Source organism: Papilio machaon, chromosome 29 (assembly GCF_912999745.1).
Source record: "Papilio machaon chromosome 29, ilPapMach1.1, whole genome shotgun sequence".
Lineage (NCBI taxonomy): Eukaryota > Metazoa > Arthropoda > Insecta > Lepidoptera > Papilionidae > Papilio > Papilio machaon.
In genome coordinates, this window is record NC_060014.1 from 1,824,538 (window position 1) to 1,895,540 (window position 71,003).

Consider the following 71,003-nt stretch of genomic DNA (forward strand, 5'->3'; position numbering starts at 1 on the left):
TTTTGTTTGGAACCTAAATTTTCAAAAGGTTTCCTTGGAGTAAAAGTTGATGTTGAACCTTCTGATATAGACTGTAGATTTTCGATTTTCTCTGAATCACAAATTTGTGGCTCTTCACATTCCTTGTTTATAACTATAGGAATGATTCCTTCTGGCCAGTTTATCGAAGTTTCTAATCAAACCCCATTTCTTCTTAAAAATTGTGGGAATGCGCGGCTACATTTTTGCCATCTACTCACGTTAGTAGGGGAGCAGGGGGCACGTTGTTACAATTTTTAGATAGTTGTTAATATGACAAAAGCTATCAAATAAATTATACATTTGATAACTTGTAATGTTAGTATGTCTATTTAGCTATGAAAATATAACTGAAAAATTATTGAAATTAATGTAATTTTTTCACAATGGAGAATTTAACTAAACAAGTAGATTGTAACATCTTACCCCGGAATTGGGGCTAGTTGTTACATCATCGGGGCACGATGTTACGGTAGATAAATGAACAAAATCATCAGTGATATATATTTTTTTATTAGTATTTCAAAACGATATAAACAATAGAGATCACTTTATACAGTCTTCTAACATTTATGAGTAATTATAATATCTATTATGGTAATTTTTTAAGTTTTTTTTGGTAGAAAATCACTTTGGCAGGAACATTTTCAAATCTTATATAAAAACACAGACTTAGTCTGCAAATAACAACTTGTAGTAATTAAATTATTCACTTCCACTTCTTAATAAGTTATTTTAATAAACTTTTGGCAAACTAAAATACTTTGGATTCTAACATTTTTAAGGCACTTATATTATAGAAAGATATATAGTAATTTTTATAGAAGTAGGTAACAATATCACACACAAATATTAAATCAGTCTTCATCAGAATACATTCTACCCAATCTTCTTTTATCGAGGTGCTATAACTTTCGCTACACACTAAACAAAACCATTCATCAGTATCAGAATCTGAATCGGAAACCAAAATTTTTTTCTTCACCTTTTCTTTTCCTTCTTCGCTCATTTTCGAGGACTTTCCTTTACCTTTGCCTTTTCCTTTAGTTTTGTCACACGTTTTTTTGGTCTTTGCCAGTTTTTCTTCATACTCTCTTTTTAATGTGTCTTTTTCAGGTGTGTCGGTTAGCACAGCGGATTTGCGTTTACGACGACTGTTGATAGATTGTTTTCGAGCTACTGCTTTAGGAAAGGGTCTTATTTTTGAAGGTGAAAAATTTTCAAATTTACTTTGTATACCAGATGGACATCCTAATCTAGGGCTGAGGGGTGAGCGTCCAACATAACTACGTTCAAAAACATTTAGTAAATAAAAGGACACAAAGTTTAAGAGCTATTTTGTTTACAAATATAGATAGTCAAATAAAATACTGATTAAATACAAAGATCTAACCTATCCTTATAATCAAACCGGCCGGGAGTAGTTCCAATAAAAGTCAATCCTTCTCTGTTTATAACATGTAATTATAATACTTAAACTATTTTAACAACAACTTTACAAATTAACCGCTTTCACTTCTGTCTAATCTAACACCGCGCATATCAACATGGCGGCCATCCAGTCGTGTTAATACACTGTTTAATTTTCCGATATCTAAGTACTGTCCGATTAAATAAATTAACAATACGAATTCGTATATTTTAAAATTACGAAAACAATATTTAAATACCGGTTGGATTGTAATTACAATATTTTACCTTCCCATTTCAAAATAATCATCAGTGTTATTGATTTATACCACAGATTAAGTAATAATTCAATAATATAGTATATCAATATATTTCAATGGCTTACAAAGTGTTATGGGGCTGTTTATGAAATCTTTTTGGATACATTGCTCAAATTTCTTAATGTATAGCCAAGATTCCGCATCAATTCTGGTTTTGATAGTTGTAATTGCATGCCGCCATCGATGGACGGGCTGTATTTTTTTTATTTCGTCTGCTTCATAGGTCTTCATCTCGACGAAATATTTCCCATCTTTACTCTCACTAATTTGTCGCGAATATCCTTTTTTCGCCCTTTTAGCGTGATAGCTAAATAATGGTGGTATATTTTAGCCGTCTTTTTGGAGCTGGATGCTTCATTGCAGTTATCTTCCGCAGAGCTGTCATCCCCGAAAAACCTTTGCACCGTAACTCGTGGTGGTGATAAGACAGGACTATTTTGAAGGCTGTTCCAAATGCTAGTGAGTTGGGCATAACATTACTGCAACCATGAGATCTAATAGCTCCAAAAAAGTTTTCAAGTGGATCTTGGTTAATATTTCTCAATAATAAAGATTTTATACTTTGTAACCTTAAATTACTTATAATTAGTTTAAATCCTTCAATTGTTTTAACCCAGCTAGTGAGAGATGGCACAATTATTTCTTTTCCATCTTTATTTAAAAATCTCATTGATTTAAGAATAGGCAGTACATATTTCCACAACTTCAGATGTGGGGAGTTTTGTGTCACTGCAGATCTATAAATATTCCCTTCTTCTTTGTGGAAGTTCGCATTTACTGAGTCAAATAATTGGTCAAACAGCATTAATAGACGTGCAATGTCTGCGCTCTCCTTTGGCAAGGTCCAAGATTCTGTAAAAAATATTGTTTATTTGTAAAAATGTGTGAAAAATTTATAGATAAACATTAATTATGTTTGCCACAGCCGAAGGTTCCAAAAAAAACCGAGATTGATTCTTATAATTTAATTTAATGAATAAAAATTACAAATTAAACTTATAACTAACTATGCTATGTTCCCTCCGAAGTCAGGATAGGAATTGCTTTATCTATTACAATTAATAATTATGAAATATCGGTGCCAATGCTGCCTCAGCGCCTCGTGTCCACTTAAGTGGGTCGCGGCGAAGTCAACGCACTGCTGCGTCGGCGATCTTCCTTATAGGCATATATGTAACACATTTATATGAAACTATAACCCATAATAGAACCATTATTGTGTTGATTTTATCTAACATTATTGTAGTATTAACTAACGTGGTGGACTATGCCCTGGTACCCTCTGTAAAGAGGAGGCCTATGTCCAGCAGTGGGACATGTATAGGCAGGAAAGATCCACGTAAAGTAGAAGTGTTAGAACACTTCAGCGTCTCGTCTGGTGAGTGAGGTAGCCAGGGCCCACTTTATTAAATGCATGATTTTATTTTTAGACCGAGAAAAAATATATTTTGGAGCCATGAATATGCTGATTTAGGGAAAAATAATAAAAAAAATATTTTTTTTTTATTTTCATAGCTATTTTTATTAAAAACCATTTGTTGCAGAACTACAACACTATGCACTCACTAGACAATAACTACATATGAAAAATTTTAAAACAATTTTTGGTTGTGGTAAGACAAAGAGCTACTCCACACTTCTCACACCTGTTTTGCGTGTATCCCTTGCATCCAGGCATTTTGCATTCTTACTCTTTAAAAATTCATCGAAATGCAATATTTGTAAGCCTAATGCCATTAACGGGTGTAGACGTTTGCAACGGTTAAAATGTTTACCCTCAAGTATTCCATTTACAGACCCCGAAGCAATAATTTTACTCTCAATCATCATGTGAGATAATCCGCATTCATTGATGAAAGTACCAACAGCTTTAAAAAAAGCCATCATCAAATGAAACGAGCCAAGATGAATGAAAAGATTACTAAACTTTAAACCTTCTGTTGCTTGAATTTTATAAGCTATTTTAGCAATAGCTAAGTCATAGGTAACTTGTACATAAGTTTGACCACATTCTTTACCAACATTTTGTGCTTGTTCCAATGTGTAGGCTACTACTGATACATTTGTAGGTGATAAATTAATAGGAGTGAGATAAGATACTTTCTGTGTTGGACTATTGTCTTCTATAATTCTGCTATTGAATCCTGTCCACGATGGTGTGTTCGGCACGTGAAAAACATATGAAAGCAAATGCAACAGATCAATTGTTTGTATAGAGGAGAAATTTTCGGGTAAAGGTGATGTTTGATCGATTTGAACTGGCGTTAAGCGACCCAACATCTTTAATCGCTTGCTATAAGGAATAATATCCGGAGTAATTTCTGTCAAAGTTCTTCTTCTTTTTTGAGGCGGTCTTGTTGGTGAAACATTTTCGGAGTTTGCATTACCATCATCTTGGTTCAATCCACTGCAGGAATTACTATCAATGTTTTGGTAAATAATCCCCACAGTGTCATGTAATGTTTCTTTTCCATTCAACGTGTCAACGTATCTATCGAAATTATCGAACGCTACACCGGTGCATAGCGAAGGATTTAAAATAATATCTGGAGGACAAACTTGGGATTGACGTACCGATGAGATAGTTGCTTCTGTTTCTAATTCTTCTAGAGTGGTATAGTTACAGCAATGTCCAAATCTATTTAAAATATTTATTATTTTTTTGCTGCTTGTTAGACTTTTCATAGTCATACCAAGAGTGATATGTTTAGATGGTTTAACAGTACCATTACTTACACAAAAATGGCATCAGCAGCCAGAGAGGAACTCAATCTACTACAATTTATACTATCTCTGCGTCTTATATCTTTACTCCCCATCAATACTTTGAAGAATCGGTTTAATTTATCAGGAATGACACATTCACCAGTAATTAAGTCGTTTGTTTTAATTTTCGATGGTAATTTTGATTTTTCAATTTTTAAAATAGCATTTCGCAAGTTAATGCAACTTTATCAATTAAGTTGTCTTCTTCAAGTTTTGTAAAATCATTTTCTAGTAAGCTGCAATCTTTATGAATGATAATTTTTTTCTTTTGCTTCGATATAAATTTAATACTTTTCTTAAAATGTTTTTGTATTTTTTCTTCTAGATAATGATTAGTTATTAAACTAATATCTGACTGAGGCTCTAGTTTCTGCTCATATTCCAAATAATGATTGTACGTATCGCAGAGAGATGATAACAATACACAATTTTTTTTTTTTGCAAAACTTCTTCTATTGTTAATACAATATGATTAAAAATATATTTATGAATATTACGATTTTTATGCCAAGAAGTATGTGGAATGTCTGAAATTATTTTATTATAATCATTTAAATAATTTAATTCACATAAATGATGATAAAAAATTGTTTCATTTTCAGATTTAAGACGATGAATTTTCTGTAATAATTCTTCATTATTAAGTTTTTCCATCCACTCAATGATTTTATCATAAAGCTTTGCATCGTTTGAGGAATAAAGATTTTGTTGTTTACCCTTATTCTGTTTACGATCTTTATCACAAAAAAAGCAAACATTTTTGAGTTGTCGTTCTTTTCCAATATCTTCAATATTAGTGTCAGGAATTTCATTAAAAACGTGAGTTTCATTGATACTTAAATCACAAGTCGAGCTGGAAGCAACATCTTCTAATGTTGTCTGACTATCTAAATTTGAAGCAGCATTTTCTGATATCTCACAGTTAAAATCTAAATCAGGATGTCTTGATATGCTCTGGTTATTTGAACTAGGAGCAACATCTTCTGGTGTTATTTTACTGTTCAAATTCAGTTCAAAATCTCCTGATTTTGTCTGAATATTTAAACTTGAAGAAGCAACCTCACTGCAGGAGCTTTGAGTTACGTTTCTTGGAACAGTTTCACTAATATCTATCTACTGGAGTACTCGGTGACAAAGTGAGTGAAGTGGAGTTACTGGCATAATCTGTTTCTGATGATGAATCACGGTATTTTGCCATTAAAGCAGTAAAACTACTATAACATTGTCTATGATATCCATCTGTCTTATTTATTTGCGTCGGCAGCTCAATGTCACTGTACTTTAATTTATATTTCACACGTACACTTAAAACTTGCTGACATTTTTTTAGTTTACCACCCACGAAAAGTATTATTTTATCGTTATGTCCTTTACAGAAAACACATTTTATTTTATCACTGGCCATTGTAACCAAATTAAAAAATAAACATTAAAATCAAAACAAAAACAACAAACATGTGACATTAGACTGACGCCATCTTGAAAACTTGCCTGTCGCGCCACTGTCGTTGTCTATCTCTCTCGCACCTTCAGCTGTCTCTCTCGGACTAGCATTATACTGCAATACTTTTCATGACTTTTTCATTTTAATTCAAGACTTGACAATCGAATTAATGTCTGGCAAATTTATTTTAAGTTTTTCTTATCATTAAATAACATAATATTAAAATTACAGACATTATAAAATACTTTGAAATTTTTATAAAAAAAAAAAAATCGCGTATGGCACATCGTTAGCATTGTCAAAAATGTCTGGCAATAAAAAAAGTATGTCAGGTAGACTTATTTAAAAACAAAAAATTAAAAATTACGCCTTCTAAAATGTTTTTAAAATCCAGGATTATTATCTGGACAGGTAGGATGCGCAGTAATGAACGCAACCGCTACCGCCAGCCAGATAGCCCAGACTTTAACCGAAAGTGCAAGAAGGACAACATGTCACAAAATCAGCTGACCTAAAATTCTTTCTCGAAAACGTTGCTAGCTCCTATACTATTAGTAGCATATAAACCATCAACAAAATGATGACTGGTTGAATTTTATCATTCAGTAAGCTTAAAATAAGTTAAACTGGATAATAGTAGTTTGGTTTCATGTCATTAGACCTTACTGCTACCACGATAAGAACAATTAAATGATAAGTCTAGTCAGATATAAGGAATTTACTAACTTAATAACATATTACAGAATAAGGGTACTTACATTGTTTGAAGTGAGGTGTTCCTTTCCAAGTTGTTTATGAAAATGTTCCATCCCTATCTGCTATTCCTTCATTGCCTGCAACTATTGATGGGCAGATGATAAAAACTCAAAAGATATTAATTCAAGTTTTTATTCGAAACGGATAAAAACCCGTTTTTACCCATTTTTATCGGATATTTATCCAAAGAAGTGGATATTTATGTTTTTGCGAATCTAATAATTATTTTATTGTCATAATTTTATTGTCATGTCATAACAGCTCATATAAAGATAGTATAGTATATATGTTGGCGACGTAGTTACCAACGCGTGTTACAGTACGTTCACACGGAGACACGATTTGCCGAATCTTATTTTCATCGGATCTGGAAAAACCGAATGTTGTATTCACACAGCACATCTTGCTTGGCCGTATCCGACGGCCTCGTATCGGGATCTCGTGTGAACTCACCATCCGGCTTTTATTAGCAAGAGCGCGCACAGTTCCTCACGTTGATTTGGAAGCGATGGACGTGAACAGTCTTGCTATACTATACTGGTATTATCGCCGTCAGCGTCGTAGAAAAAGATTGTGGTTAAACCCAATAGTACAAAGAAGATCAACAGTTGGTGCCTTTACAACTCTAATGCAGCAGTTAAGAAATGATCCACAAATTTTTTTTAACTACTTTAGAATGACTATACCTACATTTGATAATCTTTTGAAAAAAGTGGAAAAAGATTTGAAAAAGCGTGATACAAATATGAGGAAAAGCATTAGACCAGAAGAAAAATTAGCGATATGTATAAGGTAAGATTGAAATACTGTATTTTATTATAATTAAATTATTTATTAAAAATATGATTAAGATATTATAGACAATCGCTTGGTAGGTACACAGTTTGAAGTTTCCCAACTACATATTATGAAAGTCTGGTAAATCAGAAGCATTCGATTGAATACTTTGAGACTCTGGTGATGCTTGGTACTGCGATGTAAAATAGCCTTGTGATTGTGCCACATTTGGTTGATAGTTGTATGTTGATGAGTGTGCAGGAGACCATTCATTTCGGTTCTTTATATTTTGCAATAAATTTAAGACGCCTGATTGAAATTCTAATGTTTGATTATCGTTTAGCGTTGCCAATGATGGAAGTAGACTTTTAAAGAAAAACAAATTACGGTCTTCTTTCATTTCTTCTTTCTTCTTGCATTCCATTTGATAATCTATAAACTCACTCATTTTCTTATCAAACACGTTTAAATTCTGCCTCGATGGTCTGCTTTTTTTTCTTTTCGAACCACCTACTAAATTTTCATTATTACTTTCTTGTTGACTTTCATCTGTAGCATCTTGATTATTTGCGACATCTTCACCGAATAAATTGTCCAGAGCCATCGCACTGTCATGGGTAACATCTGATGTAACTGTAGCGGCTGTACTATCGTCTGCTGGGTTTGGTGTAACAATAGTTGCACTATCATGTGTGTCAGCTGGCGACACAATTTTTTTTAAGAACAACATTTGACGATGATAAACGTAGGCTCTCGGACATGTCGCAGACATCATCATCATCATCATCAGCTCACTATACGTCCCCACTGAGGGGCTCGGAGCCTACCCCAAGTTAGGGGTGACTAGGCCATAGTCAACCACGCTGGCCAAGTGCGGGTTGGTTGACTTCACACATATCATTGAATTTCTTCTCAGATATGTGCAGGTTGCATCACGATGTTTTCCTTCACCGTAAGAACGTCGGATAAATGTACATATGTAAATCGAAAATCGAAAAACACATTGGTACATGGCGGGATTCGAACCCAAGACCTGCAGATTGCAAGTCAAGGTGCTTAACCCCTGAGCCACCGACGCTCTACGCATGTCGCAGACGATCCTGATTTTTTTGATTTCTTTTTCTCATTAATACTCCTCATCCAGCTGTCTCTAATATTAGTCCACTTCTTTACGATCGATTTAGCTGAAAAATATAATTAAATTTACTTGCAGATATATGGCTTCTGGGTGTTCATACAAGGATTTACATTACGCCTACCGAGTCGGAGTGTCTACGATCAGTAACATTATTAAGGAAGTAACGAATGCTATTTGGAACAATTTGCATGGGGAGTTTATGACATTACCCAACACAATATCTGACTGGGAATATATCGCCAATGGATTTAATACTAGAGCAAACTTTCCCCATTGCATTGGTGCAGTGGACGGTAAACATATTAGGATAAAAAAGCCAAACAACAGTGGTTCCATGTTTATGAATTACAAAGATTTCTTTTCCATCGTATTATTAGCAGTGGTTGATTCATATTATAAATTTACATACATCTGTGTGGGCTCGTATGGAAAAGAATGCGATTCGACAATATTCAAGGAGTGTACTTTTTGGAAAAAACTAATAGATGGTGATTTGCAATTACCGGCAGCATGTCCACTGACAAACGATTCCGATTTATCGATTCCGTTTGTAGTAATAGGCGATGAAGGTTTTGGCTTGCATCAACATTTGATGAGACCTTATACGGCGGAAACCATTTGGATAGAAACAAAAGAATATATAACTACAGATTAACCAGAGCTCGACGCTATGTTGAGTGCGCCTTTGGGATATTAGCTAACAAGTGGCAAATATTTCATCGTCCACTGGATGTTGATACCAGCACAGCAATATCGATTGTAAAGGCTTGCACTGTACTTCATAATTTTATAATAGATATGGAAGGTGTACAGTCGAACATAGAAACAACAAGCAATGTATCATCAGTGGTTAACGTGTTCACAGATGCAGCCAATGAACAAAATAGTACACGAGGTGGACGATGTGCTAATGTTATACGATCTGAATTCACAAATTATTTTATTTCTACAGCAGGAGCTGTGCCTTGGCAAGACGAATCAATCTAACGTTAATTTTGTAACACACTGCTAATGTACAAATACTTAACCTGTTTACTTTAAAAAATTACAAACTTACCATAATCCTGCCTGTTTTTCTCCTCCATTTCTTCAAAATCTTCATTCAAATTTATACATATTTCTCGCCAGCCAGCAGTTCTCAAGTTTTTATCCTTGTATATTTCGAGAGTTTTGTCCCATAAAACTGGCCGATTTTGGACAAGAGAAATTAAATTTTCAACGTTTATATTTTTCGTCGTCATAGCGAGCGGTCAGTCAAAGCGGGCGAAAAGAACAGGCGACTGGCAAGCGCACGTGCAGTGTGTCCCTCCCGCCCACCCCTCCTTCCCAGCTTGTGCGACGCATTCGGTTTCAAGATCCGACAAAAAACCGAATCTACCCCTGCGTGTATCGTATGAACGCATGTATTGAATGCCCTATACCACTGTATCGGATCTGCATTTTGCAGTATCGCCGGATCGGTTTGTAGTCGCAAAATCGGATGTCAACTTCAGCAAGATTCGGCTTTTTTGTCGTGTCTTGAAACCGAATGCATGTGTGAACTCCTTCATTGAAATACTTATGCCACTAAACCGAATCCTGCAAAAAACCGATTCGGTAGAGAAACACTCGACGCCGTGTGAACGATGCTTTACACGTGCCGTCCTTGAAATCACGTCGCAACACGTTTAACCCTTTTTAAGGCAGAGGTGATATATTTACCACCAACGCTATTTGAATGAAAATGATATTGAGCAGATATTGGACATACCCGATGATGGCTCAGAAGACGGATTTGAGTCTGATGAGGCAGAAGAGTTCAACGTGAAAACAATACAACGGTTACTTGAACCACCTGATGATTTAAGTGACCTTTTACAAAATTCTCCCACTCATTTGAATACTACCCCTAACAGTTGTTCCGAGTCAGGTACATCTACAATAGCACTATGTTCACAATTAAATAACTAGAAGCCAGAAGAGCCTTTGATGGTACAGTCGTCATCACCCTTAGAACAAGAATTGACTGATGAATCTGAATGTGAAGATGAGTCATGGGGGAAGGTTTTTTGGACATCCAGACCAGATCCCGATGAATTTGATAAGGTGACAATAAAACCTCGGTATTTATTGAATAGGACAGCACGTTCAGTAGCGCATTTCAAAAAGTTTTTTAGTGATTAAGTCTTCGATTTGATTGTTACTCAGACAAACTTGTATGCGGAGCAGCAAAATATAAAAATTGGCAGCCTGTTGACACACAGGAAATTAGTGCTTTTTTAGGCATTCTCATTATAATGGGTTATCATATTCTTCCAAACATCGATTTATATTGGTCATCGGATCCTGGATTTCGTGTGAATGAAATAGCTGAAGTTATGCCAGTAAAACGCTTCAAGAAAATTTTAGAGACTGCATTTGAACGATAATAATCAGCAACCAAGTAGAGAAGATGTAAGTTTTGATAAATTGTATAAAATTCGTCCTCTTATAGTCAGGGGAGTCATCGCGCGGTCGTTGCCGTGTGCGCACGTACAGGTGATCCGCGTGGTCAGTCCATCAATATGGATATCGTGAAGTGTAATAAATGTAACATAGTTATTTGTGAGCTATTGGCTTTTGTGCAAAATAAAGCTGATGTAATGGACGAAGACAGTATACTTCGTCTGTGTTCTACTGCGTTCACGACGGATGAAATCACACAGGCAAAAAAATTACTTTTCGAGTCTGTACAACTACTTCTCGAAAAGTAAATAGGAAAGGTGAAGGAAAAAATAAGCGAGACATGGAAGATATTCTATGTGTGATCAAAGAAACAGACCCTGACTTGGTACCTATTTTTGTGGCAAGGGACTTACAACGTCTTCCCCCGGTCTCATTTGATCATGTAGATGTCACGAGATTGTTAAGGGACATTATTAAACTGCAAGATAATGTGTTACTTATAAAAGGAAATTACGCTACGAAAGAAATGGTTTTTAATCAAATTGGTCGTCCGCATATTTCAACGGAAGAATTTCAAACCGAATCAACGGATATCATTAATACTTCTTGCATTGACAACTCAATAACTCAACGCCCGGGTGCTCATTCACTGTCATCTGATTCGCTCGCACGCAAGGGAGCATGTAATTGCGATCTCTCACTTTCGCGTCCAACTGAGCGGCTGACCGGAGAAACCGGCTCGGGAAATAAACGTTCTGCAGTGTCGCCTGCGCGTATAGCATCGCGCCTGGCGAGAATTGAGGTGAGTCAGCCTGGCAACAACTCATATGCCGATGCGGCTGCGCGCGCGCCTCTGGCTTCGGAGACAGCGGGTTCGAGTACGAGTGCAAGTAATGTGAAAATTTGCAAAAATGGTGATTGGGTCCTGGTGCAACGAAAGCGTAATAAGAACAGATTCACTGCGATGACGGGAAAAGCGGATAGTCATTACAATACATTTAAAGCGGCAAATACGAGAATACCATTTTATATATATAATGTTGATATGAAATGCCAGACGGAAGATATTTCTAATTATATTATGAGCAAGACCGGTGTTGATGTGCAATTGGAGAAAGTAAATATGAAATTTAAAAAAGATTACGGAGGCTACAAGTTTATGATCCCAAAAGATAAATTATCGATATTTATGGATGAATTGAATGAATTTATGGCTTTGTGGTGTATCTTACCGCAGGTATGTACAGTTTAATAACCATTGGAAAACTAGGGATGAACAGAAATTAATTACTCAAAATGGACAAAAATAACAATAAGACTCATAAAATTATGAGTTTCAACTGTAAGAGTCTAAAGAGATCTATGGATTGCATACGGATACTGAGTTAGCAGATGGATATAATAGCTCTCCAAGAAACCTGGCTGTTACCAACTGAAGTACATGAGTTGGGGTTGATAAACAAAGACTTTTCTTATTTTGGTAAATCGGCGATGGACATTAGCAGTGGGTTATTGCGCGGCCGTCCTTATGGTGGCGTAGGCCTTCTATGGAGAAATGATTCATTTCAATCGGTGTCTGTGATCCCCTGTGTTAGTGAGCGTATTGTCGCGATCAAAGTGTCTGTCGCGGACCAGTCTATGTTATTTTTTAATGTACCTATATATTGATAATTTATGTGAATTTGTTGAATGTCTAAGCGAAATATCTGCTATAGTTCAGAATGAAAATATTGAATCTATATATGTGTTAGGAGATTTTAATGCTCACCCTGGCAAATTATTTGGGAATGAGATGTTAAACTTTTGTGCGGAGCAGAATTGGCTATGTGCGGACATTGAGATACTAGGTATTGACTCTCAATCATATACTTATACTAGCGATGCGCATAGTACCTGTTCGTGGCTCGACCATTGTTTAACTACGATGGCCGCGTGGCGGACAGTAGTAAATGTAAAAATACATTACGATGTTTTCTGGTCAGATCATTTTCCATTGGAGGTCGAATGTAATCTTGAAAGGGTTAGACCCACAACTATTCCGCCTAATATTAGTAATGTAAATAAAATTATATGGGGTGAACGCACAGGAGATCTAATTGACATGTATTTTAAATATTGTAATGATAAGCATATATACAAGGAAGACCCACAAAAGGCATCGCCTATTCTAATTTACCACTCTATCGGCACCATTACTTTAATTTCTAATTATAACCTTCTTTACAATCATTTTACAATACTCTATAAAATCGTCTCTCATTAATTTATTTTCCAAAATTTTGCTTAAATTTTCAATTTTTATATTTTCGTTATATTTACTCTCAATTTCGTATCTTTCCCTTGTAAATATCGGACAGTCTGTTACCAAATGCAAGATCTCCTTGTTTGTCATATCATCACAGGCACACGACGGGTTCTCCTTGCACTTGAAGCGGTACAAGTATTCCGAGAACCCGCCATGCCCAGTCAACACCTGGACAGTCAGGTAATCCATTTGTATACTTTTAATTATACCATGAGCGCTGGACACGTTGGGAAATAAGACTTTAGTTACGCGAGCTGTTTCGCCTTCCTGATATCTCTGGTTCCATTCGTCAACCGGTTCCTGTCGGATCTGTCGTTTGACGAATGAAACCGGACATTTTGCATAATCGGGTCTACGTTTAACTTTTAACGCAGCCTTCTTTGCCAACGTGTCCGCCCTCTCGTTGCCGGTCGTCCCTATATGTGCACGTACCCAATAGAATTTTAAATCTCCACCTTCTTTTCTCATCTCTTTCAGATTCTCCCTTGTCTCTTCGGCGAGTGGGTGGCCTGAATTGGGGTTCGCAATGGTCTGAAGAGCCGATCGGGAATCAGAAAAGATTCCGTGGATTCGCGCAGGTGCTTTCCTCGCCCAATTACTCGCCTCTTTTATCGCCAGGAGCTCCGCCTGGAAGACGGTGCAGAAATTTTCTAACTTTAGTTTTTTGAACCCGGTTTCCACCGCACCGTTCCATATCGACAGTGCGGCTTCAACCTTCCCCCTATCTTGCTCCCATCCGTAAAAATTTTAATTTCTATTTCTGCTGGTATTTCTGCACCGTCTTCCAGACAGACGAAATCTAACTCCGGCCTGTCAGCTGGGTGCGCTAGGGATGTACAGGGCGATCTCCCCTCCACCTCCCTATCTCCTGCTACTTGTGTGGAATGACCTTTCTTATTTTCATATAAGGAGGCTGCTTCCTGGATCCTAAGGTCCAAGGGAAGCACCCCCGCAAGAAGCAGTGCTGAGTGAAGGGAGACAGTCCTGTACCCCTTGATAATTTTTTGCACGAATCCCCTCTGTACCGTGCTCAGCCTCTGCCGGACTGACTTCTTTCTTGCCGCCGGTGACCATGCACTAGCTGCGTACATGATCACCGGCTCCACGACCGCCGTATAGATCCTCCTCACCACCTCCGGGTTCAGCCCCCATTGGAGCTTCGCGGCACTCTGCAGCCGAACGTACAAACTTTGCGCCTTGCGGCACACATTGTCAACGTGCGCGCCAAACGTCAGCCTGTCGTCGACTGTGAGGCCGAGGATTTTAATTTCTCAAGAGAGACCGATGTCCACCCCGCCCATGCGCAGGCCTGGGGTGTCGTACTTAAGCTTCCTCGTTATAAGCATGGCCTGCGTTTTTTGCGGCGCGAAGTTTAGTTTATTTCCGACCCCCCACTCATGCACACGGGCGAGGGTAACCGCCGCTCTCTGTTCAACGTCGTAGGCGCTGTCCCCTGAGAAGATGAGGACGACGTCGTCGGCGAATGCATGACAATAATTTCCCTCTTTTTCCAGGTCTTTGAGGAGCGGGTTAAGGAGCACGTTCCAGAGGGTCGGACCCCTAATTGACCCCTGGACACAGCCTTTGTTCGTAGTTCTTGTGTACTCCGCTCCAGCGTACCTGACGCGAACCTTCCTGTCACTAAGGTAACTGTCTATGATTCGCCTCAGGTACACCGGGCACTTAGTTTCCACCAGACCACACTTTATGGCCGGCCACCACGCATTATTGAAGGCGCCCTCTATGTCAAGCGACACAAGCACCATGAGCTTCCTATTAGAAAGCCCATCGTGAATGTGTCGCATCATGTCATAGAGGGCGTCTTCGGTACTGCGCTGTGGCATGAACCCATATTGTCTGGGGCTTATCTGAGGCAGAATATGCCAATGAATTCTTGCGACTAACATTTTTTCTAATATTTTCCCCAGGATTGGCAACAACCCGATGGGCCGGAGAGACTTTGGGTGGGTATAATCTGCCTTCCCCGGCTTCCGCAGAATGACTACAACGGCTTCCTTCCATATCGCTGGAAAATGGGCGAGCTCAAGGCACTTGTTTGCTAGCGCCAGGTAAATTCCCGGGTTCAGTACTATCGCCGCTCGGCAAATATCGGCGTTGAGGCCGTCGATACCAGGGGCCTTCTTCGGATTTAAGGACGACGCGGACCACTTGAGTTCGCCTTCTGTAAACGCTCGATAGCATGGATCAGCATACGACCCAGTGTTCACTTGCTCTGCTTTTTTGCGTATATTCATGTATTCCGCGCCATCCTCAGCTACCAAATCCTCAAGCTAAAATTGCTCTGCAAGAACCCTGGCCGACTCCACACCATTCAAGGCCTGCCCATCTTTTACGATGGGCAGGTCCTCCTGCCTCCTTGCCGTGCGGTTCAAGACCCTATAAATGCAGTCCCAAATTGACTCTCCATCTTGGCGGTCACAGAAGGCTTTCCAGCTTGCTGTTTGGGCTGCTCTTACCTCTAGCTCATATTCTTTTTTCTTTTGCAGGTATTGTTCGACGACCCAACTTCTACGTATCGAGGCTGCGCAGGAGATCCTGCGCTTCATCGCCAACACCTCCTTCTTTTTCAAGTTCCTCTGTCCACCAAGGCAATATCATTTTCTTCCTCTTCGGTAATTTTTTAAAAGTATCCCCGCAAATTTCCTCTATACATTTTGTATAATTTTGTATTAATGCATCCAAATCATTTTTATTATCTATCTTACTAATTTCCCTTTCGTTTATATTTTCTCCCTCCCACTTTTCAATAAGCTTTTCCCTAAATTCAGTCCAATTTGCTTTTTTAGTTGTATAGATTCTAGTAGTTCGCTCTATATCAATTCCTTGAGATTTTTCTAAATTGAGTACAAACGATATTGCCTTGTGATCAGAGTTTATCGTATTACTCTCCACGCGCCACGATTCAACCCGTCCTAGAAGAGTCGTCGAGCAAGTTGTTACGTCAACGCAGCTAGTATACCTTCTGTTTCCGCGAAGAACGTCAAATGTGGGTTCGGATCCCCTGTTTAGTTGATGGAGCTCCAGCTGGTCAAACAATGCCGCCACCTCTTCACCCCTTTTGTTTGTCTCGCGACTCCCCCACCAGCTATTCCAAGCATTGACACCCCCCCCAATATCACGCTCTTCGTATCTAGTCCGCCACTATACTGTTTCACCTCCCCTATCCGGCCGGTGTATGGTTCCTGCACCATGGCGAAAGTTAGTTTCCTTGCAGCTGCCTCTGTTATTAGCTCTGCCATTGCAGTTTGGCTGCGTTGCAAGTTGATCTGAAGAGCGCGATATTGGTGGGCTCTGCCAGCCGTCCCACCCGGAGTGCCCGGTGCGCCTTTAGCAATACGATATTGAGGATCTCGCTATCGAGTCCCATCGCATGCGCACCGGGCACTCCTGGCTGAACGCATTATGGTCTACCTTATCCGATTTAGCCTGTTTGCAATTACAGCACGAGGGCATTGAACCAGCACGCCAATCCGCACACTCACTTTTCTGGTGTGGTCCCCCACAATGGGAGCATTTCTCAATCGTCTCCTTACACAATCGCTTCGGGTGTCCGTAAGCTAGGCAAAGTGAACATTGCGTAAGGGGGGACTGATCTTCTGCCCTTATCCTTTGCAAGTCTATTTGCACTTTGCCTTCTTCTGTTATCCTTTTCCAAATGCGGTTGGCGTGCGGGTTCCTTGCTCTCTTCTTATACAAAAATTCAACTCTGTCTATATCTTTTTCCTCTATGTCCTTGAATATATTTTTGTTTTGGTTTTTCAATGCCGTAATTACATCCTCGTCGCTGTTATATGTAAAGACATCCCGCAGAATGACCAAGGGGTCCTTGTTTTGTATATCTTGTACATTCAAGTGATTTTCCGCATTTTTCAACCTTTCCTTAAGTATATTTCTTTCTTTTTCCGTCCTACACCCCACAATCACCTTCCTGTCTTTAGCTTTTCTAATTCTTTCCACTGATTCCGGATTCTCCTTCCTTTGCCTTTACTACTGTCCTTATTCTGTTTAAAATTTCTTCCCCCGTTTCCGTTTCACTTTTCGCGGTTACCACTACCGAATGTAATGCGGTCTGTTCCGTCTGTCTTTTTCCCTGCTTCACAACGCTCGCATAGCTATATCGTTGTTGTTCATGGACTTCGTGATATTTCTCCAATGTTGAATTTAGTTCCTTTATCTGGGCGCTACTTTCCTTTAACAGAATTGCATGTTCTTCTATTTTACTAATCATATTTGTTTCATTACTCCGTCCTTCTCTGGTTCTTTCCTTTCTTTCTCCTTTTCCTTATCTTCCTCACTTTCTTATTCTTCTTACTGTCCAGTTCTCTAATTATAAAATAGCCTATCTATCGCGTTCATAACTTCCTGTTTAATCTCGTTTTTAATATTCCTTGACTGTCCTAAATTAATTTTAGCTTTAGTTACGCAAGCTCTTGCTTCCGTCAGCCTGTCCTTATATCTCGGTGGGCTTTGTTCTACATCTGCTAATACTTTCCGTACGACCTTTTGAAACTCTTTACTGGTAGTCGCTTTCCTATTTACTTCCTCTGCCTCCTGTGTCTTAACCGGAGAACAGGTTGGCTTTCCTGTTTGGTCGGCCTTCCCTGTCTCCCATTTTTTGGAGGTGACGGGTCCCTTTGGGATGTCACCGACTTCTCCCTGTCAGTAGCCGCCTGGTCTGTTTTCTTATCTGGCGTACGGAATCCGAACACTCTGATAATTTGTCAGGGGCTCGGGTCAATCTTATATTTAATAATAAACCCTGTCGTAATTAATTAATTAATTTACAGGTCTATTCGCCTACTCAATCTACTCCTGATTCACAATCTATATATAGTAAGTCAAAAACTTGTAACTGTCGGAGGAATACAGGTTGGAATGCGGGGTGAGGCAGGGGGATTTAACCTCACCGGCGCTTTTCAACCTGTATATTAATGAGCTGATCGAGGCACTCAGTAGCACACGTGTCGGCTGCTCGATTGATGGTCACTGTGTGAACAGCATCAGTTACGCTGACGACATGGTGCTATTGAGCCCATCGATCGCTGCTCTCCGGTGGTTGTTGTCCATCTGTGAGAGGTACGCTGAATCTCACGGGCTCCGATATAATGTTAAAAAAGTGAACAGCTCGTCTTTAAGGCAGCAAAGAAAAAACCTAATTATGTGCCACCTGTAACGCTCGGAGGTGTTCAATTGAAGAGGGTTACGGAGTTTAAATACCTTGGCCATATTGTAACTGAGCACCTTAAAGACGATGCAGATATTGAAAGGGAACGGAGAGCGTTGGCTGTCCGCTGCAATATGCTGGCCCGCAGGTTCTACCGTTGTACCGCACAGGTTAAGGTAACCTTGTTCAAGGCGTTTTGCCAGTCCTTATATACCTGTGCCCTGTGGGTTGGATATACGCGGCGGGCATACAATGCTCTCCGAGTGCAATATAATAATGCTTTCAGGATGTTGTTAGGGCTCCCGCGGTACTGTAGCGCATCAGGTATGTTTGCGGATGCACACGTGGATGACTACTACTTGTTACTTGCTTCTCCAGTTGGACGGATGGAGTAACATAAATAATGAAGGAGTAATTCATTTTATAATTTCAAAGCCAGAATCTTTCTTTATCGAGAGTTTAAATACTCAGCAGAATCGGCACACGAGTGATTACCTACGGTATGAAATACTAAAAGTTATAAGAGCATACGGCGAAGAAAAAATTGTTGTTATTATTGGTGACAATGCTAAAAATATTCAAAAGGCTTTGCAATTAGTCAAAGAAGTGATACCACACATCGTACTTTTAAACTGTGCAGCACACAGTATAAATTTATTGATTCACGACATTTTAAAATGTGAAGGATTTAATAGTTTTATCAAAATATGTATAGATGTAATCAAATGTATAAAAAGATCACAGGTGCTAGCATCAAGATTGCAGCAAATTATCAAAGAAAAGATATCGGGAGAAAAACTAAAGCTACCATGTTGAACAAGATGGGTAAGTTACTACATCTTTAAAAAGTCTCAAAACTTCAAAAGCGGCTCTCTTGGTGTTAGCCATAGAAGAGAATACGGTCATGTCAAAAGATATTAAAGCAGCTCTACTAAATGACAACTTTTGGAACTACGAAGACCAATGCATATCTGTTCTTGAATCTATAACAGAACCTATTTTTAAGCTAGAATCCAACAAATTAATGACATTCAAGGATATGAAATCTAAAATAAGTTACATATTACCTAATATAACTATTCTTGAAAATGAAGCCAAAAACCAAATTCTTTCAGTGGAGAAAAGAATAAAAGACTGCGTGAAGCCATTGCATTTAGCCGCCTATATGCTGGATACAAAGACTCAAGGAAATTAGTTAAATCAAGACGACGAACTAGAAGCAATGGATTTTATTAACGAAATAGCATGTTTTTTGAATCTAGAAGTAATGGCAGAGTTGGCTGCGTATAAGGCAAAGGAAGGATTTTGGCGAAAACCTTTTATCTGGAAGAGCGTCAACGAAGTAAGCCCCTTAACTTGGTGGAAAGGAATATGTTCTTCAACAAATTTAAGTAAAGTTGCAATACGCATACTTTCAGCACCATGTACTTCGGCCGCGACAGAACGATCTTTCAATACACAAGCACACATACAGAATAAAAAAAGAAATCGCTTGACTACAGAAAACGCTGCAAGTGCTGATAGCGACGACGAAGACGAAGACATTTATATATATTCCCCATGTCCAGTACACACTGATACCGATGAAGAATCGCTGGAATTTAGAGCACCAACAAATGATATCCAGTTTGTGAATTGCACTCCTGGTAATGATGAACAAACATCTGATAGTGACAGTAGCTAATTTAAGAATTAGCTACTGTAACTATTAGATGTTTGTTAACGTATGAAATTGCCGGTCTGCAGTAAAGTATCTATATTTATCTGGTATATTACGTTAATATAATGCTGTGAAGTAAAAGTACAGTTTTTTGTATGTCTTAGTGTTAGTGGCTTATTGTTCTTTTAATATTTTATCTAAGTAGGTAGTTATTATGTAAATTAAGTACTTTTATTTTAACTATTTATTTATATTTTTGAGGCCTATGTTTTGAACTTTTTCGATTACATTTTGGATTTGAAATTTTAGTTACTTTTTTTTTCTGCTGTATTGGTTGTACCTGAACAAAAACTATAGACTATTGGCTGTTTGGATTTTTTGACAATGCCTCTCACCATAAATACAAGTGTGGTGTGGGAGTCTTAGTAATAAAAAACGTAACTTCCACAGCACTTTTTAATCACACAATTTTAATAATAAAAGTTACAAAATATACAAAAATGATTAGTTCGTTTTGGGACAGTGTTTACGCGGCGCGGGCGCACGGTTGACAGGCGTGCGGTCAGCTTAGACATTAGATTGCGATTGCCGGCACGCCGCGGCGGCCGGTGAGCTGCGTCGATAGCAAACATGTAAAATTCAAATACAGCAAACCCAACAGGTTTAGGAATATAATCCATACCGCGGCTTTGCTTCCGTGATATTATTTTCGCTGGTATTCGGAGTGGTTCCCCACACAAGTACATGGTCTGCAAATATTAATTCTCGTTTACTACCATTGTCAACAAAGCCTGTAATACAGTCATGTGCCCTGTCATAATGCAAATTAGTTCCTATTGACATTTCATCAAACAATATGGAACAAAATTTTTGTTTGTTTGGCATTTTCGACACTTTGTTTTCTAGGTGTTTGAAAATATTTTCATTGATGCCAGGCAATAAATCAATTATTTGCAGCAAATTCTGCAATGTTCTTCGACTTGGCATTACACATATTTGACTAAGCAAGCGGTAGGCTTTAGGAGATGGCTTATTTAGAGATAATGGTAAAATTTTTTCATCAATGGTAAATTCTGAAATCCTCTGAACAGGTGTAATCCGACATGGAGGTGTCCTCCCCCATGTCGTAAGTCGCTTTGTTTTTGTCGCTCATAGCGTTTGTACTCTTCATGTGTAAAGTTCTACAACACTAAAAGACGCACTTAAACACTAAAAACTAAACTAATTTGGTCTCTGTCCACACTAAAAACTATACCGGTCGATTTGTCTCACTGAGACGCATCTCCCGGTATATTGCACAACGAAATCGAAGCACTTTTTGTACTTTGTTGAAAAAGTGCCACGCCCAAAACGACCGTTACAACACTAAACACTAAAAACGTAACTAATTTGGTCTATATCCACACTAAAAACTATACCGGTCGATTTGTCTCACTGAGACGCATCTCCCGGTATATTGCACGACGAAATCGAAGCACTTTTTGAACTTTGTCGAAAAAGTGCCACGCCCAAAACGACCGTTACAACACTAAACACTAAAAAACTTAACTAATTTGGTCTCTGCCCACTATGTATTATATACCACTAGCGGTCTCGCCGAAGCGCATCTCCCGATGTATAACACAAGTATATCACCTCACTTTTTACCACATTTAACGATTTTTAAACGCGGAGCGACACGGAAGCGATGCACACGGTACGGCAACCGGCGCGCGACTTGAAGACCAAACCTAACTACGACAAGTGTCCCGTTTCATACGTCAAGCGGCAACTCCGATTGGAATCGCTTGAGGTATGGAACGGGCGCTACATGGACGTGGAAACTGCCTTGACAACCAAGATCGTCTTCCCGGACGTCGTGCCCGCGTTCCCTGTGCTCAGAAAAATAGACCCGGATCACGTACTTACCCAAGTTTATAAGGAAATAACAAAAAAAGATGATTTTGTGGCCAGCAAAGGATGGCTAGAACGTTTTAAAAGTCGTCATGGCATACGTTTAATGACTATTACAGGAGATAAACTTTCTAACGATGCCACCTGCATAGAGCCCTTTAAATTAAGATTTTTGCAAAAGGTGAACGATTTAAATCTTGACCCGTCACAGGTGTACAATGCAGACGAATCAGGGCTTTTTTGGCGTGTGATGCCTAACAAAACTTTCGTTTCTTGTAACGAAAAAGACGTACCTGGACGAAAAGTGAGTAAAGAGCGTGTAACCATACTACCATGTGCTAATGCTGCAGGTACACACGCGCTTAAGATGGTGGTCATTGGGAAATCTAATAAACCAAGGGCATTCAAAAACATTGATTTACCTGTACACTATTACGGACAAAAAAGTGCATGGATGACAAAAGACCTTTTCAAAAAGTGGTTTGATGAATGCTTCGTACCTGAAGTTAGAAAATGGTTAAAAGATCATAATTTTCCTCAAAAAGCGTTGTTGCTTCTTGATAACGCTCCCGGTCATCCGTCTGAAGAAGAACTGACAACTGAGAATAAATGCATCACTGCGATGTTTCTTCCGCCAAATTGCACTGCACTGATTCAACCAATGGACATCATCATTCAGTTTGTTAAGCAAGACTATAAAAAGAACCTACTTTTGAGAGCCGTATCAAAAGACCAACCAATAGAAAAAACTTTAAAAGAATTTAATATGAAAGACTTGGTTTTTGCTCTTAGTCAGTCGTGAAGTGCGTTACCGTCATCAACTATTAAATCGTCTTGGAAAAAGTTCTGGTCAGATATAATCACCACTCCCAGCAACGATCCACAAATCAGTGTAACTTCGGAAATTATAGAACAAGTCGCTACTGAAACACAGATAAGTCCGGAAGATTTGGAAGTCTGGTGCCGTGGAATGGATAAAGAAGAAAATATTTGTCTTGAAATGTCTGACGAAGATATTACAAAAGAGGTTTCTAATAATACAACAAACGATCAGGAAGATAACGACGACGTGATTGCAACTGCTCCACAAGTCACAGATCAAGACGCAGTTAACGCTTTTGAGCTAGGTTTACAATGGGCTGAAGAGAATGGTACATCCTACAACGAGCTTTTACTTTTGAGAAGACTGAGGGACAAAGCTCTGATCACGCGTTATAACAACCTTAAACAAAAAAAAATTGATGAATATTTCAAAGCTTCATAATTTGATATAGTATTCACTACATGATTTTGATTAATAATTCTTGATTATTTTGGTAGATATGTACAGTAGCGCTCAAAAGTATTTTGACAACATAATTTTTTTTTATATTTTTTATAAAATAAAAGCCCATCGGAAAATGTCTTGAGTATAATGTAGAGTAGTGTAACTGCGACTATTTAAGCATATCAAATTACAACTTGTTTGTTTACACGCCGCGCCGCCGAACGTATTTGACTTACCGTGAGTTCAAAAGTATTTTGACATGCATTTGACTTGACAAACTCTCGCAGATTACTTGTTCCTTAGTTTTTATTTTTACGTAAATTTACTTTTTGTGGTTACTTCAATATGCCTAAGTGCAAGGAATATTCTAGTGATTTCAAAAAAGCCGTTATAAATGCATTAAAACAAGGATTGAAACAAACAGAAGTTGCTCGTTTGTTTAAAGTGTCTCGACAATTAGTTAGCTTATGGAATAAAGTTTATAACAAACGAAAAACCGTCGAAAGTAAGCCTCGAACAGGCCGTCCAAGAAAAACTTCTTTTTACATCGATCATATTATAAAAAAGTTATCAGCAAATGATATACGGATGTCCGCTGTAATGATAAAAAATGAATTAAAAGAAAAATATAACGTAGATATTCATGTTTCTACTGTCAAACGACGCTTAAAGGTCCTACGGTTACATGGCCGAAGACCGGCTAAAAAACCTTTAATATCGAAAAAAAATAGGAAGTCTCGTCTTGAGTTCGCGAAACGGCATATATCGTGGTCAAGTTTAGAGTGGTCTAAAGTTTTATGGAGTGACGAAAGTAAATTTAATTTAATGTCATCTGATGGTATCAAGTACATTCGGCGTCCAGTAAACAAAAAATATGATTATCGGTATCAAATACCCACAGTTAAACATGGAGGTGGTAGTGTGATGGTTTGGGGATGTTTTTCACGGTCTGGAGTTGGACCATTAGTTCGAATAGAAGGAAAAATGGATCGGTTCATGTATGCAAAAATATTAAAGTCTCAGATGTTACCATATGCTAAACATCACATGTCAGCTAAGTGGTATTTTCAACAAGACAATGATCCCAAACACAGATCAAAACATATTAGTGACTTATTAAATCGTGAAAAAGTTAAAGTTCTTAAATGGCCAAGTCAAAGTCCCGACTTGAATCCTCATCCGACATTGAAAATCTCTGAGAAGAATTAAAACGTAGAGTTAAAACCCAAAATTATTCGAATAAAAACGTTTTGTTTGAAACTCTAAAAAATGAGTGGGATAAAAATTCCAATAAGTCGATTACAAAAATTAATCGACTCAATGCCGGAGCGATGCAAGGCTGTCATAAAGGCCAAGGGATATGCTACTAAATACTAATATATTTTTTACTGTAAATTATAATTAGGCATTAAATTAATGTTTTTTCAAAAATGTCAAAATACTTTTGAGCCACCATTTTCCTAATATTTAAAAAATTAAACTTTTTTTTATTACGAATAAGGACCACTTTGACACCATTTTGTAGTTTATTCAAAAAGTGTTAAAAAAAATAAATAAATGATTATTGTGTTTCATATTTACTTTTAATTAAACTATTAAATGTATTTGTCAAAATACTTTTGAGCGCTACTGTATGTGCATTTATGCTTAATTTTATAATAAAACGTAAGCTCTCAATTGTTATTAAATTTACTAAATTCGACTTACATAAATTAAGTCTGATTTGTACTTCAAAGTACATACATATGTACGTATAATATATAGATTCTTGTCATTAGATATGTAATTTGTCGGATTACAAGGTACTCTTTCGTAAAAAAATCCGGACTATAGGGGTCTTTAACAAACAACAGGAAGAGATAAGGAAGTAATAGGAACGATAAGGTCACACGCATCATAAGAATTAGTATTCTGTTCGCGGGATAACATTGATAGTCCTTTGTCAATGGATCACCCACATCTTAAGTTAAGCTAGTATACGAGTGAGTCGCGAACGAACTGCCACAGCGAACGCATCGCGTTGCGCGGCTCCGTTGAATAAAAATTCAAAGTTGTAGAAAAAAGTGTTAAAATAGTGTATAATTATATATCACCGGATTCGTCTTGGTGCCACGGACAAGACAGTGCAAAATTTTGCAATCCAGCAACCCAGTGAGGAGTGACAGTGAAAAAACTAAAAACCGTTAAGGATAAAAATTTCGAAACTAATTATCTCAACAATAAGATCGACGACATATGTGTTTTAATACATCATTTTGTTCGGCGAGAGGAGCTCCTCCTTGTGGTGCATAAATTGGATTTTTCCCGGTTAAAAAGAAAATTTTATAAACAGTTTAAACTTCGATCACATATCATTCAAAAACTAGTGAGTGGAGAGTGCTGCGACATATACCCACGATTTCAACTCAGTCCAGGTAATCTAAAAACAATAGTAAAAGTGTAGTTTACAGCAAATAAATACAAATAAACAGCAAAAAACAAAAATTTCATCTCACGACACGACAGCGACATCTATCGACGGAGAGCTGAAACATACATACCAAGGACAAGACATAAGAACAGCAACACACGTGAGAAGAATGAATATAATTTTAACTTATACTTTTTATTACAATTATCTTTATTTTCTCTTATTCCAGTTGTAAATTAGTATAACAATAGAATCTAACTATTAGTGATCAACAAAACTGTAAAACATTAAAAATAGTTAAAAAAAAAATTAAAAGTCTGTTACATTGTTAAAGTATTAAAACTGTAAAATTAATAAGTACCAACGTCCAGATCTAAAGTTAGAAACATAACATTAACCACTTAATTAATTAGTCTAGAATAAAATAAGCAAAGAAATCTTAAAAATATTATATCAATTTTAGTACTGTTGTGTGTTGCTGGCATAATAAATTCTAAATTTAACGTCTATACGTTAAATTGTAAACTAAAAATAGCGACCTCTAGTGTCAAGAAGTCGAAACAGCGGACTCCGAGGTTGAAACATAAGGGTCGTCACCCACTACAGTGAATAGTAATAGATTAGCAATTATTTTAGAAATTATTTTACTTACCAAATAAGTCACAATAATATAATTTTAATCATATAAATAGATATAGAAACTGTATCATTATAATTAGTAAATTAATTTAGAAATTAGTTTAGAAAGTAACGTAATTAATAACAATTATCATTTAATTTAAATTTATATAATTAGTAGGTAACAATAACTTTAGAAACTAATATAAAATAAAACAAACAAAAACTATAAAATTAAAATTTCATAAACATTAAATGTAACACTGTAGTGTGTCACTCACCTAAGTGTTTCCAGAAATTTAACGAGATAAGATAACTGGAATTTTTAAATAAACTTCCACGGATATTAGGATACCACCCATTAGTGATAATTATATATAATCTTAATAAAATTAGAAAATAGCAACATTTACTTAGTTAAGATATTTCTCTTTTAAAAATTGCTACTTGTAAATTAAAAACTTGTGTAAACTTAGAATTAAATCTTGAAATAGTAGTAACTTAGAGTAACAGATAAGATAGACATTAAAATTTTCATCACCCTAGTGAATTACTCACCGAACTTATTTAAAGTTATCTTTGTATTTTCGTAAGCTGTGTTTCTATTTTTAGAATTTAAACATGTCTAATTCTGACAGTGAAGACGAATATTATAAATTGGAGTGCACAGTATCACCAAGTACACACAAACCGTCGGTAAAACCACTACCAATAGATGAAATACTCACAAGGAATAGTCAAAAATCAGGGGAGGCTAGGGACATACACCGCAAAGCTATGATATATCTAAGTAATGCTAAAAATATTAAAAAAGATATCAAAATGGGACTCCATATATGTTTACAAAACCTGTTCTTAATCATAAGGGAATCTGACAGGGAAATAGGATCAGTAGCCAACAAAATAAGAGAAATAGAAAAAGAAAAATCACTGATGGACACAAGTTTCAATAACACCATCCCCCCCTCCCCATCCTCCTCCGAAAAAACAATTGAAGAAAAACTCTTACAAAAAATGGAAGAAAATTCTCAGCTACTAAAAAACAATTATAGAAAAATGGAAATCTTAAGAAGAGAACTTACCAAAACAGATACAATCAGCAACAATTTAGAAAAACTAGAAAAATTGGAAAAATTAAATAAATTAGACGCCTTAGACAACCTAAACATATCAGATAATCTAAAAAATTTAAATAAATTAGACGAATTAAGTAACCTAAACAAATTAGACAAACTAGACGACTTACTTAACCTAATAAAAAACCACAACACCGAACACAACAACAACAGGACATACGCAGCCGTGGCAGCATCAAACACAGCGAGAAAAACAAGAGAGCCAGCACTGCACTCCATAAAGATTACATCCAAAGATACACAAGAAACAGGAGAGGAAATTCTAAATAAAATCAGAGAAACTGTCAAAGCCAAGGAAGGAGATATAAAAATAGAAAAAATAAGGAAAGCTAAAGACCGCAAAATTATAATAGGATGTAATACAATAGAAGAACGCAGAAAATTAAAAGAAAAACTTGAAAATGAAAAAGAACTGATAGTGGAAGAAATGAAAAACAAGGATCCATTGGTAATACTCAAAGGAGTATTAACAAAGAACACAGACGATGACACAATAGAGGGACTCAGAACACAAAACAAGAACATCTTTAAGGAATTAGAAAAGGAACAGGACAAGATTGAAATAGCCTTCAAAAAAAGAGCCAGGAATCCACTCACTAACCACATCATACTTAGAGTCTCACCCAAACTGTAGAACTTGATGATCGAAGCGGGTGCAGTACACATTGACCTGCAGAAGATAAAAGTAGCTGACCAATCACCATTGGTGCAGTGCTCCAAGTGCTTGGGGTACGGCCATGGTAAAAGGTTCTGTAAAGAGGAATCAGAGAAATGCAGCCATTGTGGCGGGCCGCACATGAGACAGCAATGCACAAGATGGAACGAAGAACTCCCGCCAACATGCTGCAATTGCCAGGATGCAAAACAAGATAATATAAACCACAATGCATTCAGTAGTGAATGTCCTATCAAACAAAAATGGGACAACATAGCCAGATCAAAAACGCAGTATCATTGCTAAAGGCGTCCCAAAGAAAATATACAAACCTGACTACGACCAATAAGAAAAATTTTAGAAAATAAATTAATGAGAGATGATTTCATAGAGTATTGTAAGAGAATTGCAAAGAGGATTATAAAAGAAATAAAAATGATGGTACCGATAATGTGGCAGATTAGAATATAAAATGCAATTTGTGGGTCTTCCTTGTAAATATGCCTACATATTTAGAGAGAACTACTCACCAGATATTATACACACTACTGACACCACAACATAGAAATAAATTAACAAATAAGAATGTAAATAGTTAGAAATTAGAAATAAGATAAGTAAATGTTAGAATAAGATAGATTAAGTTAGAAGTAAGATTTAATGTAAAATAAAAGCATCTGACTGTTTATTATACCCAAAACAAAAATAAAATAAAAATAGATAAAGTAGCATAGTTAGAATTCGGTAATCCCAACCGAAAAGAATGAAAGATGATGAAAGCAAGAAAGATAAAGTATGCGGAATGCAAGTGCGAGAGGTAAACAAGCGAGAACTGGAATGCAAGAGAACATAGATATAAAAAGTCTCTGACCATCATGTTAGAGGAATATAGCGACAAAAAAAAATAAAATTACGAGTATAAGATGTATTTCTGTTTAATAAAGTCAGTTCTCTCACAACACAGCTAAGGGACAGTAGTCCCTGAATTTGGTTTTTAAAAAACTCGTCCACCCGGTGTCTCAGCTTAATGGTGCTCCCACATTGCCGTTAGAAAATGTTTAATAACGTTAGTAAACATTTGTTAGCAAACATTTAATCACAAATAAATTTTCATGTTAGAAAATGTTTAGTAATGTTAGTAAACATTTTATAACAAAACAAATTATAACAAAATAAAACATGTGTTATCTTTTGTTTGTAAACATTTTATAAGGGTGATGGCGGGATAGGCGGTGCGGTGCGGTGGGGGTTAGAGTACGCAGGTCGCTGCGCGTGGTGTCTCGCTTGTCAGTTCCTTTGTGTCAGCGTGCATCGCTGTGCGTGTGTATTAGTGGTTGCGCGTGCGCCAAGCAATAAAATATGTCCGGTAATTGGAATAACGATGATGTTTACAAACTGATTGAAATGTTTCAAGCAAGAGAAGTACTATGGAACACGATGTCAGAGAGCTACAAAGACCGAAATAAAAAACACGATGCTTGGATGGAAATTGCCAGTGAATTTAATATGGATAAAAAAGTAATTGAAAAAAAGATTCGATCACTCGTAGGTCAATTTAACCGAGAATGTAAATCTAATAAATCTGGTGCAGGAGCTAATGAGTCAAGTAAATGGTTTGCATTTAAAAAACTCATGTTCCTTAAAGGCAAAAATATTCCAAGTTTAACTGTCGATGGAGGGTTGCAGGTGAGTTTTATTTTAACGTCTTTTAATAATATTTAGATGCCCAGTCCAAAAACCCTTCATTTGAAAAATATTCTGCGAATTCTTTTCTTATTTCTTTCCCATCATCTGTCAGGGATTCACATGCTTCAAGTGGTGTTAATTGCTGCTGTTCTAATCTCCATTGTCCATCGATACGTGTACCAGTTACTATGTCATCTCCATCATAGTATTGAGATGGAGCGTAAATCATGCTCGATTCAGTTTTTCTTATAAAATTATGCAGTAGCACGCATGTCATAATTAAAGTAGTAGTTTTTTCTGGATCTAATAATATTGTAGTTCGTAAAACTCTAAATCTGGCTGACAAAATCCCAAATGCGTTCTCTACTGTTCTCCTCGCACGACTCAGTCTATAACTGAAGATTTTTTCCTTAGAATTGCTATCCTGTGGTCCTGGAAAAGGTTTTAATAAGTGTTTTTGTAAAGGGAACGCATCATCTGTTACGAACACATAAGGAAGAGGTTTGTTTCTGCCTGGTAGTGAGCTGTCACTGGGTATTTTTAAACTATTGTCGTTAATTTTATTTCGAAATTTTGTGTTTGCGAAAACTCCGCCATCACTTATGCGTCCTTGGCAGCCAATATTCACGTACAGAAAGTTGTATTCTGCGTCCACTATCGCTAAAAGTACAACGCTGTAAAATCCTTTATAGTTGTAATATTCACTGCCGCTATCAATTGGCTTTTGTATGGCTACGTGCTTTCCATCGATACTTCCTAAGCAATTTGGGAAATTCCATTTTTCTTCAAATGAATTTGCCACGTGTAGCCACTCTTGAGGTGTTGTTGGTATCTGGAACAAAAATAGAAGATTAAGAAATAGGCGCGAAAAATAAATTTATAACTCGTTATTCTAACAAATTTTATTGGATATTTTTATTAAGTATGAAATATTAATAGAATACACTGTAAAAAAATATGATTTCAGTTAAGGGTTGTTAAGTAATAGAAAAAGAAAATCGCGGTTATAGATTTTTTTACAATTTTAGCTAATTTGACGCGCCTATAACTTGAAATTATCGTTTAGTTCTATTCTTTCAGGGTAACGAAGAAAACAGAATTGCTTCAGAAAACACTCTCAGTTTGAACGAAACAGGAAATACTGTCACTGATGAAACTACGGGCACGCCTTTCGCCACCCCAAAACCATTTCGGAAAAGAAGACGGCCTGAAGTAGAACAAGATCCAACACAACAAGAAGCTGTAAATATTTTACAAAGAATGTACGAATCTAGAAAAAGCAGGGATGAAAATGACGCATTTGGAGAGTATGTCTCGATGAAACTGAAACAAATAAAAAACAGTCATGCTAAGAATACTGCTCAACATCACATTAACAATATTTTGTACAATGCGACAATGGGACAATATGATTTTCCAACAACCTTTACAGACCCAACCGCTAGTAGTTCCTGGGGATACAACTCTGAACCAAATCTATCCACTTTTTCGGAAAATAATGCTGACTGTAGCTCGAGAGGATACTACACCGCACCGAGTCCCTCGGCTTCATTTGAAACCAGTTCTTCGGATAACTCCAGGACACATACTCGTACCAGCGCAAGAACACAGAGTCCGTCTAATTTATCGGAATCAAGCCAAGATTCGACCCAATCATTAAACGATTTGTTGGAATCAATCAAAAATTAAAAAATACATGTTTGGTTTGTTAAGTATTAAAAAAATTATTAGTAAGGTAAGATAGGTACCTACCTAAAGTATGATTAGATTAGATCATATTAAAAGTAAATAAAAAAATAATTAAAAATGTTGTTTGACTTACCTGTATGTATTCCTTTAAAACCTCATTGAGAGCCTCGCACACTTCTGGTACGATAATAGATATCACTTGGTCTGACAACTTGAACACATTTCCAAGACTTTTATAACTGCTACCAGTTGCCAAAAATCTTAACGTTACCGCAAGTCTTTCCGTCACACTTACAGATTTTCTAAATGTAGTGTCTCGTTTGCCTATTTTTGCCCCAATTAAATTTTGTAGATATTCAAATTCGGAACTGTTCATTCTTATAAAATCTTTTAAGCAACCATCAATACCTAAATCCTTGAGATAGTCTGTGGCACTATATTTTCCTCTAGCTTTTAGCGTTTGGCGCATCCAATAAGAGCGCTTTTTCTTCTTTTTTAAACAAAAAAATAAAAGCTATTCCAATGAGCAAATCTTCTTCCATTTTCGTGTAGACGTCCTCAGCCCTCAGAAGGCGAAACCAAACTGCGAGCCAATACTACACTCGCGAGCAACCAAATCGACTCACTCCTTGACGGCGCCCTTATGCATTGATTTTATTAAAACGACAAATGTCAATTGTAAATATGATATGTCATTCGAAAGCTAAAGATGTCAGCTTTAATTTGATGTCATTTTTATTGAAATACATTAATTATTTCTTAAGTTAATGACGTCTGAACGTAACAGTAGGAAAAATCGGAATTTATGAATTTATGAAAAGGTCTCGTATTTTGGAAATTACACAAAAATTGGTAGAAATTAAAAAAATATATATTAAATCAATATTTTGTATTGCCCCCTCTAGCCTTTATTACAGCCTGCAGTCTGTTTTTCATTGAAATGATCAATTTTTTTACAGTCTCTTGAGGAATGCCGTTCCACTCCTCTAACAATGCTGACTTTAGATCATCTACGCTCGAAGGGACTGGATTCCTGGCTCGAACCCTTCGTTTAAGCTCGTCCCATAAGTGCTCGATGGGATTCATATCCGGGCTGAGCGCAGGCCAGTCCATCGTGCGCAATTCGACCTCTTCAAGAAATTGCCGAGTGACTCGTGCCGTGTGACAGCGGGCATTGTCGTGCATTAACACGAAGTCTTCGCCGACAAACCCTGCGTAGGGCACAACATGACTCAGTAGGATGTCGGTGATGTACCGATCAGCTGTTAGCCCGCCTCCACGGCCGCCCCCAGGCACGAAAACAAGATCAGTTTTTCCTCTAAGGAAATACCAGCCCACATCATGCAGGAACCGCCGCCATACGCCACTGTTTCAGCAAAACAGCATTGGGAAAAACGTTCCCCCGGACGCCTGTAGACTCGGCTTCTCCTGTCACTGCCACGCAAACACATTCTGCACTCATCAGTAAACAGTACCGACCGCCAATGCGTAATGCTCCAGTTGAGATGTTCTCGAGCAAAATAAAGGCGCGCTTGACGGTGGCCTGCAGTGAATTTGGGGCCCGTCGCAGGCCTTTTTGGCCTCAAATTGGCTTCCTTCAAGCGTCTTCTCACCGTCCATTCGCTTACAGCCACCCCTCGTGTATGTCTCAATTCCTGTTGCACATCAACACCCGTGAGGTGTCGATTGCGCAGCGAGGTTGAGACAATGAAACGGTCGTCTCTCTCTGATGTGCACCGGTGGCGGCTCGTTCTTGGTCTCCAATTAAAGACACCAGTCTCTTGGAACCGTTTGTATACTCGGGACACTGCAGACTGGCTCAATTGGAGCTGGGCAGCGACTGCTCGCTGACTTAACCCTTGTTGCAACAAGGCAACAACTTGAGCTGCTTTTTCTGGCGTGGTATCCATGGTTTCACTAAAACTTTTAATGCAATTTACTGAGATGTGTACCGGCCAACTTGTGATAAGCGACTGATAGGGTAAACCGGATGTGGGCGGGTTTTATAGCGGGGAAAGGTAGCGCAACTCGTGGATACCTTATGGAGCAAATTTTCCCTGACGCCTAATTAAAATGCGTCATTAAATCAGCGCTTCAATTTTTTTTAGGGTATTGATGTTAAATGAGAGTATCAACCTTCAGCTTACGAATGACATATCATTTTTATAATTGACATTTGTCGTTTTAGCAAAATCAATGCATATGTGCGCCGTCAAGGGGTGAGTCGATTTGGTTGCTCGAGAGTGTAGATGTTATAAAATGTTTAAACATTTTCCATCAATGTAGGAGCACTTATAACATGTAACAGTTTCTAACAAAGTGCAACAATTGTTAACATTTGTTAGTAAATGTTTTGGTGTTATAAAATGTTTACAAACATTTTATAACGGCAATGTGGGAGCACCATAACTGGCGCAGTCGTAACGGATTTAGAATCAACCGGTATAATTGCACAGAGAAGATTAACGTCTGGAGTCAACGCTTCACATCGCAGAGCATCCGACGCTAAATCCGAAGAATCTACAAGAGCACCAGGGCTGGACAAAAGAGGAACTCAAACAACATCGGTCATGTTATTGAGCAACGAAATCATATAAGGAATTCAAAAAAAAAAGAAAAAAAAAATTTAATAAACTTTTAAGTTTTTAATCAGCTATAAGCGCCATAACAACAAATTTATTGACAACTGTCAGTTACCTGCCAAATGTCAGACGTCACGTTGGATTGCTATTGTTCATAAAAACTACACCGTTACAACATGCATGCATGCAGCGTGGCACTACCTCTTTCAAGATCTGTTTTACTTATTTACAGGAAAACTGGTTGTGAAAAAGTGGAAATCGATGAGAGACGAATGGATGAAATGTCATAGAAAATTAAGCGAGAGCAAGTCGGGATCGGGAGCTAATCCAATAGTTCATAAGTACACGAACTATGACAACATGAAATTTTGTCAAAAATAAATAGCCCAACATAGGGATACTGAGTCAAATATGCAACCAACCTTTAACACTGAAAGTGACGACAGCCATGATGCATTGATCAGAAAAAGGAAGAAAGAACAAGTTCATAAAGAAAAAGATTTGAGTGCAGTAGATAGAAGAATGATTCAATTTATCGATTCTATGCAAAAAAAGAAAAGAAAACCGATGACAGCAGAATTATGTCATTTTTCAAGAGTATTGCTCCAACAATAGAGAAGTTCAGTGACGATGAAGTTGTCGAATTTCAATATCAAGTTATTTCAATATTACGGAATTTTAAACAAAGAAATATAAATAGCAACACATCAGAATCTCAAAGTATACACCTGCAAGAATCCATCCAACTTCAGCTTAACCTATGATACTGAAGCTTATGGATATTCTACTGCACCTGGACCTTCTAACGTGAGAAGCCAATCTAGACTTACTACTTATAGTTCCGAACTAGAATTTGACTCTTAGGCTGCCTGTCCTTTGACGCGGAGAGGGGCAGCGGAGCGGAGAAACGAAGAAATATTAACCAATAGGATTGCATGAAATCTCCGCTCCGCTTTAGTGGAAAGGGATTTGCGAGCTAGTTTAAAAATTCATACATTTTCGGAAGCGGTGCGTGGTAGCGGTGCGAGGTAGCGGTGCGAGGTAGCGGTGCGAGGCGGCGGAGCGGGGCAGCCGAGTGAGCCGGCGCGGCGCGGCGCGGCGGGGAAACGGCCCGGTCTCGGGGGCGGGGGTATGGGATATTGGGATAGTATGCCGCTGAAGTTTGTCCAGTACGTACGTGCGCTTTGTTGTAACGAAGAATTTTGAAAAATGGATGAAAGACTCATCGAAAGCGTAAAAAAGTTTCCTTGCCTGTGGGACACGAGTTCAGAATTTTATAAATGTAACGAAACAAAGGATGCGGCATGGAATCTCATCATTAATGAAGTAAACATAAAAGACGGTAATTATATATTTTTATTAAAATAAATATCATAGCTTACACTTCTTGCAATTCGTGAGCGCGCGTGAACATTATTTGTGTTGAAGTCTTGTACGTGTATGAGTATTGTTGTTAAGTATTTCAAGATTTTTTTCTTACGGTATGCGCTATGCGTTGCTGCCTTAACGCACACACAGATACATCGTCAACACAAACAAAGCCCACACGCAATCCTGATTTGCAACATATCGATACTTTCATAATATTAGCTGTATTTCACTTTACTTAATAGAACTTTAGTTTTTTTTATAATTGTTGATTGAAATTCGTGACGAAATGCGAGTATCTTGCCATGGAACTTTCCCCTGATTATTGAAGTAAGAACAATACATTTCTCGAACTTGATAACCTTTGTTTCTATAGTGTGTTTCTATTCTGTTATCCATTGAGATTAATATCTGCTCCTTGTTATTTTCGTTACTGTTTAGGTAATCAGGTTGTCGATCAATTAAATAATTGTGCAACACACATGTTGCTTTTATTATTTTATCAACTGTTTCGATTTTGCATTCGAAATCTTTATGATACACGTACCACTTTCGTGCCAGTACCCCAAAAGTTGCTTCAACAATGCGACGTGCCCGTGACAAGCGTTAATTAAATACTCTTTTTTCTGAATTCAGTCCATCACGGGGGTAAGGCCTCATAAAATTTTCCATTAATGGAAAAGCTTCGTCTCCTATAAATACAAATGGCAATGGCTCTCCGTCCTGATAAAGTGGTACGGGCTGAGGTAAATTTAAGCTCCTCTCTTTTAGGCGTTTTCCGAAAATGCTGTCGTCAAAAATTCCTGCATCTGAAAACCTTCCCATAGATCCTACATCAACCATTATGATTTTTCTTCTGGCATCAGCTAAACACATCAAAACCACAGAAAACCTCTTTTTATAATTGAAAAATGATGACCCTGATTTAGAAGGAGACTTGATATATACATGCTTGCCATCAAGAGCACCTAAGCAATTTTCGAATTGCCATAGGTCATCAAAATCCTTTGCAATTTTTTTCCAGTCGTTTTCTGTTGGTTCTGGCATAACATAAGGTTGCAATACGTTCCAAAGAACATCGCAAACTTCTTCTATAATTCTTGACACACTTTTTAATCCAATCCTGAAATTCTCTGCTATCCCCGTAAATGACTGGCCGGTTGCTAAATATCTGTAAAATAATAAAAAAAAACTTTTAACAATTACTCAAAACTAAACAAGTACCTAAATAAAAAATAATAACAGTTTTCACTTTTTAATTATGTGTATATAATACTACAGTGATGTGTTTGTTACTTGTTTCAGTTACAACCGCCAAATACCGATGGAAACAACTTAGAGATAACCATCGAGATGCATTAAAACGTCAAAATGCAACAAGGAGTGGACAGGCTAGAAGACAACGCAAGGAGTGGAAATATCAAAACGCCATGTCATTTCTTCTACCGTACATGTGTAACAGAGATCGAGCATCAAATTTTGAATCCTTAGAAGACTCGGCAAATGAGAATTCAAATCAGCCAAATTTTGATGATAATTCTCAAGAATCAAGCGGTATCTTGCCATCAACATCAAATAATCTTACCTCTGTCAATGTTTCCGATGATTCGACAGCATCTGGTCCGATTCCTTCCACATCGAAAAAAAGGAAGAACGATGAGATCCTAGATATATTAAGAAAAAATCAAGAAAACCGCGATCTTTTAAGACAAGAACGTACGGAAGTTAAAAATATGATGGGAGCCAGGGACAAGTATGATGAAATAGACTCTTTTTTTTTAAATTTGGCTGCGTCAACAAAAAAGTTGCCATTTTATTTACAACTTCAAATAAAAAAAAATTGTTTTAATGCTGTAATGACAGCAGAAGAAACTAATTTGCAACAGTCCTGGTATTCTCCGAATAATTATGGTTACTCTACAAGCTCAACACCAACATCAGGCAATATAAATATCAGTAATAATACTGCAAATTCTTCGCATGTTGAAGAAACTGAGGCTACTACTGAACACTCATCAACATTTCCACAAAATGACATCAATATATCTACTGCTACCGCTTCAGATGTTCCAGAAACTCAGAACACTGGAAGAACTGGAACGCCTGTAGTAGAGCTAACAGGTTCGGAGGAAACTGCAGATCAATATGTGGATAACAATATTAATTTCAATTTTTGAATTATTTTTCATGGTGTTAACTTAGAAAATTAATAAAAGTTACTTTGATTTTAAAATGAGTACTTACTTTAAACACACTGCTAACCTTTCACAGCTACTGATGGAATTTCGGAAATTTGAGTCCTGTTTCTGAATATATGGTTGAACCAGAGAGTGCAGCTTATGAAAAGTAGATCGAGAAACTCTATAAGAATTTTCGAAAGTTTCTTCATCAGCAGTTCGGAAAAAAGTATAATATTCACCGTGCACTGAACGATACTTGATATGATTTCTTAACCAAAATCTATGTTTTCTTATAGAATTATTAATATAGTATGTTGTAAGTAATTCGGTTTCTTCCGAGTCTAACATTTCTTCTTCGAGCAATGTGAGGTAGTAACATTTCAACTTTTGCGTCGACAACATGTCTGTTTTCCGTAATATTTCGCGTATGACTGAACTGACCGCCCGCCGCCCTCCGCTCAAATGACTCGTTGCGTGAACTCGGCCTAGCTCCGCACAGTCCGTTACTCCGCTCCGCAATACTCGCTGGCTCCGCACCGCTGCCTAGCTCCGCGTCAATGGACAGACACAGTCCGTAACTCCGCTCCGCAATACTCGCTAGCTCAGCTCCGCTGCCTCTCTCCGCGTCAATGGACAGGCAGCCTTACACTCGAGTTGGTCAAAGTCAACCCAGCGTGCAATTATTATTTTTCCTAAAATTGGAAACACTCAGGTTACCATTAAATTGGAAACACTTAGGGTCCGTTCACACAGACCGGCTCGGAGAGGAGAGCAGATTTTTATCACGTTGGAAACAGTGTTTTGAGTGATTGTAGTAAAGTTTATTTTTGCATTTGCACCTTTTTTGTCATTAAAAATGCCTGAACGCGCTTCGTGTGAAGTAATAAAAGGAGCCGACCGGCTCCGCTTGCGTGCTCTTTCTCGCTCGCGCAGCCGATCGGCTCTGATTGCGTGCTCTTTCTCGCTTGCGCAGCCTGTCGGCTCCGATTGCGTGCTCTTTCTCTATCGCGTAGCCGATCGGCTCCGATTGCGTGCCCGCTGCGGCCGCGCCGACCGCCATTTTGATAGCAACATTTGAACGTAATAGTTGTGCGTACTTGTACGAAAAGATGAATGATGAAAAATTAATAATACTCGTGTCAAAATATGAGTGTTTATTTGACATAACCAAGCCATCATATAGCGATCGGATAATGAAAGACAATGCATGGGAGGAAATTAGCAAATGTCTCGGAATAAGTGGTAAGTAAGGTTTTCATTGTTTTACACCTACCCCCAGATACTCAAACGAATTTTAAAGCAAGGGCTTCTTAAACTCGTGCTGCGACGTGTTAGATTCAAAGTCAAAATAGGAATAACATGAGTTTAAATGCGCCCTTACTTTAAAAACTCGTTTGAGTATCTGATCGTTAGAATATACTTATGTAGTAGACAATTTTTATTAAATATAACTTAAGAAACTCGCGTAGCCATTTGATCTTGCCAATCTAAAGCACCACTTGATGAAAAATAATCCTTAAATTTATTCCTTGCTGTTAGAACTGCGTCGCTATTAGAACTGTTTTCATTATTATTGTCTGTTATTGCTGTTAATAAATTTATATTGCTGTGAAATTCATTCTCTTGTCCTGGCGTCCGATTTTCTATTAAAAAATTATGTAAACATGTAGTTGCTAATATAATTAAATCACAGTACTTCGGCTGAATTTTCATTCGTTTTTGATAAATTTCAAATCTTTGAGTTAGCATTCCAAATGCACATTCTACGACTTTTCTTGCCCTGCTTAAACGCAGATTAAATACTTTTTTTGATAATTCTGTTCTTGCTTGTTCTCTTGGATACGGCCGCAATATATTATTGCTCAAAGGAAATGCCTCGTCTCCTATAAAAACATGTGGTAAGCTTTCAGTGGTACTAGGTAGAGGTTTATTTGGGGGCAGCTTTAACTTATTGGTGTTGAGTTTTTTCCAAAATTTTGAATTCTGTAAAATTCCGCCGTCGCTATTTTTACCATATGATCCGACATCAACAATTAAAAAACTGTATTTCGCGTCGACCACAGCTAGTAACACTGTACTGAAAAAGTTTTTATAATTATAGTATAAGCTTCCACTATTATCTGGTGCCTGTATATTGACATGCTTTCCGTCTATAGCGCCCAAACAGTTAGGAAAATTCCAAATATTAAAGAAATCACGTGAAACCTTTTCCCACATTTCTTCATCTGGCATCTGCATAACTATGGGCATCAAAACATCACAAATTACTCTGATTGTCTCATGAATAATTGAATGAACTGTAGAAATTCCCATTCGAAAATTAAATGACAAGTTTTTGAAACTGCAACCAGTGATGAGGAATCTGTAAAAATAAAACAAACACACAAAATAGAAATATAAGACTGCCGTACCAAAACGAACTATAAAATAAAACTTAAAAGAAAGTTCTTTTTTACCAAAAAGAACTTTCTTTTATAATACCATTTTTTCGCAATCGAAACCAAATATCTAATGTAACATTATCATCGGATGATTCAGAGCCTGGCACACCAATACCACCACCATCGACATCATCTAAACGTTCTGACCATTCTGAAGTTGAATCGCTTGCAAGTACTTCTGGCTCGAAAAAGAGACCACGCTTAAGCAAAGATGTTGCTACGGTTTTCGAAGAGTATCTTGAAGAAAAAAGAAATACTACACCCCGTGACAAGGCATTACGTAATTTTTTTTTGTCTATGTCAGATACAGTGGAAACATTCCCAAAAGAAGTCCAAGCACGAATTAAAAGGCGCGTGTTTAACATTGTTAATGAAGCTGAATTAAGTCTGTATGAAAATAGTACAGATTTGAATTATTCTTTGTCTATAAATTCACCGCCATCGACTAATCAATCTACTTACCTAGTGTCAAACGAAACCTATATTCCTCAAAACTATCCAGATCAGACTACTTACGGGTACAATACCAGCACACAAAATACAAAATAATAAACAATCAAAAACAATAATAATTATAATAATAATAATTAAACACACACAAATCTGTACTATTTAATTACATTTCATTAACGTAAATAATGCTTAATAAATGGAGGGCTGTGATTTTGTGATCTATTTAGATGTTTGTGTTATTTAACATGATTAGTATAAGTAATTTACATTTCATTAACGTAAACAATGCTTAATAAATGGAGGGCTGTGATTTTGTGATCTAAATAACATGATTAGTATAAATAATTGTTTTTTATTTACCTTAAAGTTACCGTTAACCTTTCTTCGGCTGTAATGGTGCAACGATAATTTGTAGTCTTTTTTGTTATATGTACTCTTAACAAATCTGTCAATTTCAAAAATTGCCAATATTCCATACGATAATACTCATAAAATTTTAGGCTATCTCTCTTCAATTCCTCGAAAATGGTGTGAAACTCCCCATGGATTAGTCTGTTTTTCCAAATATGTTTTACCCATATTTGTTTCCGCTTGCGCTTACGTTTCCTATGTTCTATTTCAAGTAATCTTGCTAACAAATATATTTCTTCGTCGGAGCTATCTAAATCCATGTTTCGAAAAGCACACGTTAACACACCGAAAACAAAACTTAGACTGCGCGGAATACTGGCACTGCCTTTGTAGTGTATCCACCCGACTCCGAGCGCATCCGACCGGCTCCGAGCGCATCCGACCGGCTCCGAGCACATCCGACCGGCTCCGAGCACATCCGACCGGCTCCGAGCGCATCCGACCGGCTCCGAGCACATCCAACCGCACCCGCTTTCAGATCTCTTCCAGCCGGTCGATGTGAAATAGTTGGCGGCTCCGCTCCGGCCAATTCCAAGCGTATACGACCCGGTCTGTGTGAAAAGAAAAAAGCAGGCCGATGCTCTCCGAGCCGGTCTGTGTGAACGGACCCTTAGGTTACCATTAAATTGGAAACCCTTAGGTTAGCATTTAATTGGAAACACTCAGGTTACCATTAAATTGGAAACACTTAGGTTACCATTAAATTGGAAACACTCAGGTTACCATTTAATTGGAAACCCTCAGGTTACCATTTAATTGGAAACACTTCTATTGCTGACTACAGAGAATTCCATTCAATTGGAATTGAGGTTGCCCCAAAGGACTCGAAATGGCCAGTCTACCTACGCCCGACAAATTAGAACTTGAAGGTGACACCACTTTTGTGGGCTTAAGATGGAAAAATGGCAAAGAAACCCTTAAAAGATATACTAGCTTCATAATATTATAAATATTAAAATGAACACTATGTTGTTTGTTACAGTATCCAAATAACTGGTCTTATACATCATACATCACCACTCTCACCACCGGCGTCTGGATCTGGTGGGTTAGCGGATTCAACGACTGTACAGCAAATTACGATAGGGAAGATGATAATAGTCGTGGGCGAGATGTTACCACTGATTTCATGAATAGACAGAAAACTTTGGCTTACAGCATCAGAACGACATCATCCGGAGCTAAAGTGATTCGAATAGAGATTTTCGATGCCAGTAATTTTGATAACTTCGAACAATCTGTAGGCCGATGTAATGCGGAAATTTGTACACAGTTGTGTCGAACGTCTTTACTGACGACGTATATACTCGAGTTAAAGAAATTCTTAGGAACATAAACAACAGTTTTAAATGGCTATCCATATGATGAGTTAAGGTAGAATGAATAATTATATATTTAGTTAAGTTATATAAGTAACGGTTTATAAAAATAAAATAAATGCATTATATTTTCTTGATCTTTTACTTTCTTAATAAGTACCTATCTATATAAGTTGTTCATTCATTTCAATATTAAAACAATAATGGGTTGATTCAGCTGACATTGTACCCTAAGTATGGCATTGATCTATGCATAGTTTATAACGAGGGATAATGTCGGATCATATCTCATTATAAACGTTACCGCTTCGCGCGTCGGTAAAGTTAAGTAATAATAAAACACGACGCAATTATGCATCTGATTGGTGAATGAACAGCTGAATAATACTAAGAATTAGGGCAATCCAGATACGCTGATACTAACGATATTGTAGACAGAATGTCATATACAGGGTTTGTAATAAAGCTTGGGAATAATACTATTAATTGGGAAGCCCATGGAACAAATAAAAAAGGTAAGAATAAACAAGAAGACACTTTACCAATTCCGCAAGTGTACTAGATTCATTATTGTGGTCTACGGAAAAAGATTTAAGCACAATAAACCAAGTACATGCCATTTACAAGACGGTAAAAATATTTACGATCAGCTTATAAAATATGACTCCGAAATAAAAGAAATATTAATTGTGACCGAGCCGTTCGATGAAGAAAAATTTGAGAATGAGTTACATGAGGCAGATAAATATTTAAAAAAATGGAACTTGCTCGACCGTAACGTACAGGTCACTCTTAACTAGAAAGAAGTTGAAGCAAACTAAGGAATATCGCTGACTTACGATTTTAATGTCCACTCTCAGAGGTCAGAGCCAACAGCAGCCTGCCTGATTGTTAATACCAATACGAAGAAACACTAAGAAGTGAAATGCATTTGGTGTGAAAAAGATCACGCAAGTACACAATGTTTTAAAATTTCTAAAATGACTATAGAAGAATGGAGAGAACATTTGAAGAAGAAGAAAGCTTGTGCCTTGTGTTTGGAGATAGGACATCACGCCTAAATATGCCGAAGTTATATAAAGTGTTACGTATGTGGTCAAAGACACCCGTGTTGTGTACATCAGGCCACAGACAAAATGAAAAGCTTGCGGTGACAATTCAACATTATGCAGTTCAGGCAACTAGTAAAACCACGACATTAAAGGATGACAGAAGAAGGTAAAGTTCAAGTAGATTTGCAAAAGGTTCGGGTCGAGGACCAGTCACCCCTAACGCAATGCTCGACCTCTTTGGGGTACGGCTACCCTAAACGACTGTGTAAGGAAAAGGTCGATAAGTGTAGCCATTGTGGGGGACCCCACAAGAAGGCCGAGTGTAAAGATTGGCTTGCAGGAATGGAACCGGCGTGTTTTAATTGTAAAGCGGCAAAATTAGATAAGTTCGACCACAATGCCTTCGGCCAAGAGTGCCCGGTAAGGAAGCGCTGGGATGCGATAGCGCGATGCGAGCCAACGAAAGGAAACGGAAGAAGGCGGAAAAAGATGCATTGATGGAACAGAAGAAATTGGAAGGAGAAGATCGAAAACGCCGCAAGTTTCAAGACACCCAAGCCAAAAAAACCAGAAGACATCTGTGTTATTCTTCTGAGTCAAGTGTTAAAGTCTCATCGGCAGAAAGCGACATTGACGATGAAGAAACGGATGAGGATGATAGTGACAGCAAACTTATCCCTCCGAAAAAAGTGAACGGCGAATTAGTCATCGTTCGTTATGACGGCAGGTTTTATCCCGGAAAAGTTATTACGGCGCTTCCATTGGTCGCTTCAATTTCTGCCATGGCCAAGTGGGGCGGCTATGGAAATGGCCAGTTCGGTCCGACGTTTGTGAATACGAGTGGAAAAACGTCATCACTACCATAAAGGAGCCTTAGAAAACAAGCAAAACGCGAGACCTCTTTAATGTGCTTGAAATGAAACACTTTGAAGACTAGACTTATTTAAAATAATTAAATAAATTTCTTATGAAGCAGTCTATAAGGCTTATTTTTATTTAGAACACAGAATATAGCATTGAAACTGGGTGGGCAACTACTAGTGAGAAAGTGGCAATCTACTAATTTTTCTCTTATCTCAAGTGGCCATCTACTAGTATTTGTATTTGTATTTCTTTTTAATTTTTTTTTCTTCTTGAATTTTTTAAACTGGAGTAATCTGTTGATTGATCTTAATAAATCCGAGTTTAAGTTATCGCAAAACGCCTTCACCGAGTGCATACACCGATTAACAACACAGACAGTGTTTAAAAACAAAAACTACTGCATTAAATGGCCATCTACCGGCACCGCTACATTATCTAGTAACAAAGGTTGTCCTTGTGTAAGCATAGTTACGAGGACGTAACTCCCGCTGCTAGTTTATCTTTTTCGCACTTACTTGGGTTAAAACATCCACAAAATCTTTAAATTTTGTCTGCCTACCTTTTATTATGCTACGCTTTTTGACAAGCTTCTTTAAAGTCTCTTTTCCTTCCATGGCTTCAACTTAATGGCTATACTACCGGTATCAACAGTGGATGTAGCAATACCTTCGATAAAAAACTGTGAAAATTCACGTATTACGTTAAGTAACTTTTGTAATTCTACACCAGTCAAGTCAGTTCTAATCAGGGATTCCGTAGTGATCAAGACATCATATTTTAAGTTGGACTCGCAAGTGAGATACTGCTGATCACGAGTTCGGTAATACGTAACACCTCGATTCAAAACATCCGTGCCGATTATAATCGGTGTGTTCATAAACTACATGCAAATCTACTTCCAATGTGATGTCACTAAATTCAATTGGTAGGGTTACAAAATACGTGGACTCTATTTCTTGGCCACCGATACCTCGTAAAATTCTAAAGGCAGGCTTACAGTTATATTTAAAATGTTTTAACAGAGAAGAGGAAATTAGCCAAATTCTTGAACCGGAAACAATAAGGACATCGACTGGGATCCCTTGTATAACCGCTACGACAATATCATTATGTTTGCCGTTTGGGTTTTCTCGGCAAAAGTTAACATTATTCGTATTACATGTCTCAGACTAAATCTTTGCAAAACAATTTTCGTCTTCATGGCCAGACTTTTTACAGAAACTACATAAGCTCGGGTTTAATTGAACTTTAGAGAGGAGTATTCTTACGATTGTTGTTAGTGTTGGTATCGTTACTTGGAGCTACCTTAGTTCTTTTAAAACAATTCGCCTGTTTGTGCCCATGTTTACCACATATAAAAAATTTACCGACTTCAAAACGTCGTTTGCCGATCATTTACTCTATGCCTGGTGTTAAATGAACGTTCAATACGCGACCCACTTGAATTTATCTTAAAATTGGAGGAAGATGATTTGACATAAATAGAAAGAAACTCAATTAACTCGTTCGGCATTCATTTGGCGTTAGTGGCCGATGCACGGATCATCGGGTCGGTAATACCTCGTACAATTATTGCCGATATCAACTCGTTACTTAATCTTCTAACAATCCGTAACCTCAAAAGGGACCTACGGGCATAGCTAGCGTATGTAAGAAAATAATCAGAATTGGTACTCATAACTTCGTACAAAATGTTAGCTACATCTGGTTTTTAGGGCTTAAATTCTTTTTTAAAATTACTCCAACTACGGTCGTTTGTAACCCATTCATTAAGCCATGTTTTAGAGTCTCCTTGTAAACAATTGCCAATACGAGACAGACATTCGTGATCACTCCAATTGTTAAGGAACCTAGCACGATCTACCTCTTCACACCAGGTATATATGTCATTGACATTCGGATCAAAATTAGAAATGTAATAAGATTGGTTAGCTCTCACCGGCATATTTATGGATCGTATCGCATCAATTAAGGTAGAGGCACCAGTAATTGACCACTTAAGATCGCTGCTAAAATGTTTTTTTATTGATCACACACATTTAAAATTTAGAATTTCAGTGGGTACTTAAAAGAAATCATTATACCCTTCAGATTAAGTTTTGCTAATAAGTTTTTCAATTGAACAAAACATACACACTTCAAAAAAATTTGAACCAATTTAAGTTTTTGCTCCAGTAGTTGACCAGTAAAAATCTGAAAAAATTAGTGGTTGACCGTATTAAGCATCAGTAGTTGACCATATGAATATAAGCTACTTTTATGGTAAATAAGACCACAAATATGTCAAAACTCAAACATTTTAATTATAATATAGAAAAAATATTTAGTGACGAACGCTAGAACTGGAAGGGCAGATAGGTCTTTTGGAAACTTAATCCCACATGAAATCTAGCTCAGGAACAGAGTAAACATTACACGTTTTACTGGTCTTTTTGGGTTCATTTATATGGGATATTACATTTTTCCATTGATATTCAAGAACATCAGGTCTCTCGGGCCATTTCTATAAGCGACCACACTGTATCATGGATGAAATTGTTGCAGTATATTCAGTAACATTAATTATTTTGCCAGGGTAATACTTATTATCGTATGTGAAAATAACAAATTCATTAATTTGTTTTAATAACGGTTTTCTAGAAGGGTTTAGGTTGCTTAAGTTTTCATCTCCCGAGGATTCTGAAACCTCACTATCTCCAGAAGAAAAATCGACACTCGAGTCAGAGCTATCTGAAAGAATCTTTGATACACTTTTAATGTGTTTATTTTTCACCACTTTAACCCTATTTTTCTTTACTCTTTCATTCTCTTCCTTCTTTCGTTGCCTTTCAGTGGCTCGTTCTATCTTCAATTGCTCAAGATCCTCTTTCTTCTTCTTTTTGGTTTCGAAATAATTTTGGCACAATTCTCCGGACACAATCGTTGGCATTCTTTCCCTCATTATCCTTTTTTTCTTGTTCTCTTCAAACGCAGGATAAAAGAAGTGCCTCTTAAATGGACTTGGTATTTCCTTGTGTGACGGACCTGCCACGTTCTGTTTATTTAGACTCCTAGATGTTTCTATTACTGAAACTGAATCCGAAGCATTTGGATCCAAGGCAGTAATGACATCTACGAGGGGAGGTCCAAAAGTTCGCGGAATGGAGGGGATGGAGTGGGGATAGGGTAGCTCGCTTAGTGTCATACTAATTGGGCACTCATAATTAGTATATATATAACATTTCAACCCTATAGTGCCATTCGTTTACGAGTACTCGCCTGCTGAACAAGTCAATCCGGAAGCAAACTGCAACTATGGAGAAAATTGAACATCGCGCTGTGATAAAATTCCTTACCAAGCAAGGAAAAAACGTTCAAACCATTTTAAATGAAATGGAAGCCGTTTATGGAGATCAGTGCCCTGGTAAAACAATGGTTTATAAGTGGCATGGTCTTTTTAAACATGGTCGAGATTCAATTGAAGACGACTCTCGCTCTGGGCGGCCAGCTGACGCCACCACATCAGACATCGTCGAAAAAGTCGAAAAACTTGTACTCGAAGACACACGTTTGAAGAAGAAACAATTATCTGCATTTGTTGGAGTATCAGATACAACTATTTTGCGTATCCTGCACGACCACCTGGGCATGACAAAAGTCAGTGCAAGATGGGTGCCGAGAATGCTCACGCCGCTTCAAAAACAGCAGCGCGTCGACGCGTCTAAGCACTTTTTGGAGTTGTGTGGAGACGAGCCCGTGCAGATTTTGGAGCGGATTGTTACTGGAGATGAAACATGGGTTCATCACTTTGAACCTGAGTCCAAACAGGAGTCCATGCAATGGCACAAAAAGGGTACACCACCTCCCAAAAAATTCAAGGTGTCAGAATCGGCGGGAAAGTTGATGGCCACTGTTTTTTGGGATTGTAAGGGAATATTACTCATTGATTATAAAGAAAAAGGTACCACTATAACCGGAGAATACTACGCACTCATATTAGAAAAGTTAAAGGAGTCAATTAAAGAAAAACGTCGAGGAAAATTGGCCAAGGGTGTGTTGCTTTTGCAAGACAACGCGCCGGTTCACAAGAGCCGAGTTGCCATGGCTGATCTGCACACACATGGGTTCGAACCACTTGTTCACCCACCCTACAGTCCAGACCTGGCTCCTAGCGATTTTTATTTATTTCCAAATTTAAAAAAAGAGCTAAGGGGAAGGAAATTTTCCGACGATAATGAAGTGAAGGAGGCAATTTCGGCCCATTTTGAGGCCAAAGACAAAAAATATTTTTTCGATGGTTTAGAAAAATTAATTCATAGATCGAATAAATGTATTAGACTTAAGGGTGATTATATTGAAAAGGAAAAATAAATTTATTGTTATATTTCATTGACAACCCTTTCATTCCGCGAACTTTTGGACCTCCCCTCGTAAGTCCATTACAGAAGCTCCTTCTATATTTCTTCCATCAGAAATAGTGATTGCAATCCGGCGTCATTTTCAGTCCGGCCGGATACGACCGGATTCCCATCAATCCGGCCGGATCCGACCGGATCCGACCGGATTGATTAAATCAAGATGATTTTCACTTTTTAGTACAAAATAAGAAAGTTAATCAAGTGTCACTGCACTTATATGTAGGTAGTTTATAAAAAATAAATCACAAATATATAAAATCGACTTTATTTCCTAACCAAAGTTAAGACAAATAGACAACAAGAAAACAATTAAAATTTAGTAGTGTAGGTAACTACTAACTAGTAATAATTTTACGACGTAACGAGTAGCTTAGTCTTTCTAGATTTCACTTTCATAGATAGATCAATTTATAAGTAACAATATTAATTATCAAGTAACTATAATATCTAATAGATACAATTAACCTTACGTAATTAACTGAAATGAGATCAAAATCATTATTAAAGTATTTGAGAATGCTAACAAACAATTCTTATAGGTATTTATGATTATGACAGATACCATCATGATTTGATGAATCTGTCGAACGAATTAATGGCAAAAATTATCACAATAATGAGTTTAGAACTTTTTAGTTTAATCAATTTACGACGAATAGTTATTTTAAGTAATAATTGTAAAAAAATATAAGTATTAAAAGAAAATCAATATTGATTTTAAAAATAAGATCGTAGAAAACAAATATTGTTAATTGTGTCATCAGCTAAACGACTTCTAATAGAGCTGCAAATATAGCCTGGGGCCGAAAATGCCCTTTCAGAAAACGCATTTAAAGTACCTATTCATGAAACAGCTATATTATTTTCCCACAAACTGCTAGCACCGGATCCGGTCTTCGGATCCGGTATATTGGTACCGGATCCGGTAACCATTAAATGATACCGGATCCGCCGGATTACCGGATCCGTTTTTCCGGATTGCAATCCCTAATCAGAAAGAATCTCTGAAGAATCGAGGTGTGCTAATAAATTATCAGCAATCCTAGTAGAGGCCTCTGTTGCTTGTGGGAAATCATCATTTCTGACCGGCCCGTCAGAAATATTTTCCCCATCAACACAGTTTAAACTTTCTTCAGCCTCTGAAGAAAGTGTCTCTATTTTTATTTTCTTCCACAATTTAAATAAAGAAGTGTCCAGTGGATCTCCATTCCGATTCTGAAGTACCTTCAGATGGGAGCAGAAAAAGTATCTATTTTTGAGGCATCCAAAAATCCAAACCCCGAAAATTCAAACCCCGCTTTAGGCATTGCGTTTTCATCACGGTTGAAATACGTTCTTGTTCTTGGGATAATCCTTGGTCTGGTATCACAAAAGCTAGCGGATTCCACGGGAACAATCCACATTTTTTGAATCCATTGGACAACATAGATTTTGTAATATTTTGAAGTATCACTTCTTGCAGTAACTTTGCGAAATCTTTTTTTTTTAGGATATAAGAACCTCCTTGAACAACATTGTCCATCCTCCATTGATGGATTTTTTTCCTCCATGCTTCTTTGAGGCTTCTGTACACTGCAACATCCAAAGGCTGTAAAATATGGGTGGCGTTCTGTAACAAAGCTGCCAAAATTATCCCATTTTTTTCACAAAATTGGCTTGTTTGCAAACATAAATGGGACGCATGGCCATCCACGAAAAGAATGACTGGAAAAGTTATTTGTTTTTGTAATAACCAGGGATGAAAAATATCGGCAATAAATTCAAAAAATGCCTCACATGTCATCCATCCTGAATCCGTTTTTCCTAGCCCCCATTCCTTAGGAAAATTTTCTGCTATATCTTGAGGAATACGCTTATATTTGGGAAGGTCAAAAGAACTGTCACGTCGACTTAAGTACGCCAACAATTTAAGAGCGGTCGCGAGCTATCTTAAAAGTGAAAATCTAAGCTGTTAACATGTCGGCTTCATCATTATCATCGCTTTCGGACAATGAGAGGCCTAGCGTCTGTCGGCAAAACTTAAAGAAAATTAATGCGTTTGAAAAATACACGAATGCAGAGTTTCGCCCAAGGTTTCGCTTATAGAAAAAAACTGTTTTGTATTTGTATTCCATATTTAGAAAAAGTATCGAGCCTTTGACAAGACGGAACAGAGCCGTTGAGTTCGAAAGACCAAATACTAATTGCCTTACGTTTTTATGCGACAGGCAGCTACCAACGAGTGATAGGGGATACGTTCAATGTTGAACAAGCAACAGTAAATAGAATTGTGCATAGGGTAACATCAAAGATAGCGGAGTTAAAAAGTATTTATATAAAAATGCCGACTGAACGAGAATATATCGGAATCGCAAATAGATTTGTAGCGACATTTATATGTGTAACCGCAAGGAACCCGCCACTGTCATCATGTAAGTACTGATTTTTTTAAATAATTTTTTTTAATCAAAATTTTATATCTGACTCTTACAGGAACGTTCTAATATGAACAAAGAGTCACATATATACTGATGGTTGGTGGGAGACTCTTACAGGATCGTCCTAAGATGGACAAAGAGTCACATATATAATGGTGGTTGGTGGGAGACTCTTACAGGAACGTCCTTAAGAGAACAAAGAGTCACATATATAATGGTGGTTGGTGGGAGACTTTTACAGGATCATCCTAAGATGGACAAAGAGTCACATATATAATGGTGGTTGGTGGGAGACTCTTACAGGAACGTCCTTAAGAGAACAAAGAGTCACATATATAATGGTGGTTGGTGGGAGACTCTTAAGAAACGTCCTAAGACGGACAAAGAGTCACATATATAATGGTGGTTGGTGGGAGACTCTTAAGAAACGTCCTAAGACGGACAAAGAGTCACATATATAATGGTGGTTGGTGGGAGACTCTTACAATAACGTCCTTAAGAGAACAAAGAGTCACATATATAATGGTGGTTGGTGGGAGACTTTTACAGGATCATCCTAAGATGGACAAAGAGTCACATATATAATGGTGGTTGGTGGGAGACTCTTACAGGAACGTCCTTAAGAGAACAAAGAGTCACATATATAATGGTGGTTGGTGGGAGACTCTTAAGAAACGTCCTAAGACGGACAGTCACATATATAATGGTGGTTGGTGGGAGACTCTTAAGAAACGTCCTAAGACGGACAAAGAGTCACATATATAATGGTGGTTGGTGGGAGACTTTTACAGGATCATCCTAAGATGGACAAAGAGTCACATATATAATGGTGGTTGGTGGGAGACTCTTACAGGAACGTCCTTAAGAGAACAAAGAGTCACATATATAATGGTGGTTGGTGGGAGACTCCTAAGAAACGTCCTAAGACGGACAAAGAGTCACATATATAATGGTGGTTGGTGGGAGACTTTTACAATAACGTCCTTAAGAGAACAAAGAGTCACATATATAATGGTGGTTGGTGGGAGACTCCTAAGAAACGTCCTAAGACGGACAAAGAGTCACATATATAATGGTGGTTGGTGGGAGACTTTTACAATAACGTCCTTAAGAGAACAAAGAGTCACATATATAATGGTGGTTGGTGGGAGACTCCTAAGAAACGTCCTAAGATGGACAAAGAGTCACATATATAATGGTGGTTGGTGGGAGACTTTTACAATAACGTCCTTAAGAGAACAAAGAGTCACATATATAATGGTGGTTGGTGGGAGACTCTTAAGAAACGTCCTAAGATGGAGAAAGAGTCACATATACATATACATACGGAAAATAACATTGACCCCTCTTGTATGCTTAGCCAATGCTATGATGGCGCAAGTGTAATGAGTGGGAAAGTTTCAAGAGTTGCGACTAGAATAGAAAATAAATTAGGCCGCAAAATTCCTTACGTTCATTGCTATAACCATCGCTTGCACTTAATATTCATCAGAACTATCTCAGAAATGGCTTTCATTCGTTTATTTTTTGACCAATGCATCATGTTACATGAATTCTTTCATCATGGCAAAATAGCTGCCTTATATAGTGGAAAAAGGATTGACCAACTCCTCGAACAACGCTGGTCTGGACATTTGTCAGTAATTAAAGTTGTATACGATAATTATTCATCGATTTTGCAGACTTTGAAAGAAATTAAAAATGACAGATTCAACGGTGATGACGTCGCCAAGAGTATCGGTATTAAAAAAGTCATGCTTGATCTGGAATTCCAAATGGCCATGGTTGTGGTCAAAAAAATGTTATCCATGCTGCAGCCTGCAGACGCAGCTTTGCAAGCCCGAAGCGCAGGGTTGAAAGACGCGATAACAATAATAAAGTGTGTCGAAGATGAAATTATAAAATTAAGATCAAATAAAATGTACGAGTTGTAATGTGTTACTAATTTATTTATTTATTTTTAACTTTTAAATGCTTTTTTTAATTTAACCGTTTCAAAATTAATTTTAAGTAAACAAATCAATCTATGGAAACTTTTATTGTTAGTCTGTGCATTTCTGGATGGTTTAGTCTGTGACACAGACTTCCGGCACAATGTCGTTTTTTTCTTTCGCGTGAACACGCGGCACGCGCGGCAACGATTTTGTAACAACCAACTTTATTGCAGTTTGAGTATTATTTGTTGAGTCTAATTGAACCAGTAAATAGTGGTTGTCTGATAACATATACATGTTGTATTTGAAGAATTTGTTATAATCCGTTATACGAGGGTGAATCAAAAAGTTCTTAGAAGTGCATATATATGAAACCTTTTTGGATCAAGTTCGATATTCAAATTAAAGAGTGTCTATCACACTATATTTATGCAGACTGTCACTTGTTTAGTAGAGGACTTTTTCGAGAGTCAAGAAAATATATTTTTTTTCACAAGGAATAAGGAAGTTAGAAACGCGTTATTCTAAATGCATTGCATTGGAGGGAGATTATGTAGAAAAATAAAATATTATTATTTAAATCTTTGCATTTTTTAATATTGATTCCAAGAATTTTTTTATTCACCCTCGTACACTGGATAAAAAGGACGACTCAAGAATTTTGAAACTTCAGTACAAGTTCGGAAGTTTATATAATTTATACAGGAATGTTTTAAACTGCCTGAACGGTTCGAATGAGTCATAATCTCGGCCGAGATCACCTAAAAAAATATACATGTATATAAAAAAGGGCAAATTAATATTTAACGATAATAAAATGGCGGTCGAACCGAATGACGCGTCACCGTGTGATGTTTAGGAAAGATCTGCAGCGCAACCGAGGACCCACTACCAACGTGCCGAAAAAAAAAAAAGAAGCAGGTTCGGACCCACGAGCAACCCATCTTTTTGTTCATTTTTTTTGTCTTTAGTTAATTTTTTTTAATAATTTTCTTTTTTTTATGTGAGTGGCCGTTATTTATTCAATTCATTTTAATAAGTAACGTGACAATAATCAAATTCTGGAAGAAGCTAAGTCTTTAACAAGCGACAATTGCGGCGAATCTGAAAAGAGGACACAGACCTTGAAGTAAAAAAACCAAATCGGATGGATGACTATTTGACATACGGTCCTTCCTGTTCCTCCACCAGACAAAATATGGAAAAGAACGACTAGCGAAAGTAATATAAGGGGTTGAAATTGGGGGTGGAAATTTGTATGGAAGTATCGTCATAATACAAGTATATGATGTTTAGCCACATGCGAGCACACCAACGTCAAAACCGGAGCTGAAGACAGTCGCCGTGGCCGATATCGGCCGGGATTACATCATCATCATCATCATCATATGATGTTTGTGTGAATGTTTTGTAAGTTTAATATGTTTTGTTGTATTTTTATAAGTTTAATTAAAATGCAACAACAACAACAAAACTCATGCCTGTAACCCAGTGGGATAGTTGATATTTCAGGCGGACGAAGTCGCATGCACAACTAGTAAGTTATAAATGTATTATCGTCGCTTAGGTAACAATACCGCGTAAGTCGAAAAATGGCCATATGACGTTTTATACTTCATTGGATAGATTTTGATGGCGCGCGTCGATTTATGTTACAAAAATTTTAAAATTAACCAATCGCAGCGCGTTATTTGAACAGTTCTGGCACCGCGCAAATCGCTTGTTGTTCCACAACCGCATAAGTCGTCAGACCGCCATACTGTTTCGAGTGAATGTGTGACCGCGCAGAAAATTTACTGTTTTTTATTTATTTATCACGGTTTTATCAGCGAGACCGACAGTTCTGATGCAACAAAAAGGTAAGCCAACTCGACTATTCATTATGTTCTAGTATATCAGCTTGAAATTACTGTTATTATAGAGGAATTTAAACACATCAATACATCGGCGGTTTTTCAGTGTAATATTCACTGACTTAGGCGGTATTGTAAACTTTTTATTTAGACTTACGCTGTGTTCCCTAAACATTTTAAAAGGACTTGAGCGGTATTAAACAAACTTTAGTTACATAGTTTTAAATAATTAACACACTTTATTTGTTCCAGCATATTATGAAAATGGCCGAGGACCTTGGTGATAACGCTTCCAGAATGAATGATGAGGAGAAAGTGGAGACTGAGGTCTTGACTTTACTTGATTTAAAAAAAAGGCGGGAAGCGTTATTAGAAAAAAAAAAGATTATTTTAAAAAGAATAAATAGCGAAAAGCTGGCACAGGTAACAGATAAACATTATAAGTTTTACCCCAAATCTATGGATTCTGCTTCTAAATCAACTGACGAATCTATTACTGAGCACTTACATCAAGCAGATTATAGTATAACTTTCGGACATGCCAGCCTTGATGATGAAGATATTGCACAAACTGATACAATCACATTCAGCAGTAATACGATATTTCAAGATAAAGTAGAAATTAACAACACAAAGGAGAATGACGCAAATATAACTAACATTGACAACTTAAAATTTATAGAGATGATAGACAATTCTTCATTTAATTTTACGGACATTGGCAATAATTCAGTAATGGACATTTCAATGAATGAATTTATTCCTGATGTTTCTTCAACGAACAAGATATTATTGATAGAAACTAGTACATTTTTTGGAAACCCTAATCCTCAAACCAATGTAAATGTTATCGCAAATGATATTCCCGATGTACTGGATTCTACTGTTACAGTAACTGCTTCAACTGAAATATCAAGCCCCCAAATCGATGAAGTTGCCGCTGTTGGTGATACGTCGATGCCCCAACCTAATGAAGTCACTGTTATTGGTGACGCATCAAGGTCTCAACCTAATGAAGTTGCCACTGCTGGTGAGACATCTAACCCACAACCCCATGATTTAGCAAACACTGATACGTATTACGGAGATTTATCAATTAATAGAAAAAGGAAAAACAAAGCTAATAAAGAGCCTGGTAAGTGGAAGAAAAACCTAAACAAAAATTTAAGAATGAAAGGAGAGCCGTATTTAGGCTATAGACGAGTCACGACCAATAAAAATATTAAAAAAAAAATCCATCATGATGTGTTAAGGCCTGCACGAAGCATGAAACCTTCATGTATTTCATCTTTTTGTAAGAAATCGAAACTGAGAAGTTGTCAGAACATAGATGAAGATAAAAGAAAAGAGTTATTTAACACGTTTTGGAAAACGATGTCATGGGAACAAAGAAAAACTTTTGTATGTTGTCATGTTATAGCAAATGACAAAAAGGTTACTAAGAATCCTGAGTCAACAAGATTTAAAACTCTAGCTTATTTCTTAACTATTGAAAATATACGCTACCAAGTATGCAAGAAGATGTTTCTAAATACTTTAGGGATTAAGGACTGGTTTGTACGTTATTGGCTTGAGAAAACAAACAGCGCCATGCCACCACATTCACAAAAAGAAATCCATTCAAAAAAAAAGCAAGCTGCTCATGTCTTTGCGGAGGAATTCCTTAATAGTCTTCCTAAAATGCCATCACACTACTGTAGATCCAGTACGTCAAGACAATACCTAGAGCCGTTATTTCAGAACATGGCGCAGCTATACAAGGAATTTTCTAGTAAATGTGAATTTGAATCAGTAGAATGTCTTAGTCGCAGGATTTTTGATAACATTTTTTTAAAGCTTAATTTAAGCCTTTATCATCCGAAAAAAGATCGGTGTGATGTATGCTGTGGTCATGAAGCAGGCAATATTAATGACGCAGAAATAGCACTACATAGACAACGGAAGGAAAAAGCTAGAAAGGAAAAAGAAATAGATAAAGATTTAGCCAAAGAAGGAAAATGCCATGTATTTACGCAAGATGTTCAATCAGTTAAATTAGCTCCTAATCTTCAGGCAAGTGCTATCTACTATAAAACGAAACTGTGTGTGCATAACTTTACAATGTATAATTTGGCTACTCACGAGGCTGTTTGTTACTGGTTTGATGAATCTAATGCCTCACTGGAAGCTTCTGTGTTTGCATCTTGTATTGTTGATCAATTGCAAAGTGTATTGAATAGGAAATTGTTACCTGTAATACTATTTTCCGATGGTTGCTGTGCACAGAATCGAAATTCTGTCTTGAGTAATGCCCTTTTACGTTTGGCAATAGAAAAGCAAGTTATTATAACTCAAAAATATCTAGAAAAAGGGCATACTCAGATGGAATGCGATTCTGTGCATAGTGCCATCGAATGCAAATTAAAAGGAAGAGAAATCTACTTACCTTCTCAGTATGCAAGTATAGCAAAATCAGCTAGATCTTATCCAATGCCCTACGACTGTCGTTATCTGGATTATAATTTTTTTACTGATTTTAGTAAAACATTAATCTACAAAACCATACGCCCGGGCAAGAAAACTAATGATCCCACTGTGACTGATTTAAAGCTTATAACTTACAAACCAGATGGTACTATTTGGTATAAATTAAATTTCGAAGACCCTCAGCTGCATCTCTTGCCTCAACGTCCACTAAAATTGAGTAATGCTGTGCCGCCCTTAAGTGAGCTGCCTAAATTGTATGATGCAAGATTACCAATTTCCCAGCGAAAATACAAGGATCTCCAAGACTTAAAAGCGGTGCTACCATCTAACTGCCATACATTTTACGATGAAATACCATTTAAAGTTTAATTACTGTGAGGTCACAGTAATCAAACTTTTAGTGGTATTTCATCAAATTATCAGACTGAGATGATTAAGACTGATAATATATTTTTTTATTAAAAATTAAACTATAATAGATAGAAACAGTTTTTTTTTGTTTTTTAAAGTTTATTTTCTATTTTTGTTAAAATAGTTTTATTACGTTTACTATTTTATTTAACTGTAGAAGCTAGATGATTACCAAAACTAGTTACTTAAGCAATGTGATTTAACCTATGACACTACGTCATTCTTTTGAAATAATTTGTGTAAGAAGTCCTAGTACTTGTTGAGACTGCTATATTTTATACTTCTACGTATTATACGTATAATTTGTTAACATATTATTTTCCTTACATTATAATAAATAAAAATTTTAAATACCGCAGAAGTCTTTATTTTGTAAAGCTAATACCGCATAAGTCAATTTTATACTTATACATTATTATATACGCATATTTTAACTTGTGACATTATTATTGAACCTAATCTAAAACTATTTTTCTATTCAGTTAACAAGTCTGTAGTATTTCAAAGGAAATAATCAGTTTTTTGTGTCTCCTGATAACTTGTCATTTTTAACTTGCGCGGTATTGTTACCTAAGCGACGTTATGTCTTACAGGTTTTACTCAATTGCGGGGTTTCCCAGAGTAGTGGGGGCAGTAGACTGCACTCATATAAAAATAAATTCACCAGGTATATATTCACCTATAACTACTAATTGTTACTACATGAAAAAATGTTTATTTTAAAAGGTGAGAAAAACTCATATTTATGTTTACTTTTAGGAGGATCTAATTCAGAATTGTTCCGGAATAGAAAAGGATACTTTTCACTTAATGTTCAAGTAGTGTGCGACTCCAATTTAGTCATCAGAAACATTATTGCCAGATGGCCTGGTTCTGTGCACGATAGCACAATTTTCAATGATTCACCTTTATGTGCTCAATTTGAGCGTGGAGATTTTGGCACAATGGTACTTCTTGGAGATAGTGGCTACCCATGCCGACCCTACCTATTAACGCCACTATTAAATCCCCTTTTTTCTAAATGGAAAAAGGTTGCCAAGTCATGGAGACGACGCAAACCAATACGCCTGCTGAACAGCCAATTAAACCACCAGTCAAGACGAAGCCGTTCCCGAGAAAGAGACCGGAGCTACCGACGAAAGAGTTGCCAAAGCCCAAAAATTTATCGTCCACATCAACCACACTCACAAATGATCCTTTGTGGCTGCAATCGTTCGTCAACGAAGGTGAGCGCGGACTCACGAACGCGGAGGGCACTAAACAATTCTTCGCTGACGCCACGGGTTACGTTGCGCTAGTCGAGCGCGAAGACGAGGCGATAGGGGATTGCGATAAGAACGTTGTCAAGGACATCCCACTAAGTGCTTAGGCCTATTACCATCACCTCATGTGGTGGTACAGAGTGGCCATCATGGCCAAGCGTCGCGGCGAAGCTTCACATGATCAAGATCGCTTGACAGGAGTTGCGTGCCAGGCGCCAAAAAAAAAACTATTAAATCCACGAACGCATGCTGAAGAAGCATACAATCAGTCACAAATCAAAACTAGAAACCTAATTGAAAGGCTTTTTGGTGTATTAAAAAGAAGGTTTCCATGTCTGTCATCGTAGCATGTGCAGTTTTACATAATATTGCACTTACACATGATATTATATTGATCTATTGTCTGCAGCTGCGCTTGCCGTTGAGCCGCACTTAGCCGACCAGCTGCGATCTTGAAACTGAAGCGATGAGCGTATCGCACCTATTATTATTATTGTATCTATGAATGACTCTAAACAATTAAAGACAAGGCGTAGTAATATTAAAGGGCGTTTAACTAAATATAAAACTCATCTTGACGACGCTTTAGCTTTATGTTACGCCTTTAGATATGAGTAAATTTTCGCTAAAATTATCAAGAATACAAGAATTATTGAGTGAATTCGATGAGGTGCAAGGTTAATTGGAGATTTGTGATGGATGTAATCAAGTCGACGAGTTGAATATTCGAGATGCATTTGAGCAGGAGTTTGATAATAACATCTCACTAACCCAAAACTTCAACGTCCAGGAAGTCTATTTAACAAGATTATTAATCATGGCGGCCAAAATGGAAACACAGTTGTCAGCAAAGACGAAGAAAGAAATCAAATGTTATAAATGCAAACAAACAGGTCTTTTTGAGTCACAGTGTACAGCTGAAGTGTCCAAAAATAAAGGAAGCTTGATTGATTTCCTCCTGGTTATTTAACATGCAGATTTCAGTGTTTATTCTGTGAGCTGGTTGGAGAGGTTCACCTGGGGGAGTGGGAGGTTCTAAGGGGATGTTATTGGGTAGGACTGGAGATGTGCCTGTGAGTCGGGTGGTTTCTATTGCGTGTTCTAATATTTTTAGGTCTAGAGGAGTGAACTGTGTAAGCGCCAGTGCTGCGGTTGTGGATACGGTGCGGAATGCCTTAGTAGCTTTAATTGCAAAGCCTCGCTGAAGTCTCTGCAGAATTTTTTTTATGTATTGTTTGTGGACGACGTGTCCCCAAACCCCCGCCGCGTAAGTGATATATTATTTCTTTGTCAAAAGTGAGGTGGTGATTATCTATTTTAATACTGGCTCTTTTAGATTTGGGTGTGAATGGTACAAAATTACTATGGAAATAGAAAGTTAAAAAAAAGAGTTCCATACTTACTCAATAGTTTACCCGAAGACATAAGACGTGAGCCTACGCTTGCTAAATTTAAATACTAATTAAAAAAACACTTGTTAAATACGTTGTAACCATTTACGTTATTTAATTGTATTAATATAACCTAATTTAGTAACTTACAGCTATGTTTATATAAAGTGAGTAACCTGCAGTCAAACTGCGTAAGCAGTTTTACGGGGCATGGTATAATTGAAAGTGTAACTGTGTACGTGTAATACAAACAGAAAATTCCCAGTCAAGGAACACTATACTCAGTAGTTGCAACATCAAAAGACTTAATGGACACATCAGAAGATGTTTTAAACAAAATCAGAATGGCCCTTAAGGCAAAAGAGGGAGAAATTGAAATAGAGAAAATTAGAAAAGCCAAAGATCAAAAAGTAATCATAGGATGTAGAACAGAAAAAGAAAGGGATTTATTAAAAGATAAGGGATAAGGGCTACAGAATACACTGCCGAACAGGAATCAAAGGTATGTCACAGTGTCGCTGGATGACACGAAATTATAAAGGAAAGTCATTTATTTTGGACGATGAAAGTTATTTCCTTTGAGTAAAACCCATATTCCTGGAAATAACATATATGTTACTTACTATACCAGCAATGTTTCGACTACACCTGAAGACATAAAACTCAACTACAAGAGTAACGATCCGCCCGCCCTGGCATCACCACGCGCTCGAAGTCGCTAAAAGTCGCTCCGCGAGTGAAAAAAGCACCAAAAATCAAAGTTGTGGAATAATTTTCGCGAAGTGACAAGTGTTACACATCATCGGATGCGGAAAAATTGGTTCGAGTGGTGAAATTTTCGCGGTGAAAAAAAGAAAAACAATTTATAGACGAAAAACTGAAAATTTTCAACTTCATAAATTCCCGTCGCCGAAATACGATCGACGACCTAAATTACCGTCGGATAGGTCTCGCTGAGATCTGGGTCCTCGACTGGTTTTTGAAATTTTTCTAGCACGAAAAGTCGAAGAAAACAAAAACAACGTGGCCACGAGGTCCTTGACGAGCCGAACGAGAGGCCATTTTCAGATTTCAATTTGGACCACTAGTCGTGAAGTTATAAGAATAGAAAGTTAGGAAAAAATTAGGACAATTTTATAAATTCATAACTCGGACACAAGATCTGTGACGTATACTTTTTATTATTTAAAACTCAAGACGAACGAATTGACACCTTTATCGGATTTTTCGGCTCAATATTTACGGTGCAATTACGTTTTTAAAAAGGAAATAAAATTAAGAAAACTTTAAGTGTTTATTAGAGACACTGAAGAGTGTGATTAAGTATAGTTTTTAGTGTACTAAACTTAAAATTAGAGTATTATAAACAATATAAGTGAAAAAACGGAGTGAAAAAGTGATGATTTAAAGTGGACAATTTGGAAATCGGACACCTGCACTATTTGTTTCTCACGCCGCGCGCCGGCGTCGTTATTCACATGGCGGCGCCAACATTCTTTCCCACGCCGGCCGGCGATTATTATCTTTCTTATTGTTTGTAGACTAAGATAGACTGTGATTAACTGTGATATAGTCCTAAGAGTTTTAAGCCTAGATAATTGTTTTAACTGTATCGGATTTTAAGATTCAAAATTTTTAAATTTAATTTTTTTTTTTGGATTTTAAATTTTTAAACTTTAGTTGTAAATGTGTTTAATTTGTGTAGTCCATTTTAGTTTTAGATTTTATTTTATTTAAACTTATTTATTTTATTTTAATTATTATTTTACAATTTTGTGTCCAGTTTAACAAATGGCTCCACATACGGGTTCAGCTACTCCAGAGCAAATTGACGTACTTCTCAATTTCTTGGACGAGCATAGGGATCTTGCTCGTGGAAGATTGAGGGGTGCCGATGGCAATGTCCAAACTAAGAGACTGTGGGAAAAATTGTGCAATTCACTCAATTCTATGGGTGGTTGTACAAAAACAATCCAGCAAAAAGTACCTTTATTTTTAAATAATTGTCAAAAAAATCACTGTGTGCCAAATAAACAGTTACATAAAATATCTCATCCTTTTATATCATGCAGGTTTGGTTCGATAGAAAACATCTTGCCAAAAAAGCTACTGCTGATTCTCGAAGATCAACTTCAGCAACTGGAGGTGGACCATCGCTCACACCACCACTCTCCCAATTGCAGGTGTAGGTCCTGTTAATAATGGGAGATGGGTTTGGTGGACGTCAAACTACAGCCAGAGTACCGGCCTTCAGTGAGGTTGGTAACTTTAAAATTTTCAATTTTTTTCACCTTTGTTTAACAATGGTTTTACTTCAAAATTGTATTTCAATGGTTAAAGTTTTCAATTACATTTTAGATCAAAAAATAATATAAAGAATATTATTACAATTTAAAATTCTAAGACTAAATCTCTTATATTTTCAGGCTAATGTACCATCCACCTCCAGTCATGTCCCACCACAGTCTCAAATAAGTTTGGATTTGCCAGAAGTTATGGAATATGCTGTACCCAGTCAGGAAGATATTCAGTCCACACAGCTGATGTCTCTATCTCAGACACCCAGAAGTTGTAAGCATTTGTTAAATACATATTAACCAATAAAAACTCCGAGAATGGAAAAACGTAGCCACAAAGTAAGTGCTTTGTTGTTAAACACATAACAAGTACTAAATCATAAGTTATAATTACAAATCTTTACATGTTTTATAGAATAAGCGAACTCACTGGTAAAACCAGAACTGACGGTGAAGTAAAGTTGGCCTGTAAGAGGATGAAACTTGCAGCCAGAGCAAATTTATCTATTCATAGGCAAGAACAAATGCGTACAGGTGGTGAAAAAACCAAAGTCACCATCTCTGGAAGACCAGGAAATTATAGCAATAGCTCCATATGATTTTGTCATAGATACAAAAACTTGAGAGGTGTGTTGGGACACCCGGATGGAACGAAGCTCCTTTCGATTAATTAGTGAAGGAACCAATGTTTATTCTATGAATAAAAAACTTAAGTCTTCACAAGAAGTACATTTTATTTCTATGAATTTTCGTTATATATTGTCACGTCGTTGCCATGGTGAAGTAGACGTTAAAAGTGTCGTGACAACTTTTCGTAAGAATTTTTACCGTCTAGCCCCCTTTCACAACGCGCGATAAGGAACTTCGTTTCAATAATTATGACAGTGATGCATTAAAAAGCGGGGTAAACAAATTTATATATTTTCAGTTTGTTCAATGAATTTAGCTTCAGCAGACCTAAAGCCATATGCTACACCTTACCCCAAGTGGAAAGTTTCTTTCTTTAGGTGGAAATTACACCTGGAGATCCTGTGCCTGGTCCCAGCAGTCAATGTGTAATAGAGATAGAGAATCCAGAACGTAAAGTGAAAGCTACAGAAAACCAAAGTAAGACAATATAAAACATCAATAAAATCATATCCTATCAATTGAAACAATAAATAGTTATATCGAATGTAATTTTGTAATACTGTGTGCATATGATACCTACTAATGTTAATTTCTTCGAAGACGACAAATTGATACCGGAGTACTTCGGCGATATACTGCAAATGACGAAGAAGAGATTATTCAATGCTTTATTAATGATCCCAATACGTCAACAAATATTGCACGGGAGTTAGGTGTGTCACAGTGGAAAGTTTGGTCTGTTGTACATTTATAGGGTCGACATCCCTACCGTTACCAGCCTGTGCAAACGCTAAATGAAGGAGATCCAGCGAGGCGATTAGAACTCTGTCGGTACATACTCAATGCCGACGCGGAAGAAGAATTTTTAAAAAACATTTTATGGACCGACGAATCAAAATTTGACAAGGACGGCATAAAAAATTATCACAATTTGCATTACATCAAAACAAGAAAAAAAACCCGAAAAAACTCAAAGAAACTGCATCACAACGAAGATTTTCACTAAACGTGTGGATGGGCGTTATTAATGATAAATTGATTGGTCCACATATCTTGCCCCAGAACTTAAATGGTCAACATTATGAAGATTTTTTAAGAAACGAGCTACCCGCACTATTGACAAGCGTACCTGAAGATATTAGAAATAATTTGGTGATGGATGCCCAGCTCATTATCGCCTTAGCGTTAGGCAGTGGCTAGATGCAAATTACCCTAACAGGTGGATAGGCAGAGGTGGACCAGTGCCATGGCCTGCAAGAAGTCCCGACCTAACGCCGTTAGATTTTTATGTCTGGGGTCATATGAAGGACTTGGTTTATGTGACACCAATCAGATCTGTAGAAGAATTGAGAGAGAAAATTATTCACGCAGCAGACCAAATGAGGAGGACCATTTTCTTTTAGAATAACAAAAACCAAAGTGCGAAAACGTGTCCGCACATGTATTAGGAATAGAGGGTCACACATTGAGCATGATGTATAAATAAATAAATAAAAAATATTCCTGCATTCATTTGTTTTATCAGAACCGTATTATTTTATTACGAGGTTAACCTCTTAATACTAAAACCCATATACGAAGGCGGTCTGAAAAGTTTCCGACCTGAAGGTGAAGATGGCAGCACTCGTCAATATAGAAAACTGTTACAGGAGCATACTACGCATCATTACTTAACAAGCTGAAAGCAGAAATTGCGGAAAAAAGACCACATTTGCAGAAAAAGAAAATCTTCTCTCACAAAGACAACGCCCCATCTCACACTTCAACAGTTGCCATGGCGAAAATTCATGAATTACACTTTGAACTGCTTGACCATCCACCTTATTCACCAGATCTAGCCCCAAGCGACTTCTTTCTGTTCCCTCAAATAAAAACAGCGCTCGGGGGACAAAGAGTTTTGTCAAATGGGGAGGTAATCTCCTTCGTGAATAACTATTTTTCGGAGAAGAACGCCAAGTACTATTTGGGTGGATTAAAGAGATGGGAGCATCGCTGGGAGAAGTGTACAGAGTTAGAAGACTAGGTAGAAAAATATAATAAAACCTTAAGATAAAAATTCTTGTATGTATGTTAGGTCTGAAACTTTTCAGACCACCCACGTATTTTATATTTATTTAACTTTATTTTATGTTCTTTTTTTTTTGTAATACATTTATTGATATACTTCTAATATTTCCCTTCATATAAATAACTATTTTAGAGTGTTCTGTGTTGGAGAACCTGCCGGAGGACCATCCTTTAGAGGTGCCAATTCACCCTAAAAGGGCGAGGGTCCTCCCTGCTCCTATGGTTAAAAACCCAAGGTGAGTATTCCGATGTTTTTTAATTTTAACAAAAATAATATCTACAGCTTTGTTTTCAGATCGGAAACTTTGTGGTCTTCTTTAGGAATGATCGTCGATGGGGTTGATGGGGCAACCCCATCGACGTCTCGCGCACAGGAAACCGCGCCGCCCATGCCTGCTGCATCTCTCTCTCCTCAAAGTGTTGTGGTGCCATCACCTGCCCAGTAAATATTTGCCTGATTCATTTTTGTGTTTTTTTTTGTTTTAATTAGTAAGGGCATTTTGACATCTTCCTTTAATTTTCAGCAATCGCGGAAGTAAATATTAGATTACATTGGAAACTACGACTAGTATCTTTTTTCCTTTCAGGTAGTGAGGAGAAGTCAGGTGAAGAAGAAGAAGGGTCAGTCGGTAATGGTGCCCCGGATGTATTGATGTTTAACACCAGAATTTCAATCAGATGTCACTCATTCAGAAGAATGGCAAGATAGCACTCAAATTCAATCAAACAGCCGCTCAGCAACACCATTGTCTAGTTTCTCGCAATCTAACACATCTTTAAAAAATAAAACCAACTTAAATAATCTACATATATGATTTGATGAACCGTATGATGACCGGCTCCAAATTATGTAGAAGAAAACATCTCGTCATATTATGCTAATGTAAATTTTTCTGATGAAGATAATTCATATAAAAAATAAAAATCTTACCTTAAACATACACCAAGTCTCTCTTTTGTCTCAATGGGTTTACGAAAATTTGTACGGTTTTTTTTTTGTCTTCTTCAATCAAACTATGAATTTTCTCAAACTGTGCTTTAGACATTCTAACATACTGATGAATTTAGCCCAGCGCATATCGTAGAGCCGGATTTAAAAAGGTTCGCTAGAGAGAGGAGTTCACCACTGTGTCTTCAAGATTATACTGCCTAGTCAAAAGACTGGAGGGGGAGAATGACGTGTTGAGTCATTTTATCATTTAATTATATTCAATTATGTCATTTTAGTCAAATAAAGCCTAAATAAATGGATATTATCTTTTCTTTTAACACTTGGTTTAAATAAAAATACGTTTTTATCGTAGTTTTTACTGTTGAAAGTTTGTTAGATTTATAAAATAGTCGCAATCTATTAGAAATATACTTAACGAAAGAATATTATCAAGAAAGCACAAACAAACTTAAACAAATAATGAAGAATGTATATAAATAACTTCAGACAAAATTAACGCTAGATAATAAAAAGGTAACAACCAAAGCAAATATTACTACGGAAAATCCTACATTTAAAGTCTGATATAAAGTATTTAAAAAGGTCACGTACAAACAAACTCGAACCAAATTATCTAGGACCTAATACAATAATAAAAATCCATCCTGAACTAATCGCGGAAATTGTAGGAAAACATGTTAATTCCAAATCAATAAGAGTACACTTCCGTATGCTAAGACGACCTGATAATGTTACAGGAACGCCTTTCGCCCTCATCAGAATCTGGTCTCCAGTCACATCCATCATACAACCCATAGACAACCACAATGGTATATTGATACTAAAAGAAGCTGTAGTATACTCACAGATCGATACATACAACCTCGCTGTTATATACAACATAAGTAAAATTACAGAAATCTATTTAGAAACATCAGGAATATATACATTGTGCCACAAGGTCAATGATAAACAAAACGTAACTATAAAAAATCTAATTTTGTTTGTAATGGAATTAACAGAAGGTATATCCTCTCAAAAGAAATGTGCCATCTTTTGTCCCAGAAACGCGTCGAAAATTGAAGGGCAAAAACCAGCACTGTTGGTCTACTTCTAAAGGTGAAAGTCGAGGTAGAACCACTGCTAGAAACATTGTGCACACTTCTAGAGGCCCAACTAGGATGTGTAGAAATATCTTTGAGCCTAGTTTGTGTTTTGATTTATTCATCACGGAAGACATTGTTGGTGAGATTGTAGAAAAAGACCTCCTGTAAATACCCACGCTACCTGCAGAGATACATGATCCATAGAAGTTAGAGCCTATTTTGGTATTTTGACGCTAACTGCTGCAATGAAAGATAACCACCTAACTGCAACTGAGTTATTTGATAGCACTTTTTCAGGGTCAGAGGTCAGAGGGAGCGTTTCAACTTTCTCACGCGTTGTTTGAGAATGGATGACAAGACTGCGTCCTGCCTTACGTCAAGAAGATTCCTTTATTCCAGTCAGGAAGATATGGGAGATGTTTATACAGCAGTGCAAGTGTAACTACACACCGGGAAACTACCTTACAGTTGATGAACAGTTGGTTGAATTTAGAGGCAGGTGTCCCTTTCGAATGTACATTCCTAATAAACCCAACATATACGGGATCAAAATACCTATGATGTGTGACAATGGTACGAAATATATGGTTAACGCTTTGCCATACATTAGAAGAGTCACGGACACCGGAGGATTACCTCAGGGAGAGTACTACGTAAAGGAATTGAGCCGTCTTATACATGGTACTAATCGTAACGTGATATGTGATAATTGGTTCACGTCTGTATCGCTGGCTAAAGCACTGATTGCTGAACCATACAAACTCACGCCCGTTGGTACGATAAGATCTAATAAACCGGAAATTCTTCAAGAAATGAAAAACACCCGGCGTCGACCTGTTGGTACATACATGTTCGCCTATGATGGCCCTTTGACCTTGGAACTTTTGGAACTTTGGACAAAGAGGCCGACGATGTTCAATAGGAAGGACATCACACTGCTTCATAATGCCAGGTCACATGCTACTTTGGGGACTCGTCAGAAAGTCGCAGAGCTAGGCTGGGAAATTCTGTCGCATCCACCATACTCCCCGGACCTAGCACCATCTGATTATCACTTGTTTCTTTCTTTACAAAATTTCTTACAGGGCAAACAATTCAAGAACGAAGAAGATATCCGACAAGCACTGGTTCAATTTTTGGCCTCTAGAGATAAGACATTTTTTAAAAATGGAATATACATACAAATTGCCATCACGCTGGCAAGAAGTCATAAATAATGACGGCAATTATATTATTCAATAAAGTTAGTAGTTAGTATCCAAAAGTATGAAAAAAATTATTCCTTTGTTTCATTCTAAAACGGACAGAACTTTCCGGTTGACCTAATATTTATTTAGATTATGAGAAGGCATTTGACCGTGTTCCTCTCAAACGCCTTACTCACAAATTGGAGTACCTTGGCATACGTGGAAGCATTTTAGCCTGGATATGTGACTTTCTCTCTGGCAGAACCTTTCGAGTGCGCATTGGTAAAGTCATATCCGGTCCTCGAAGTGTACTTAGTGGGGTTCCTCAAGGATCAGTACTTGAGCCATTGCTCTTTATCTTGTATGTCACAGACTTGGAAAATACTCTGCAACCACCGAAAACAGCCACCACCCTAACCAGAGCCGACAAGGGAGAAGTCATTTCGCCTCAGCTTCGGCCAGTGAGCGAGACCCGGGATCACTATGTAAACGCCTTCCTCGAGTTCTAAGCCCTCACAAGAGCAACAAGGGAAGTAAACCTCTGCAACTATCTTTTTCGTTTTTTGCTGATTTATACCAAATTTTTGACCAAAAGTAATCCAATAATCCTGAGCAAGTACACACAAGAACATGGTCTATGATATATAAAACTTTTTTAAATAACTGAAAAAGTACTGGCCTTACAAAATAACTTTAACAGATTATAAAAACATTAAAAAGTTCCTTTTTTAAATTCAAATTTATTATAAAAAGTTTTGTTTAAGAATTTATTCCAAAGAAGTAGTAAATCTTCACGAATTCCTAACTTGATTAATAAAATAATTTAAAAAAAAATAGCCTTTATTACTTTACAGTTTGTTTACAGTTAATATTAAATGCTTATTTACTAAAAACTAAATTGATTAACTTATTTCTAACTTGTATTTGAAATGTTATAACATAACTTGATTAAAACTCATCTCTTGATAACCTTTGTCAAATGCATCTCCTGTGTTGTCAATCATGCCACGTAGACACTTGACCAGGAACGAAATGTTAAGAGCAGTGGGCATGCTTCAAGCCGGAGCTACCCAAATTGCAGTTTCTGAAGACATGAGGGCAAGTCAGTGTTACATCCCGGCTTTGGTGACGTTATCGTGTCACGGGGGAAGTGTTGGAAAAGCACCGTGGACCGATTCATAGTAAAAGCTGCACGAAGTCAACTAAATGTAACGGCGATGCAATTGGTTCAAAGGCTACAAGAGAGAGTATGGTTTGCTGGTAAGCAGTTTGAGAAGACGACTGCATGAAGTCATTATATACTCGTACATGCAATAGATGTAAATGTATCTTTTACATTCGGAATTGACGCGTCCGATAATTCCATTGCAGCAGTACTTACACAAAATACTAGACCAGTGGCGTTTTTCTCAAGAACTCTGAATTCAAGCGATCAAAACCATTCCGCTATTGAAAAAGAAGCGTACGTCATTGTGGAATCAATGAAGAAATGGAGACATTTCTCTGCACACTGAAGTTCGCTGGCTATCTCTATCTATAGGCTATCATGCGAGTAAAAACTCTCTCCAGGTTGTTTTAGCATCGAGGTAGGACAGTGCAGTTGTGCGGAATTTTAACTACTTACACTGCAACTCTTTAGATAAATAATGTATATATTATAACTGTTACCCATATTTTTTATTTACTAACATTAAGAAATAAGACTTTACTAACAGTGATATGAGATTTTCTTGAATTAAATATTATTATTATTAATAATAATAATATACTGCCACTGCATTGGCAAAGATGCATTGATTGCATGGATGATTACTTCAATTAATATAAATAAAAAATGCATGAAAAAAAAATCGTTTAAATTTTTTCATACAAAACGGCAATTCCATAGGTAAAGATAGGACTTATATGGCCCTCTGCAAAATTTTGACACCTCTGATCTTGGACTCCCAGACCACCCAACAAGTACCCGCACTATGATCATTCGAACGTAGTCAGCAAAGATAATCGCAGCAGAAATCTGCCTCGCTGGCATAATCTGGGTGGTCTTTAGGTAGAGCATGCTAATAACTCTGGCCAGCACTTCAGTAATGAGGTGACAGCACAATTCATCATAAAAAAAACGAAAAGACCATTACAAAAATTTTATTTGGTTGGCTGGAATGAATCCATATCCTTCTCATTCATAAAACACGACAAATAGAAATATGTAGCAAGTTAAAAATCAACAACAATTTTTTCATCACCCGTGTTATATAATGACCACTATATATACTATTTACTCCATTTTGTTATGTAATATCATGTAAGATTACTAATACTAGTATATAAGAACCTACCGCATAAATTCCTCAACATCACTTTGTCTTAAATTATTTTGTTATTTTCGTAACATTGTATTTAAGTACCGTTCCCACATAAATTAACTAA

General features: G+C 37.2%; 10 protein-coding genes, 2 long non-coding RNA genes and 1 pseudogene across 13 annotated transcripts in view; 8 read left to right on the top strand and 5 right to left on the bottom strand.

The window, feature by feature from the left end:
- Positions 1-359, bottom strand: part of LOC123722741 (chromosome partition protein Smc-like) — a 3,258-nt gene extending 2,899 nt beyond the window's left edge. For both annotated transcript variants that reach the window (XM_045685297.1, XM_045685298.1), the window contains exon 1: positions 1-359. This exon is cut by the window's left edge. The gene's annotated coding sequence lies outside the window, so the exon portion shown is untranslated.
- A 7,212-nt stretch (positions 360-7,571) lies between these two features.
- On the bottom strand, positions 7,572-10,247 carry LOC106711559. Its single transcript, XM_045685257.1, has 3 exons — positions 9,687-10,247; positions 8,579-8,675; positions 7,572-8,252 (listed from the first exon to the last, which is right to left on the bottom strand). The coding sequence occupies exons 1-3, from the start codon at positions 9,868-9,870 to the stop codon at positions 7,613-7,615; spliced, it is 921 nt and encodes a 306-aa protein (XP_045541213.1). The 5' UTR covers positions 9,871-10,247; the 3' UTR covers positions 7,572-7,612.
- Positions 10,248-11,649: 1,402 nt separating this feature from the next.
- On the bottom strand, positions 11,650-15,613 carry LOC123722714. The gene is made up of 4 exons (XM_045685199.1): positions 14,641-15,613; positions 14,045-14,604; positions 13,373-13,985; positions 11,650-11,978 (listed from the first exon to the last, which is right to left on the bottom strand). Exons 1-4 carry the CDS (start codon positions 15,611-15,613, stop codon positions 11,650-11,652), a joined length of 2,475 nt encoding a protein of 824 aa, XP_045541155.1.
- Positions 15,614-21,890: 6,277 nt separating this feature from the next.
- Positions 21,891-23,360, top strand: LOC106712866 (jerky protein homolog-like). The gene is made up of 2 exons (XM_045685200.1): positions 21,891-22,887; positions 23,008-23,360. The coding sequence occupies exons 1-2, from the start codon at positions 21,891-21,893 to the stop codon at positions 23,358-23,360; spliced, it is 1,350 nt and encodes a 449-aa protein (XP_045541156.1).
- Positions 23,361-29,207: 5,847 nt separating this feature from the next.
- Positions 29,208-31,773, top strand: LOC123722760. Its single transcript, XM_045685413.1, has 2 exons — positions 29,208-29,868; positions 30,949-31,773. Exons 1-2 carry the CDS (start codon positions 29,542-29,544, stop codon positions 31,555-31,557), a joined length of 936 nt encoding a protein of 311 aa, XP_045541369.1. The 5' UTR covers positions 29,208-29,541; the 3' UTR covers positions 31,558-31,773.
- Positions 29,818-32,099, bottom strand: LOC123722758 (annotated as a pseudogene).
- Positions 32,100-33,964: 1,865 nt separating this feature from the next.
- On the top strand, positions 33,965-34,980 carry LOC123722715. The gene is made up of 2 exons (XM_045685201.1): positions 33,965-34,509; positions 34,665-34,980. Exons 1-2 carry the CDS (start codon positions 34,320-34,322, stop codon positions 34,901-34,903), a joined length of 429 nt encoding a protein of 142 aa, XP_045541157.1. The 5' UTR covers positions 33,965-34,319; the 3' UTR covers positions 34,904-34,980.
- Positions 34,981-35,231: 251 nt separating this feature from the next.
- LOC123722759 lies at positions 35,232-38,330 on the top strand. The gene is made up of 2 exons (XM_045685412.1): positions 35,232-35,481; positions 36,813-38,330. The coding sequence occupies exons 1-2, from the start codon at positions 35,349-35,351 to the stop codon at positions 37,682-37,684; spliced, it is 1,005 nt and encodes a 334-aa protein (XP_045541368.1). The 5' UTR covers positions 35,232-35,348; the 3' UTR covers positions 37,685-38,330.
- A 97-nt stretch (positions 38,331-38,427) lies between these two features.
- LOC123722762 lies at positions 38,428-41,600 on the bottom strand. The gene is made up of 3 exons (XR_006756568.1): positions 41,449-41,600; positions 41,416-41,418; positions 38,428-38,630 (listed from the first exon to the last, which is right to left on the bottom strand). It is a non-coding gene; the product is annotated as an uncharacterized LOC123722762 (long non-coding RNA).
- Positions 38,635-40,685, top strand: LOC123722761. The gene is given in 2 exon segments (XM_045685414.1): positions 38,635-38,926; positions 40,046-40,685. Coding segments are annotated over 2 exon segments (762 nt in total). The 5' UTR covers positions 38,635-38,796; the 3' UTR covers positions 40,678-40,685.
- Positions 41,601-54,384: 12,784 nt separating the features above from the next.
- Positions 54,385-59,457, top strand: LOC106711660 (putative nuclease HARBI1). Its single transcript, XM_045685290.1, has 4 exons — positions 54,385-54,532; positions 58,290-58,372; positions 58,465-58,717; positions 59,209-59,457. Coding segments are annotated over exons 1-4 (444 nt in total). The 5' UTR covers positions 54,385-54,530; the 3' UTR covers positions 59,315-59,457.
- Positions 54,528-57,678, top strand: LOC123722738. The gene is made up of 2 exons (XM_045685289.1): positions 54,528-54,834; positions 55,081-57,678. The coding sequence occupies exon 2, from the start codon at positions 55,087-55,089 to the stop codon at positions 57,661-57,663; it is 2,577 nt and encodes an 858-aa protein (XP_045541245.1). The 5' UTR covers positions 54,528-54,834; positions 55,081-55,086; the 3' UTR covers positions 57,664-57,678.
- Positions 59,458-62,141: 2,684 nt separating the features above from the next.
- On the top strand, positions 62,142-63,229 carry LOC106713930. The gene is made up of 3 exons (XR_006756561.1): positions 62,142-62,616; positions 62,785-62,994; positions 63,071-63,229. It is a non-coding gene; the product is annotated as an uncharacterized LOC106713930 (long non-coding RNA).
- The last annotated feature ends 7,774 nt before the right edge of the window (positions 63,230-71,003 follow it).

Bases quoted from the DNA above. Each gene is read 5' to 3' on its own strand.
- LOC106711559 (XM_045685257.1), bottom strand. From the start codon at position 9,870: ATGACGACGAAAAATATAAACGTTGAAAATTTAATTTCTCTTGTCCAA. The intron at 8,676-9,686 runs GTAAGTTTGTAA...TATATTTTTCAG, and splicing joins GAAAAACAGGCAGGATTATG to CTAAATCGATCGTAAAGAAG. The intron at 8,253-8,578 runs ATGCGTAGAGCG...GATGTCTGCGAC, and splicing joins AAATCAGGATCGTCTGCGAC to ATGTCCGAGAGCCTACGTTT.
- LOC123722714 (XM_045685199.1), bottom strand. From the start codon at position 15,613: ATGAATATACGCAAAAAAGCAGAGCAAGTGAACACTGGGTCGTATGCT. The intron at 14,605-14,640 runs GTCTCTCTTGAG...TCGGCCTCACAG, and splicing joins CATGGGCGGGGTGGACATCG to TCGACGACAGGCTGACGTTT. The intron at 11,979-13,372 runs GTAAATATAACG...TCGTTGCACCAG, and splicing joins GGAAAGATACGAAATTGAGA to GACCCAATCACCATTTTTGC.
- LOC106712866 (XM_045685200.1), top strand. From the start codon at position 21,891: ATGCACACGGTACGGCAACCGGCGCGCGACTTGAAGACCAAACCTAAC. The intron at 22,888-23,007 runs GTCAGTCGTGAA...CGGAAATTATAG, and splicing joins AGACTTGGTTTTTGCTCTTA to AACAAGTCGCTACTGAAACA.
- LOC123722760 (XM_045685413.1), top strand. From the start codon at position 29,542: ATGTCCGGTAATTGGAATAACGATGATGTTTACAAACTGATTGAAATG. The intron at 29,869-30,948 runs GTGAGTTTTATT...CTATTCTTTCAG, and splicing joins CTGTCGATGGAGGGTTGCAG to GGTAACGAAGAAAACAGAAT.
- LOC123722715 (XM_045685201.1), top strand. From the start codon at position 34,320: ATGCATGCAGCGTGGCACTACCTCTTTCAAGATCTGTTTTACTTATTT. The intron at 34,510-34,664 runs GTCAAAAATAAA...GATAGAAGAATG, and splicing joins CTATGACAACATGAAATTTT to ATTCAATTTATCGATTCTAT.
- LOC123722759 (XM_045685412.1), top strand. From the start codon at position 35,349: ATGGATGAAAGACTCATCGAAAGCGTAAAAAAGTTTCCTTGCCTGTGG. The intron at 35,482-36,812 runs GTAATTATATAT...TACTTGTTTCAG, and splicing joins TGAAGTAAACATAAAAGACG to TTACAACCGCCAAATACCGA.
- LOC106711660 (XM_045685290.1), top strand. The intron at 58,373-58,464 runs GTATATATTCAC...GTTTACTTTTAG, and splicing joins TATAAAAATAAATTCACCAG to GAGGATCTAATTCAGAATTG. The intron at 58,718-59,208 runs TTTTTCTAAATG...ATTAAATCCACG, and splicing joins ACGCCACTATTAAATCCCCT to AACGCATGCTGAAGAAGCAT.
- LOC123722738 (XM_045685289.1), top strand. From the start codon at position 55,087: ATGAAAATGGCCGAGGACCTTGGTGATAACGCTTCCAGAATGAATGAT.